Here is a 69,677-nt window from a genome sequence, read left to right on the forward strand (position 1 = left end):
CGGATTTTTGGAAACAGAAAGCGGCTTGCCATTGGCTTGAGGATGGTGAGAGGAACACCAGACTCTTCCATAATATGGTGAGGAAAAAGCGCGTTGCGAATAAAATTTTCCGCATATGGGAGAATGGGGTCTGCCTGACGTCTCAGGATTTGATTCAGCAGTTAGGAGCCTTGTTTTTCCAGGATCTTCTTACCGGGGAGCCCTCTGCGCTCGATTGCCCTGATTTTTCGGGTTTTCCCTCGGTTATCTCTGACGTGGAGAATGATGGTTTTGCTGCGATTCACTCTTTGGAGGAGGTCCGCGCGACCGTCTTCTCCATTCACCCTGATAGCGTTGCTGGCCCTGATGGATTTTCTTCGGCGTTCTTTCAGCATTGCTGGGAGATTGTCCATCAGGATGTTTTTGGTGCTGTTCTTGATTTTTTTCAGGGATCTCTTATGCCTCAGGGTTTTACCGCCACCACGATCACTCTAATTCCCAAAGTCGAGGGTGCACGCGTCTGGTCGGACTTCCGTCCGATCAGTCTGTGCAATGTCACGAACAAAATCATCTCGAAGCTGTTGTACTCTCGGTTGAGGGATGTGGTGGAGAGACTTGTTTCCCCGAATCAGAGTGGCTTCGTTCCGGGTCGGATGATCTCTGATAATATTCTTCTTGCCCAGGAGCTCACTCACAGCATTACTCTCCCCACTCGTGGTGGTAATGTCATCTTGAAGTTGGATATGGCCAAGGCCTATGATAGGGTCCAGTGGTCTTTCCTGTTTGATGTTTTGAGACATTTTGGTTTTTCTGAGCGTGTTGTGGCTTTGGTCTCGGCCTGTATTTCCCATTGTCATTTCTCCGTGAACATTAATGGCTCTCTATCGGGGTTTTTTGGTTCCACCAGAGGCCTCCGGCAGGGCGATCCATTGTCTCCCCTTCTTTTCATTTTGGGGGCGGAGTATCTTTCTCGTGGCCTTGACCGACTCTACCTGCAGCATCCTGCGATTAGGTATCGGTCTGATTGTGATATTTTGATTTCCCACCTGGCTTACGCTGATGATGTCATTATTTTTTCCAGTGGTGGGTCTCGTGGTATGCAGCGCCTTGTTGATTTTCTGCATCACTACGAGAATTGTTCGGGGCAGCGTGTGAATGCTGCTAAGAGCTCTTTGATTTTGCCTCCGAGGTGCTCTGGGCGCCTCCGCTCCCGGCTTTTGCGAATCACCGGGTTCGCCGAGGGTCATCTGCCCCTCAAGTACCTCGGAGTTCCCCTTTATCGGGTTAATCGCACGTGCTCCCTTTTTGAGCCTTTCCTACAGTCTGTTCGTAGGAAGTTAGAGGGTTGGGAGATTCGGACCCTCTCCCCGGGTAGCCGTATGACCCTGATACGTAGCGTGCTCCTCTCCATGCCGATTTATCTGTTTCAGGTGGTTCATCCACCTCTGGCTGTCATGGAGAAGCTTGAGCGAGCCTTCAATGCCTTCCTCTGGGGGTCGAGGCCCTTGGAAAGGAAGTGGCACTGGGCCCGGTGGTCCCGGGCTTGCCTCCCCGTGCTTGAGGGGGGCCTTGGATTCCGCAGATTGAAAGATCTCGTGGAATGTTTCTCTATAAAATTATGGTTCAGATTTCGGCAGGGCTCCTCTCTATGGGCGAGATTCCTTTTCCGGAAGTATTGCCGGCTGGATGCTCCTGCCTGTGTCCCCGCCCGTGCTTCTATTTCCCCCATTTGGCGTCGTCTCCTCAGGATCCGCCCTCGCGCGGAGCCTGGCATTCGTTGGCGTGTTGGTCTCGGAGATGTTTCCTTTTGGGATGACACTTGGTTTGGGGACGCTCCTTTGTCCTCCCGGTGTGTGGTCCGCGGGGGCCGTGATGTTCGGGTCTCTCATTTTCTGTCTGAGGGGTCCTGGGATTTTGATCGCCTTTGTGCGGTTGTTGCTCCTTCGGTTGCCGAGGAGATTGTTTTGATTCCTGTTCTTTCGGGAGACCCTGATATGGCACGATGGATCCATAGCTCCGATGGTGCTTTCTCTGTGAGATCTGCTTGGGAGCTGATTCGTCAGCGTGCTCCGTCTTCAGATATTTTTCGCCCGTGTTGGGGCAGTTGGTTGAGGCCTACCATGTCGTTCTTCCTTTGGAGATTCTGGCATCAGTGGCTCCCAGTTGATGAGGTGCTCCAGCGCCGGGGTTTTGCGTTAGCCTCGAGATGTCAGTGTTGTGATATGGCTGAGACATTCACACACATTTTTATTCGTAGCCCGGTTGCTCGGTCTGTCTGGCACTTCTTTGGTGCCGTGTTTCGGGTTCGTATTCCCGACACTAAGGATTTCAGTTTGTTCCTCAGTGCGTGGAAGAGAGATTTGGTCTGGTCCCGGGGGGGCCATGTGCGGGAGTTTCTCCCCTGCATCGTTCTGTGGTTCCTCTGGACTGCGCGGAACGATGCTAAGCACCGTCATCTCCCTGTTTCTGGGGAGACGGTGAAGTATCAGATTTTGTATTACCTGCGTCTTGCCCACTCTGCTCGTACTGTCAAGCCCAGACATTGGCTGGGTGTGTTTCATGTGGCGAGATTGCTGGGTATTTCGGTTGCTCTCCGCAGATTCCATAGGATGGCGATTGTTCGCTGGCTGCGACCGCCGTCCGGGTGTTTCAAGCTTAATGTGGATGGGAGCTCGCGTGGTACATCTGGGGACTCCTCTGCTGGTGGCGTTGTTCGGGATGATTCCGGGAGGGTTGTGCTCTCATTCTGCGAGTTCATCGGAGCTGGGTCTTCTCTCCGGGCTGAGCTTTGGGCGGTTTGGAGGGGTCTTCTCCTTTGTTCTGATCATTCTTTTTTTCCTCTTTGGATCGAGCTTGATTCTCTGACTTCTATTCAGCTCATTCGTTCCCGTCGATGTTGCTGGGGTCTTGATCACATTGTATCCAGGATTCTGGTCCTTTTGAGGGGGCGGTCTGTTCATATTTCGCATATATTCCGGGAGGGTAATTCGGTGGCAGATGCATTGGCGGCGAGGGCCCATACCCTTAGGCACTTTACCTTAGAGTTAGGTCCCTCCCTCCCTAGGCACATTTCCATACTTGTACGTTCGGATACCTCCGGACTCCCCTACCTGAGATATAGATGTTCTTAGCTGTTTGCAGCCCTTTCCTTCACTTGGATCCATTTCTTCGGTATATCTATATGTATATCTTTATTTTTTCTTTGCAGGTACTGTTCTGTTGGGGGTTTTTCTTTTTCCCCGGTTTGCCAGTCTGGTGTGAGTGGGCACAGACACTCGCACACTACATGTTTGGTCTCCTCGGGATTGTGTGGGCTCTTGCACTATCCCTATTGGTGTTTTTCTTGGCCCTCTCATATTCACTGGAGCGCTATCTCTATTTGTGCTTCTCTTTGGTCTATTTCTGGTCCCTGGCGGGCGTTTACTGCAGGCTCTCCTTGCCCGCCGTATCAGTTCTTTTACAGGAGTTTACTGGATGTCGTGGTGGTTCCAGGGATTATTTCCGGACGATCCTCTTCATTGTTATTATACCTTCGTCAGATTCATACTTCAGATGCTGGATCTTTTTTGTTCTGGCTGGATTGCGATCTTCATTTTGCCCTTTTATCGTCATCGTACAGTGATTTCCTGGCCAGCTCTTATTTTGACTGCCGGGATTCATACAGTTATCCGGCCTCAGATTAGAGTCGTTTTGACAGATTGGATTCTTCAGGGTGATGGCTCAGAGATGGTAGTTTCTTCTTGGATACCGCACTCATCTCCCAGTTATCATTTGGTCTTCCTCGCCGTGTTGACTCTTAGCGCTGCTCGTATTTGATTAGTTTTTGGCGCACTTTTGGTCGTAGTCTAGGGTTTTTTTTGCTTTTGTATTTAGGTCCCTAGGCTACTTTGCATTTATGTTTCTACTGCTTTAGCCTTTTTTAGGAGGTCTTGGTATAGTCCCCCTCCTCTTTTAGGTTTTCTTTCTGCTGTTACTTTTTATTTTGTGGATATATACAGGTAGGGGTCTGCCTAACCCCCCCGCATCCGGCGGAGTTTTCCGGAAAAAAAAAAAAAAAAAAAAACCCTAAACCCTAAACCCTATACCCTAAACCCTAAACCCTAAACCCTAAACCCGAAACCCGAAACCCTAAACCCGAAACCCTAAACCAAACCCCAAACCGGAAAAATGCTCTCAACCCCAAAAACCCAAAAAAACCCCTAAAAATCGCCCAAACTTGCTCTCACCGCCGCCATGCCGCTGCCGCCGGTTCCCGGCCGGTTCACCACACCACCCGACGCGCCACACCCCAACGAACATAATATCCAAAAATCATCGTCATCAGAGCACGTTTGCCCCACCAAATCGCCGACACAAATCCCTCAAATTTCGGCCATAAACGCGTCGACTTCATCTATCGTTCCGATTGGCGCCGTTTATGTACCCTTAGATTCGCCTCTTCCAAGCGACCCTTATGTCCAAAAATTAGGTAAATCGGTGTCCATTTGCCCCGCCGATTTAAGCTCCGAACTTCCGCCTGCACTGTTCATCACGCCTCCAGCCACGTTTCTGTCCATGCCGGCCGATTCCGGTCACCTCTGTTCAATTGGGACCCCGATCTGGAATCCCCATGAGCAGTCGATTCCAACTCTACAAGGCCCGTCATCATCGGTGTTCAATTCCGACGGGAATTTCAGATCTACACCTCGCACAACTGAAACCCTAACGCCGACGGGGTTTTTCTTAAATTCCGGCGTCGTCCCCGCTCCGTTGGTCAATTCCTCTGAACCGTATACTCCACGATCGATGGGTAATCCAATTATATCTTCAATTTCAGCTAATTCATCGCCGATCAGAAACGCCCAAATTGGCGATTTTCAATCGATTTCATCCAATTCTAGTGTCCAATCGGCCCCTCCGACGTCCGGTTCTCGTGCTTTGGAAACCGGTTCTGTACTCCCCATGACGCCGCCGGCGATCGCTGCAACTCCGGCCGGTAACTCGCGGGTCAACTCGGGCGAGTCAAACCGTCGTGTTGACCGAGTTGACTCGGCAGTCAATGGTTCTGCATCTGCGGTCAAACCCGTCTTTTGTGCTGAGGTTCGGGCTACTGTTTCTTTTCGTGACGCTCTTGCACCTCCGTCTCCTCGTACCGTGCAGAAAAGTTTCGAGGATGTGCGTAATTCGATGGAGGAGCTGCCTGAGCCGTCTATTCTGGATGGCAAGCCGGGTATCCGATTCCCGGTTGAGGTAATTTCTTCACTGATCGAACCTTTTAAATATGCTCTAGTCGGTAAAATTTCGGGGAACAGGTCCTTAGTCCCTAATTCTTCGATTTCTGTGGCTTTCGAAACAATGGGACTAGTGCGATCGTTTGACTTGAAATTCTTACCCAGAGGTTTTTTGGTCATTTCTCTCTCATGTGAAGAAGATTACGCGCGCGTTTGGTCGAGGGGGAACATTTTTGTGGGACCACTTGGGATCCGTTTTTCTAAGTGGACTCCCGAATTTAATCTGCATGAGGAATCCCCCATTGCGCCAGTCTGGATCCGTTTTCCGGGCTTACCCTTGCATTTGTTCAACAAGCGTACTCTTTTTGCTCTTGCGAGTCTTGTGGGTAAGCCTGTTAAGATGGACGACCACACCGCTGATGTCTCTCGAGGCGCTTTCGCCCGAGTATGTGTGGAAATTGATGTTTTACAGCCTCCCATTCAGCAGGTTTGGGTTGGTTGGGGTGATCACACACAGGTTATTGATGTCATTTATGAGAAGATCCCCGCATATTGCATTGACTGCAAGATGCTGGGACATTCAGTTACCGTGTGTTATTCTCACGGGAAGAATCCTAGGCCGTCGAGGCCTAAACCCGTTTTTCAAAAATCTCAAGATCCAGTTCCTCCCAAAGCACAAACACCCCAGGAGGGTGCTGTTCCTGTCTTTAATCCTGGACCACAGCCTCAGCTTCATTTAAATGGCGATGGCCCTAGACGTAGACGGAGGAGGCGGCCTGTGCACAGGGGTCCTCCTGCTGGAGCCCCCCCTACAGTTCCTGATGTTCCGCATCAAGTTACTTTCTCAAATGCCTTTGAGGTTTTGTCACCCTGGCATGATGAGGCTCAGCGTTGCGACGCTACTGAGTTGGTTGGTCTTAATCCTGATCTTGGATTCCACTTGGAGGTTGTGGGTGATGGTTTACTTGGAGATGCTCCTTTGGATCAGGCTCCTGTTGTTGATGTTGACCCGATTAGTTTGGGTCTGCCCATTGTTGACGCCTTACCTTCAGGTACGGCTTGTGTGTCTGTTCAGTCTTTGGTTCATCAGTTTGAGGAGGGGGGTTTTGGCACTTCTGTTCAGTGCATGGAGGATCACAGCTGCCATTCGATTCCTTCCATTCCTTCTTCTCCAGATGTTTCCTCTCATCTTGAGGAACTTGTTGCTCAACAGGGGTCTCCTGTTTGTGAGCGGATTGTCGAGCGTATGTCTGCTGATGACCTCGACACGGGGTTTGATCGACATTCTGATTCTGGTGCTCAGGATACTGATATGTCGAACGTGAATAAAAGGAAAAAGGAAGCGTTGGGAGTTTCGTTTAAGCGGCGGCCGGGTGCTTCTGCTCATCGATCTCCATGAATTCCCTCATTTGGAATGTTCGGGGACTTCGGAGTTCGGAGTCCCAACAGCGGCTTCATGCTTATGTGAAGGCGCATCAGATTAAGATTTTGGCCATTTTGGAGCCGATGATCATGTTGGACCAGAGATTCATGACTCGCCGTTTTGGTTTTTCTAGAGTCATTTCGAATCTTTCTGGTAATATTTGGGTTTTTTCATCCGCGGATGTGCAGACTGAGTGTGTTTTTGATCATGCTCAGTTCCTGCACATCAAGGTGTCCGCCTCTTTTTTACCGACTGAGGTGTTTTGTTCATTTGTTTATGCCAGCTGCGGCTACGTTGAGCGCAGAGATCTTTGGTCTTCCCTTCTTCAGGTCAAGCCTGCTCTGGGTCCTTGGCTTGTTGGGGGTGATTTTAATGTAGTCAGAGATGCATCTGAGTGTTTGGGCACCCGTGGTGGTAGGCTTCTACCCATGGAGGAGTTCAATACTTTCATTTTGGATTCTGGTCTGGTTGATGCCGGTTTTGAGGGCTCTTCGTTCACCTGGACGAATAAGACCATTTGGAAGCGGTTGGACAGGGTTATGGTCTCCGTTGATTGGGGTGATCATTTCAGCTCCATTCGTGTTGAACATCTTCCCCGTACTTTCTCTGACCATTGTCCGCTTTTGGTCACCGCTCCGGTTTTTGCCCGTGGGCCGAGCTCGTTTCGCTTCCAGCGTATGTGGCTTCGGCATCATGGTTTTTTGCAGACTGTTCGGCTTAATTGGTTTCTGCCCTGTAGTTTGAGTTGTATGCCTCGCCTTTTTGCTAAGATTAAGCGCCTCAAACATCACCTCAAGTGGTGGAATCAGGATGTTTTTGGGAACCTTTTCGATAAAATCATTGAGGCTGAGAGGGCTGTTCGGTCCGCTGAGGTTGTCTGTGAGGCTGATCCTTCTGAGTTGAATTGGACTTCTCTGTCTGATCGCAATGAGGATCTGGCCCGTGTCACCGCCATGGAGGCGGATTTTTGGAGACAGAAAGCTGTTTGCCACTGGTTAGAGGATGGTGAGAGGAACACCAAACTCTTTCACAACATGGTGAAGAAGAAAAGGGTGGCGAATAAGATTTTCCGCATCTGGGATAATGGGGTATGCCTGACGTCTCCTGAGTTGATTCAGCAGTCGGGAGCCTCGTTTTTCCAGCATTTGCTTACTGGTGACCCCTCTGCGCTTGCGAGTCCTGATTTTTCGGGCTTCCCCTCCGTTATCTCTGCTGTGGAGAATGAGGGTATTGTTGTGACCCCTTCTTTGGAGGAGGTTCGGGCGACCGTCTTCTCCATACATCCTGATAGTGTGGCTGGGCCTGATGGCTTCTCCTCGGCGTTCTTTCAGCATTGTTGGGAGATTGTTCATCAGGATGTTTTTGATGCTGTCCTGGATTTTTTCAGGGGTTCTCCCCTCCCCCAGGGTTTTACCGCCACCACAATCACTCTGATCCCCAAAGTCGCGGGTGCTCATGCTTGGTCGGAATTCCGTCCGATTAGTCTGTGCAATGTCACTAATAAGATCATCTCTAAGCTGTTGTACTCTCGGCTGAGGGTTGTGGCGGAGAGACTTATTTCACCGAATCAGAGTGGCTTCGTTCCGGGTCGGATGATCTCCGATAATATTCTCCTAGCCCAGGAGCTCACTCACAGTCTCACTCTCCCCACTCGTGGCGGTAATGTTATCCTGAAGTTGGATATGGCCAAGGCCTATGACAGGGTCCAGTGGCCTTTCCTCTTCGAGGTTTTGAGACACTTTGGTTTCTCGGAGCGGGTTGTGGAGATGGTCTCGGCTTGCATATCTCATTGTCATTTCTCCGTGAACATCAATGGCTCTCTCTCGGGGTTCTTTGGTTCCACTAGAGGCCTCAGACAGGGCAATCCCTTGTCCCCCATGCTTTTCATTTTGGGGGCGGAGTACCTATCGCGCGGCCTTGACCGCCTCTACCTGCAGCATCCTGAGCTCAGGTACCGCTCTGGTTGTGATATCTTGATTTCCCATCTGGCTTATGCTGATGATGTCATTATTTTTGCCAATGGTGGGTCTCGTAGTTTGCGGCGCCTTATGGGTTTACTGCATCATTATGAGAATTGTTCGGGTCAGCTGGTGAACGCTGTCAAAAGATCTGTTATCTTGCCTCCGAGGTGCTCTGAGCGACTTCGCTCTCGGATTTTGCGCATCACCAGGTTTGCGGAGGGTCATTTGCCCCTCAAGTACCTCGGAGTCCCCTTGTTTAGGGGTAACCGAGTATGTTCCCTTTTTGAGCACCTCCTACAATCTGTTCGTAGGAAGTTAGAGGGTTGGGAGATCCGGACGCTCTCTCCGGGTAGCCGCATAACCCTTATCCGCAGTGTGCTCCTCTCCATGCCGATTTATCTGTTTCAGGTGGTACAGCCACCGCTTGCTGTCATGGAGAAGCTTGAGCTGGTTTTCAACGCTTTTCTCTGGGGGTCGCGGACACTGGAGAAGAAATGGCACTGGGCCAAGTGGTCTCGAGCCTGTCTCCTAGTGATGGAGGGTGGTCTTGGCTTCCGCAGATTGAAAGATCTGGTGGATAGCTTTTCTATTAAGTTGTAATTCCGGTTTCGGCAGGGCTCCTCTCTCTGGGCGAGATTCCTTTTACGGAAGTATTGCCAGATGGATGCTTCTGCCTCTGTTCTCCCTCGTGGTTTAATATCCCCCACCTGGCGTCGTCTCCTACGAATCAAACCTCGCGCCGAGCCCGGCATTCGCTGGCGCGTTGGCCTTGGAGACGTGTCCTTTTGGGATGACATATGGTTTGGGGATACTGCTCTGTCCAGCCAGTGTGAGGTCCGTGGGGGCCGTGAAGTTCGGGTTTTTCACTTTTTGTCTGAGGGGGCTTGGGATTTCGATCTTCTTTGCGCTGTGGTGGCCCCTTCTGTTGCTGAGGCGATTACTTTGACCCCGATTGCCTTTGGCGAGCCTGATTTGGCGCTTTGGATTCACAGTTCTGACGGTGCTTTTTCGATTAGGTCTGCTTGGGAGCTTGTCCGATTGAGAGACCCTGTTTCTGATATCTTGACTCCTTGTTGGGGCCGTTGGTTGAGGCCCACGATGTCTTTTTTTCTTTGGAGATTTTGGCATCAGTGGCTCCCGTTGGATGATATGCTCCAACGTCGTGGCTTTGAGTTGGCTTCTCGATGCCAGTGTTGTGATATGTCGGAGACATTTACACATGTCTTCATTGATGGCCCGATAGCCCGTTATGTCTGGCATTTCTTTGGGGCCATATTTCGTGTCCGGATCCCCTGCACAGGGGATCTCAGGTTGTTCCTTAGCGCTTGGAAGAGAAATCTTCATTGGGCACCTGGGGGCCACGTCAAGGAGTTTCTACCCTTCATTGTTTTGTGGTTTCTCTGGATGGCTCGTAATGATGCGAAGCACCGTCAGTTGCGTATTTCTGGGGAGACTGTGAAGTCTCAGATTTTGTCTTATCTGCGTCTTGCCCATGCTGCTTTCATTGTTAAGCCCAAGCACTGGCTTGGTGCCTTTGAGGCGGCGAGATCGCTGGGAATTTTTGTTGCCTTTCAGCGGACCCATAGGTTAGCGATTGTCCGGTGGCTCTGTCCACCACCTGGGTGCTTTAAGCTGAATGTTGATGGGAGTTCGAGGGGCAATCCTGGGGAGTCGTCTGTCGGTGGTGTTGTGCGTGATTCTTCTGGCAGGGTGGTGCTCTCCTTCAGCGAGTTTATCGGAGTCGGGACCAATGTCCGGGCGGAGCTTTGGGCGGTTTGGAGAGGCCTTCTTATCTGTTCCGATCTCGGTCTTTTTCCCCTTTGGGTTGAGACCGATTCTCAGATTTCTCTTCAGATCCTGCGTTCTCGTCGGTGTCATTGGGACCTTCATCATACAGTCACTCGGATTCTGTTTCTTTTGAGGGGGCGGACGGTTCATTTTTCACATATTTTTCGGGAGGGAAATTCGGTGGCGGATGCGTTGGCGGCGAGGGCTCATACCATTAGGGTTTATACCTTAGAGTTAGGTCCTTCACTACCCAGACACATATCCATACTGACCCGCTCGGATATCTCCGGGCTTCCCTACCTTAGATACATATGTTCTTAGCTATTTGCAGCCCCTTCCTTTATTTGGATCTATTTCTATATATATATATATATATTTATATATATCTATATGTATTTTTTCCTTTGCAGGTACTGTCTCTTTGGAGTGCTTTGTTTCTTTGGATCTGGGTGGACTCTCGCACCTTCTCCATTGGTGCTTTTATTTGGACCACCCTGTTCTCTGGCGGTCGCTCTCTGCAGGCTTCTCCTTGGCCGCCACTTTCTATATTTTGTGTTCTCTTGCCGGGTTTTATGGTGGCTTTGGATGATCTCTCTCAGTGGTTTCTCTGGCCCAGAGCTCCATTCATGTCGGGATTTATATGTTCTCTGCTTTTGCTACGTGCATTGGTGGCTCTCCATGTTATCTCTTGGCTACCTCTTATATCAACGTTCCAGTCACGCTTGGATTTATGACGTTATGAGCTCCATACGTTTTCACCTTCTTCTGGGGATTTGAAGTTTCTCTTACTTCAGCTGGATTGCGGTACTCCATCTGTGCTTCTACTGTTTTGGCACAATGCTTCTCCAGCCGGATATTATTTTGATTGCGGGATCATTTACTGCAGACCGATCTCGGAATAGGACGCCATTTTCATGTTGGACTTACAGCGACAGACGGCTCAGAGATGGGTACAATTGGTTGTCTTTTGCACCTACATCTGAGTCGGATCTTTACAGTTTAGACATGTTTCGATTTGTTTTGATGTATTTAGCGCTACTCTTATATGTTCATTTTTATTATGCGCTTTTCCTAGGGATTAGATTTTGGCACGTGTATTTGCCACCCTAGGTTTTATGTCTTTATGTTTTATGTGTTGTCAGACTCGCTTTTAGAGAGGTCTTGGTATACCTCCCCTCTCTTTAGGCCTTATCTTGTATTTCTTTTGTGTTTATATATACAGGTAGGGGTCCGCCTAAACCCCCCGTTTTCGGCGGTGTTTTATTAAAAAAAAAAAAAAAAAAAAACCCTAAACCCTAAACCCGAAACCCGAAACCCCAAACCCCAAACCCAAAACCCCAAACCCCAAACCCTAAACCCTAAACCAAACCCCAAACCCCAAACCCTAAACCCTAACGCCCCAAAATTTTTTCTCTCATTTGTGAATAGTGTCAAAAAAGCCCCAATTTCGCCCTAAAAATCGCCCCCATGTCGGCGCCGGTTTCCGGCCGGCCACCGATACGATCAGGTGCGCCTCGGCGAGACGAGGCTGCTGTCCAAATTTCGGGTCCAACGGAGGTCGTTTCTCCGGCCAAATCGACGGTCAAAGCTCCGGAAATTGCGCAGATTCCGTCGCCCGGAATCACACCTGTCTTCGATCATCGTCCGGCGACGATTGTTACACCATTCGAATCATCTCCTCCAGTCAATCCTCTGGTCCAAAAATCAGCTCAAACGGAGTTTATTTTCATCCCGCAATCGTCCGACGATGTTCCGTCAGTACTGTTCACCGCGACGCCGAATGTTTCGGCTTCGTTTACGGCCAGCTCTGGTCTTGGTTCTCCGATCAAGACCCCGATCCGGAATGCCCAGGACCAGGCGCGTCCATTGGTATCTTCAATTGCTTCATCGGAGTCCGGTGGCGGCGGGAATTTCAAATCTACGAATTTCAGCCCCCAAGTTATATATGCGATGGCTTCAAAACTCAATTACTCCGGATCGGTTGCTGATTTTTGCAATTCCTCTCTACTACAAACTCATCACGTCATGGGTAAGATATCTATGCCTTCAATTTCGGAAAATACATCGTCGATCGGAAACGCCCAAAATCAAGTGTTTGGTTCGTTTTCGACGAACGTTTCCGGTCAATTGCCTCCGTTTCAGCCCGGTTCTTCACCTTTGGTCACCGGTTCCGTGACACCCTCGTCGTCGCCGGTGGTTGGTGGTGCTCCGGTGGTCGTCTCGCCGTCGCCGGTTTTTGGCGGTCAACCGATGGTCAACTCTTCGGTTTCTTTTGCAAATGTAATTCCGGCTTCTGTTTCCGCTTCCTCAGCAACTCCCTTGGCTTTTTTTAGGGATGTTACTGCTCCTTCTCCAGCCAGACAGAGTTTTGCCGGGTTTGGTGGTTTGGTGGGCGAGATTCCTGAACCGGCCATTGTTGATGGTATACCGGGTATTCTATTCCCGGATCAGGTTATTTCTTCTCTGTCAGTGCCTTTTAAATTTGCGTTGATTGGCCGTGTTACAGGGAACCGGGGTGTTACACCCAATAGTGATATCTTGGCTGCTTTTTCTCGTTTTGGCTTTTTGGCCTCATTTACATTGAAATTTCTTCCCCGAGGATTTCTTGTTCTTATTTTCTCTAGCGAGGAAGATTATTTGAAGTTCTGGCCTCAGGACTTAGTTTCTATTGGGTCAGTGTCGATACGCTTTTTCAAATGGACACCGGAGTTTAAATTTGAGGCTGAGTCTTTGATTGCTCCGGTTTGGGTTCGTATTCCTGATCTACCGTTGCATTTATATGACAAGAAGTGTCTTTATCAGATTGGTAAGCTCTTAGGGAACCCTGTTATGGTGGATGAGATCACCGCTGATGGTTCTCGGGGATCTTTTGCCCGTATTTGTGTTGAGATTGATGTGTTGCTTCCTCGTCTGGATGAGATCTGGGTCGGGTGGGGCAGCCACCGGCAGACTTTGGGGGTGGTTTATGAAAAAGTCCCCTATTTTTGCACGGATTGTAAGATGCTAGGTCATTCAGTGCAGCGTTGTTCTCGTTCTGGTTATAAGGCTCTTGGTGGCCGTTCTTTTGCTCAGGGGCAGCGGTCTCCTTCTTCGGGTCAGCCTCAAGGTTTTCCGCCTGGCTCGGTTCCTTCTAGTGGTCCTAGTTCTGGGAGTACTGAGCCAGGATGGGTTCAGCAGAGACGTAGGCGCCGCCAGGCTTCTAGTCAGGTTACTCCACAGTCTCCTATTTCGAGTAATCAGTTTGCGGTTCCTCACTCCATTTCAGGAGATTCCTTTCCAGGTGGTAATTCTGGTGTTGGTTCATCTTCATGCCCATCGTCTTCTTCTCATGTTTTAGAGGCTATTGTTGAGGATGTTCCATTGGTGCCTCAGGTTGTTGTGGCTCCGATGCATTCTCCTCCTGCTATACCTGTGGTTGTTACATCAGTTATTGCAGGTGATGCTCAGGGGTCTGGTTCTAGGGCGAGCTCTTCTCTGGTGGATGTTGTTCCAGTGGTAACAGACCCGATGATTGTTTCCACTGTTCCGGCACAGATGGTTGTTCCTACAGCTTCTGGTCCCATTACTTCGTTACACATCGACCTTGGGAATGGTTCTCGAGTGGCTGATTTGGATCTTCCTCCTACTACTTCCTGTCAGTCCTTGCCATTTTACAGATCTCAGAAGAGTCAGGCGGGGTTACCCTATGGGCGACCGCCTGATTCAAGTTGATTTGATTTTCTGATAGGCGTTCACTGCAGAGTTCTCCTTGCCCATCAGTGTTATTAGTTTGTCTGATGTATTCCGGGGCGCCCGATGTTTTTATTTCTGTGTTTTGCTTTATTCTGGGTTGCCCTGTTGTAGTATGTCGTTACTTTTGTTATGATGTTATGCTTCTGTAGCCTTTTTCTGCGGAGGTCTTGGCCTAGTCCTCCTCCCATCAGGCTTTCTTTGTACTGCTCTTTTGTTGTATATAAATAAAATTTTCTTTAAAAAAAAAAAAAAAAACCCTAAACCCTAAACCCTAAACCCTAAACCAAAACCGACCCTTTTGCCCCCAAAAAAATTTTCTCTGAAAAAACACACAGTAAAAGGTGAGAAAAAACACACTAAACCCGTCACTATTCACGCCTACACGCTGCCATGCCGCCGCCGCCGGATCCCGGCCGGCCAACCACCCCACCTGAACCGCCTCCTCACGGCGACCACCCTGTCCAAGTTTCAGTCCAAATGAAGTCCGGTAACCCCTCTAATTTCCCGACCGAAATCTCGCCATTTCCATCCAAAATCGCGTCGTCGCCGTGCACTGTTCCTCCCGGCGCCAACTACCCACCATCTGACTCGCCTCGAGCAGACGGTTCCATTGGTACCAGCCCCACTATCAATAACTCAGTATTTTCACCGGAATCTTCGTCACAAGTTGCGCCAGCACTGTTCCCCGCGGCGGCGAGTTCTTCTCCGCTTCGTCCGGCCGATTCTGGTCACCATTTTCCACAACAAGCCCCGATCTGGAATCGTGAGGTCCAGACGATTCCACTGCCACAGGCCCCGTCGTCAACGGTGTTCCCCTCCGGCGACAATTTCAGATCTACTGATTTCCACCCTCAAACCCTAGCTGCGTCGGAATGTTTCTCAAATTACTCCGGCGTGGCGGTTCCTTTGGCTAATTCCTCACTACCGTATCCTCCTCATTCCATGGGCTCTCCAATCATTCCATCAATTTCAGAAAATCCGCCGCCGATCAAAAAACCCCAAATCGGTGAGTTTCCGTCCACTTCACCGCCGATTTCAGGTACTGTTCCGGCTTATTTCTTCAATTCCTCTTTAGGCTATAATCGTCCAGTCATGGGTCGAGTTTTGCCACCTTCAATTTCAGTGGTCGGAAACCCCCAATTTCTAGGTCAAAATCGATTTTCCTCCCCTTCTTTGGTTCAATCGACCCCTCTTATGCCCGGTTCTAGTTGATTGAAGACCGGTTCTATGACCTCCTCGCCGTCGCCGATCTTCGGTACATCTCCGGTGGTCAACTCGCCGGTCAACTCGGCAGTCAACAACTCAGGTTCGGCTTCTAAATCTGATTCTCGGGCGACTAAGACGTTTCCGGTGTCATTTAGGGATGCTCTGGCTCCTACTTCACCTCGCTCGGGGAGGAATGGCTTTGGAGATGTAGTGAATGCTATGGATGAAATGCCCCTGCCGACTCTTAAGGATGGGAAACCGGGTATTTTATTCCCGGATGAGGTAATGTCTTCTCTGACCGAACCTTTTAAGTTTTCTTTAGTTGGGAAGATTTCTGGTAATAGATCCTTAGTCCCTAACTCGAGTATTTCTGCGGCATTTGCTCGTTTGGGATTGAAGCGATCTTTTGATTTGAGATTCTTGCCTCGGGGTTTTCTGATCCTGTCACTTCAGTGTGAGGAGGATTATGCGTTCTTTTGGACGCGTGGGCAGATGATGGTTGGACCTCTCGGGATCCGTTTTTCCAAATGGACCCCGGAATTTAATCTTCAGGAAGAATCTCCCATTGCCCCGGTTTGGGTGCGTTTCCCGGGTTTGCCCATTCATCTGTTTAACAAGAAAAGCCTTTTTGCCCTTGCCAAGATTTTGGGCAACCCGGTGAAAATGGATGACTTTACTGCTAACTCCTCTCGGAGCGCTTTTGCTCGTGTCTGTGTAGAGTTGAATGTGTTGGAACCACCCGTTAAGCAAATTTGGGTGGGCTGGGGTGATCATACTCAGGAGATTGATGTTGTCTATGAGAAAATCCCTGGGTATTGCTTGGATTGCAAAATGTTGGGTCATTCGACAGAAGTTTGCTATTCACATGGGAAAAATCCAAAACCTGCTCGATCCAAGCCTACTGATCGAGACCCTCCTCAGCCACAGGCCCCTCCTGTTCCGGCACCTCCTCAGGGTGCTGTTCCTGTCATTGTCCCGGGACCACAGCCCCAGCTTCATGTCAATGGCCATGGTCCCCGGCGTAGACAGAGACGGAGGCCTGTTCGACAGGCTCTCCTGAGGGATGATCCTCTTGCTTCGAACTCTTTTGGAGTTCTTTCCCATTTGCAGGAGATAGAGGTAGGCTCTGAGGAGCTTGGATTAGGTGTTCCTGATCCCTCTGTCGGTTTGAGTTCTCATCAGGAGGCCCTTTTTCCTGACCGCCCTGAGGTCACGGTGGCTGAGGACGATGAGAGTGTTCCTTTTGTGGACTGCGTGGATGACCTTGGATCTCCACGCCCGGACGTGGTGCCTGTGTTTGCCTCCACGGAGGTATGTATTGAAAATCATAGCAGTCACTCGGTCCCATCTTTTCCTGCATCCCCTGCTGATGCCACTTCTATGCTGGACGAGTTGATTGCTCGATAGGGACCCCCTATTCTTGAGATGATTCCCAGTCACATGTCGGCTGATGATCCTGATCAGGATTTTGATCGACATTCTGTGTCTGGGGTTAGCTGTGGGTCTGAGTGTAGTATTCTGGACACTGACATGTCCAATCCCAGAAAAAGACCACAGGATGATGGTCGGCGATCGCGTAAAAAGCAATCAGATCCTTCTTCAACCCGTTCCCCATGAATTGCCTAATCTGGAATATCCGGGGACTTCGAGGTTCGGAGTCCCAGCAGAGGCTGCATGCCTTTGTGAAGGAGAAACAGATTAAGGTTTTGGCTGTTTTGGAGCCCATGATTGATCTGGATCCGAGATTCATGACTCGCCGTTTGGGGTTTACTGGAGTCATCTCTAATCTCTCCGGTCATATCTGGGTTTTTTTTGCTGCTGATGTGAGGGCGGAGTGTGTTTTTGATCATGCTCAGTTCCTTCACATCAAAGTCTCTGCCTCTTTCTTGCCGACAGAGATATTTTGTTCTTTTGTCTATGCTAGATGTGATTATGTTCAGCGTAGGGAGCTTTGGGCTTCTTTGCTTTTGGTTAAGCCTGTTTTGGGTCCCTGGCTGGTTGGGGGCGACTTTAATATCGTCAGGGATGCGTCTGAGTGTTTGGGCTCCAGTGGTGGTAGGTTGCTACCCATGGAGGAGTTCAACACTTTTATTCTTGATTCTGGCCTGATCGATGCTGGTTTTGAGGGGTCTTCGTTCACTTGGACGAATAAGACCATTTGGAAGCGGTTGGACAGGGTCTTGGTTTCTGTTGATTGGGGAGATCATTTCAGCTCGATTCGGGTTGAACATCTCGCTCGTACTGTCTCGGATCACTGTCCGCTTTTGGTTACCGCTCCTGTTTTTGCCCGTGGGCCGAGCTCGTTTCGCTTCCAGCGTATGTGGGTTAGGCACCATGGTTTTTTGCAGACTGTGAGGCTTAATTGGAATCTGCCTTGCAGTCTGAGCGGCATGCCTCGACTTTTTGCCAAGATGAAGCGTCTCAAGCATCACATCCGGTGGCGGAATCGGGATGTTTTTGGTAACATCTTTGATAGACTCACTGAGGCCGAGAGGGCTGTTCGTTCAGCCGAGGCTGTGTGTGAGGCCGACCCTTCTGACGTGAATTGGACTTCGTTGTCCGATCGCAATGAGGATCTGGCCCGTATCACCGCCATGGAGGCGGATTTTTGGAAACAGAAAGCGGCTTGCCATTGGCTTGAGGATGGTGAGCGGAACACCAGACTCTTCCATAATATGGTGAGGAAAAAGCGCGTTGCGAATAAAATTTTCCGCATATGGGAGAATGGGGTCTGCCTGACGTCTCAAGATTTGATTCAGCAGTCAGGAGCCTTGTTTTTCCAGGATCTTCTTACCGAGGAGCCCTCTGCGCTCGATTGCCCTGATTTTTCGGGTTTTCCCTCGGTTATCTCTGACGTGGAGAATGATGGTTTTGCTGCGATTCCCTCTTTGGAGGAGGTCCGCGCGACCGTCTTCTCCATTCACCCTGGACGAGTTGATTGCTCGACAGGGACCCCCTATTCTTGAGATGATTCCCAGTCACATGTCGGCTGATGATCCTGATCAGGATTTTGATCGACATTCTGTGTCTGGGGTTAGCTGTGGGTCTGAGTGTAGTATTCTGGACACTGACATGTCCAATCCCAGAAAAAGACCACAGGATGATGGTCGGCGATCGCGTAAAAAGCGATCAGATCCTTCTTCAACCCGTTCCCCATGAATTGCTTAATCTGGAATATCCGGGGACTTCGAGGTTCGGAGTCCCAGCAGAGGCTTCATGCCTTTGTGAATGAGAAACAGATTAAGGTTTTGGCTGTTTTGGAGCCCATGATTGATCTGGATCCGAGATTCATGACTCGCCGTTTGGGGTTTTCTGGAGTCATCTCTAATCTCTCCGGTCATATCTGGGTTTTTTTTGCTGCTGATGTGAGGGCGGAGTGTGTTTTTGATCATGCTCAGTTCCTTCACATCAAAGTCTCTGCCTCTTTCTTGCCGACAGAGATATTTTGTTCTTTTGTCTATGCTAGATGTGATTATGTTCAGCGTAGGGAGCTTTGGGCTTCTTTGCTTTTGGTTAAGCCTGTTTTGGGTCCCTGGCTGGTTGGGGGCGACTTTAATATCGTCAGGGATGCGTCTGAGTGTTTGGGCTCCCGTGGTGGTAGGTTGCTACCCATGGAGGAGTTCAACACTTTTATTCTTGATTCTGGCCTGATCGATGCTGGTTTTGAGGGGTCTTCGTTCATTTGGACGAATAAGACCATTTGGAAGCGGTTGGACAGGGTCTTGGTTTCTGTTGATTGGGGAGATCATTTCAGCTCGATTCGGGTTGAACATCTCGCTCGTACTGTCTCGGATCACTGTCCGCTTTTGGTTACCGCTCCTGTTTTTGCCCGTGGGCCGAGCTCGTTTCGCTTCCAGCGTATGTGGGTTAGGCACCATGGTTTTTTGCAGACTGTGAGGCTTAATTGGAATCTGCCTTGCAGTCTGAGCGGCATGCCTCGGCTTTTTGCCAAGATGAAGCGTCTCAAGCATCACCTCCGGTGGTGGAATCGGGATGTTTTTGGTAACATCTTTGATAGACTCACTGAGGCCGAGAGGGCTGTTCGTTCAGCCGAGGCTGTGTGTGAGGCCGACCCTTCTGACGTGAATTGGACTTCGTTGTCCGATCGCAATGAGGATCTGGCCCGTATCACCGCCATGGAGGCGGATTTTTGGAAACAGAAAGCGGCTTGCCATTGGCTTGAGGATGGTGAGCGGAACACCAGACTCTTCCATAATATGGTGAGGAAAAAGCGCGTTGCGAATAAAATTTTCCGCATATGGGAGAATGGGGTCTGCCTGACGTCTCAGGATTTGATTCAGCAGTCAGGAGCCTTGTTTTTCCAGGATCTTCTTACCGGGGAGCCCTCTGCGCTCGATTGCCCTGATTTTTCGGGTTTTCCCTCGGTTATCTCTGACGTGGAGAATGATGGTTTTGCTGCGATTCCCTCTTTGAAGGAGGTTCGCGCGACCGTCTTCTCCATTCACCCTGATAGCGTTGCTGGCCCTGATGGATTTTCTTCGGCGTTCTTTCAGCATTGCTGGGAGATTGTCCATCAGGATGTTTTTGGTGCTGTTCTTGATTTTTTTCAGGGATCTCTTATGCCTCAGGGTTTTACCGCCACCACGGTCACTCTAATTCCCAAAGTCGAGGGTGCACGCGCCTGGTCGGACTTCCGTCCGATCAGTCTGTGCAATGTCACGAACAAAATCATCTCGAAGCTGTTGTACTCTCGGTTGAGGGATGTGGTGGAGAGACTTGTTTCCCCGAATCAGAGTGGCTTCGTTCCGGGTCGGATGATCTCTGATAATATTCTTCTTGCCCAGGAGCTCACTCACAGCATTACTCTCCCCACTCGTGGTGGTAATGTCATCTTGAAGTTGGATATGGCCAAGGCCTATGATAGGGTCCAGTGGTCTTTCCTGTTTGATGTTTTGAGACATTTTGGTTTTTCTGAGCGTGTTGTGGCTTTGGTCTCGGCCTGTATTTCCCATTGTCATTTCTCCGTGAACATTAATGGCTCTCTATCGGGGTTTTTTGGTTCCACCAGAGGCCTCCGGCAGGGCGATCCATTGTCTCCCCTTCTTTTCATTTTGGGGGCGGAGTATCTTTCTCGTGGCCTTGACCGACTCTACCTGCAGCATCCTGCGATTAGGTATCGGTCTGATTGTGATATTTTGATTTCCCACCTGGCTTACGCTGATGATGTCATTATTTTTTCCAGTGGTGGGTCTCGTGGTATGCAGCGCCTTGTTGATTTTCTGCATCACTACGAGAATTGTTCGGGGCAGCGTGTGAATGCTGCTAAGAGCTCTTTGATTTTGCCTCCGAGGTGCTCTGGGCGCCTCCGCTCCCGGCTTTTGCGAATCACCGGGTTCGCCGAGGGTCATCTGCCCCTCAAGTACCTCGGAGTTCCCCTTTATCGGGGTAATCGCACGTGCTCCCTTTTTGAGCCCCTCCTACTGTCTGTTCGTAGGAAGTTAGAGGGTTGGGAGATTCGGACCCTCTCCCCGGGTAGCCGTATGACCCTGATACATAGCGTGCTCCTCTCCATGCCGATTTATCTGTTTCAGGTGGTTCAGCCACCTCTGGCTGTCATGGAGAAGCTTGAGCGAGCCTTCAATGCCTTCCTCTGGGGGTCGAGGCCCTTGGAAAGGAAGTGGCACTGGGCCCGGTGGTCCCGGGCTTGCCTCCCCGTGCTTGAGGGGGGCCTTGGATTCCGCAGATTGAAAGATCTCGTGGAATGTTTCTCTATAAAATTATGGTTCAGATTTTGGCAGGGCTCCTCTCTATGGGCGAGATTCCTTTTCCGGAAGTATTGCCGGCTGGATGCTCCTGCCTGTGTCCCCGCCCGTGCTTCTATTTCCCCCATTTGGCGTCGTCTCCTCAGGATCCGCCCTCGCGCGGAGCCTGGCATTCGTTGGCGTGTTGGTCTCGGAGATGTTTCCTTTTGGGATGACACTTGGTTTGGGGACGTTCCTTTGTCCTCCCGGTGTGTGGTCCGCGGGGACCGTGATGTTCGGGTCTCTCATTTTCTGTCTGAGGGGTCCTGGGATTTTGATCGCCTTTGTGCGGTTGTTGCTCCTTCAGTTGCCGAGGAGATTGTTTTGATTCCTGTTCTTTCGGGAGACCCTGATATGGCACGATGGATCCATAGCTCCGATGGTGCTTTCTCTGTGAGATCTGCTTGGGAGCTGATTCGTCAGCGTGCTCCGTCTTCAGATATTTTCCGCCCGTGTTGGGGCAGTTGGTTGAGGCCTACCATGTCGTTCTTCCTTTGGAGATTCTGGCATCAGTGGCTCCCAGTTGATGAGGTGCTCCAGCGCCGGGGTTTTGCGTTAGCCTCGAGATGTCAGTGTTGTGATATAGCTGAGACATTCACACACATTTTTATTCGTAGCCCGGTTGCTCGGTCTGTCTGGCACTTCTTTGGTGCCGTGTTTCGGGTTCGTATTCCCGACACTGAGGATTTCAGTTTGTTCCTCAGTGCGTGGAAGAGAGATTTGGTCTGGTCCCGGGGGGGCCATGTGCGGAAGTTTCTCCCCTGCATCGTTCTGTGGTTCCTCTGGACTGCGCGGAACGATGCTAAGCACCGTCATCTCCCTGTTTCTGGGGAGACGGTGAAGTATCAGATTTTGTATTACCTGCGTCTTGCCCACTCTGCGCGTACTGTCAAGCCCAGACATTGGCTGGGTGTGTTTCATGTGGCGAGATTGCTGGGTATTTCGGTTGCTCTCCGCAGATTCCATAGGACGGCGATTGTTCGCTGGCTGCGACCGCCGTCCGGGTGTTTCAAGCTTAATGTGGATGGGAGCTCGCGTGGTACATCTGGGGACTCCTCTGCTGGTGGCGTTGTTCGGGATGATTCCGGGAGGGTCGTGCTCTCATTCAGCGAGTTCATCGGAGCTGGGTCTTCTCTCCGGGCTGAGCTTTGGGCGGTTTGGAGGGGTCTTCACCTTTGTTCTGATCATTCTTTTTTCCCTCTTTGGATCGAGCTTGATTCTCTGACTTCTATTCAGCTCATTCGTTCCCGTCGATGTTGCTGGGGTCTTGATCACATTGTATCCAGGATTCTGGTCCTTTTGAGGGGGCGGTCTGTTCATATTTCGCATATATTCCGGGAGGGTAATTCGGTGGCAGATGCATTGGCGGCAAGGGCCCATACCCTTAGGCACTTTACCTTAGAGTTAGGTCCCTCCCTCCCTAGGCACATTTCCATACTTGTACGTTCGGATACCTCCGGACTCCCCTACCTGAGATATAGATGTTCTTAGCTGTTTGCAGCCCTTTCCTTCACTTGGATCCATTTCTTCGGTATATCTATATGTATATCTTTATTTTTTCTTTGCAGGTACTGTTCTGTTGGGGGTTTCTCTTTTTCCCCGGTTTGCCAGTCTGGTGTGAGTGGGCACAGACACTCGCACACTACATGTTTGGTCTCCTCGGGATTGTGTGGGCTCTTGCACTATCCCTATTGGTGTTTTTCTTGGCCCTCTCATATTCACTGGAGCGCTATCTCTATTTGTGCTTCTCTTTTGTCTATTTCTGGTCCCTGGCGGGCGTTTACTGCAGGCTCTCCTTGCCCGCCGTATCAGTTCTTTTACAGGAGTTTACTGGATGTCGTGGTGGTTCCAGGGATTATTTCCGGACGATCCTCTTCATTGTTATGATACCTTCGTCAGATTCATACTTCAGATGCTGGATCTTTTTTGTTCTGGCTGGATTGCGATCTTCATTTTGCCCTTTTATCGTCATTGTACAGTGATTTCCTGGCCAGCTCTTATTTTGACTGCCGGGATTCATACAGTTATCCGGTCTCAGATTAGAGTCGTTTTGACAGATTGGATTCTTCAGGGTGATGGCTCAGAGATGAGAGTTTCTTCTTGGATACCGCACTCATCTCCCAATTATCATTTGGTCTTCCTCGCCATGTTGACTCTTAGCGCTGCTCGTATTTGATTAGTTTTTGGCGCACTTTTGGTCGTAGTCTAGGGTTTTTTTGCTTTTGTATTTAGGTCCCTAGGCTACTCTGCAATTATGTTTCTACTGCTTTAGCCTTTTTGAGGAGGTCTTGGTATAGTCCCCCTCCTCTTTTAGGTTTTATTTCTGCTGTTACTTTTTATTTTGTGGATATATACAGGTAGGGGTCTGCCTAACCCCCCCGCATCCGGCGGTGTTTTCTGGGAAAAAAAAAAAAAAAAAAAAAAAACCCTAAACCCTAAACCCTTCAACTCAGTTTTTTACAAATGAGGTACCGTTGGATTTGTCTCGTCAAGGCGAGGCTACTGTGAAAATTTCAAGTCATTCAGAGTTGATTTGCCCGCTCGATTTCACCACGAAAGTTCCGCCTGCACTGTTCACGCAGGAGCCGTCCGCGTTTTGCTCGATTCCGCTCAGTTCCGGCGTCCTTTCTCCGATCCAAGCCCCGATCTGGAATGCCCGTCCTCAGACGAATAAGTTTGTCCATGGCCCGTTGCCCGAATCGTTCACATTCACCGGGAATTTTAGATCTAGTCCGGCACCGCCTGTAACCCTCGTCGCGCATGCTTTTTCTGTCAATTCCGCCGGCGTCCGAGCTCCTTTGGGAAATTCCTCTTCCGGTTATGTTCGTCCGGTCTTGGGTAATATTTCCCCACCGTCAATTGCAGTTTCACAGCCGTCGGTCGGAAACGCCCAATTTGGCGAGTTGCGGCCGAGTCAACCAACGATTTCCGTCAAATTATCTCCTGTTTTGGCCGATTCTTCAAGTTCTCTCACCGGTTCCATGCTCCTCCCATCATCGCCGGCAGACGGTGGTCCTCCGGTGGTACCGTTCCGGGTTGACTCGGTCGAGTCACCCATTCAACCCATGCGGGTTGACTCGGCAGTAAGTCAATTGCCTTCTTCTAATCCCGTTGCTCCGGCAGTTGTTTCTCCTCGCTATGTCCCTCCTGCGGTGTCTTTCGGGGATGTTTTGCGTCGTTCCTCTCCACCGTCGCAGGCTCAGAGTTTTGCTGATGTTGCTGCATCGATGGATTAGGTGCCCGCTCCGATTGTTCGAGATGGGATTCCCGGAATTTTGTTTCCGGATCAGGTTATTTCGTCCCTCTCTGCTTCTTTTAAGTTTGCTCTGGTAGGGCGTATCACTGGAAACCGGGGTTTGACTCCCAATTCTGATATATTATCTGCTTTCTCTTGTATTGGTTTGTTGGGTTCTCATACTGTTCGTTTTCTTCCTCGTGGGTATATGGTTCTCACCCTTTCCTGTGAGGAGGATTATTTGAGGTTTTGGACTCAGCCTCTTGTTTCGATTCGGTCTGTAGTGATTCGTTTCTCGAAATGGACTCCCGAATTCAAGTTTGAGGCGGATTCTCCTATTGCTCCTGTTTGGGTCAGATTTATTGATTTGCCATTGCATCTTTATGCTAAACAGAGCTTGTTTCCTATTGCTAAGATTTTAGGTAATCCAGTTAAGATTGATGAGATTACCGCTGATGGGACTAGAGGATCTTTTGCTAGAGTTTGTGTTGAGATTGATGTTCTTCAGGCTCGTCCGGAGCGTATCTGGGTGGGTTGGGGTGAACATAGTCAGGTTGTGGAGGTGGTCTATGAGCAAGTTCCCCATTATTGTTCTCATTGCCAGTTGTTGGGCCATTCACTTGATTTTTGCTCTCGTAATGGAAAGTCTTCTCGCCCGCGCCGGACACGACCTCATGGTATGGGTGTTGCATCGGATTCCCCGCTTCCGGCTCCTTCCGAGCAGCCTCAGGGTGTTGCGTCTGATCTGCCACAGTCCGGTGATACTGATTTTATAGGACATGTTTCCAAGCGTCCCCGACGCCGACCTGTTGTGAGGAAAGATCCGGCTCGGCCCATTTCGACGAAGAATTACTATGAGATACTGCAAGATTTACCCACTGCTTCAGGTCCTGGTGAGACTTCGGGTACCGTTAAACCCCGTCCCCAGAGGTTTAAGTCCCTTCTTAGTAAGCTTGCGGTAGAGCAGAATGCTGCGGTGAGTAGTCCGTCTCACGATGATTTGGATCCGATTATCTCATCTCAGGCCACGGATATGGTTGAGGTGGCATCTACTTCTGGAGCAGTTGTTACTGCACCTATGGTTGTTACTGTTCCGGTTGTTGAGATTGCCCCTGCTGTTTCGGATCCTGTGGGTGATACTCCTGTTTCTACTGCTCTGCCAGAGTTTGAGATGGGTTCAGTGAGTGAAAGATGTTTATCTCTACCACTTCCGGGCCGTACGCGATCTCAGCAGCGGCGTTATTATAGGCAGAAGGCGGCTCAGGCGAGTTTGCCCTATGGGCGACCTCTTGATCCAGGCTGATTTTGTTTTCCGCATTTTTGGCGGTATGTGGTGGGCGTTCACTGCAGAGTTCTCCTTGCTCACCATTTTGTTCTATTTTGTGTGATGTATTCCGGGGCACTCGCTGGTTTGTTTGTATTTTGTTGTGCTTTATTTCAGGTTGCCCTGTTGTAGTATGTCTTTATTTCTGTTTTTATGTTATGATTGTGATATAGCCTTTCCGGAGGTCTTGGTCTAGTCCCCCTCCGTTAGGTTTTATTTGTTAATAAATAAACTTTTTAGTTTAAAAAAAAAAAAAAAAAAAACCCTAAACCCGAAACCCCGAACCCCGAACCCCGAAACCCGAAACCCGAAACCCTAAACCCTAAACCCTAAACCCTAAACCCGAAACCCCCGAAACCCCCTAAACCCTAAACCCTAAACCCTAAACCCTAAACCCGAAACCCCGAACCCCGAACCCCGAAACCCCGAAACCCCAAACCCCAAACCCCAAACCCCAAAAAAAAAAAAAACCCTAAACCCTAAACCCTAAACCCTAAACCAAACCATGCTCTCAACCAAAAAAACCCAAAAAAACACCCCAAAAATCGCCTAAACTTTGCTGCTCCGCCGCCATGTCGCCGCCGCCGGTTTCCGGCCGGTTCACCCCTTCACCCGAGTCGCCTCACCTTGATGAACAACATACTCAAAAATCAGCTTCATTGGAAAAGGATTGCCCGTCCAAATCGCCTCTTCAATTTCCGCAAATTCCGGCCACTTTTGCGTCGACAGTCTCCACCTGTCCGATTGCCGCCGATCATACATCATTTGAAGCGCCTCCTCACGGCGACTCATGTGTCCAAAAATCAGAAAGATCGGGTCCGTTTGCCCAGCCGATTTTACATCCAAAGTTGCGTCGGTACTGTTCACCGCGCCACGTCCCACGTTTCTGTCCACGCCGGCCGATTCCGAAAACCTCTGTTCAATCGGGACCCCGATCTGGAAAGCCCATGACCAGACGATTCCAACGCCACAAGCCCCGTCGTCAACGGTGTTCAGCGCCGACGGGAATTTCAGATCTACGTTTTCCGCCGCAGAAACCCTAACGCCGACGGGGTTTTTCTTCACTTCCGGCGTCGTCGCCGCTCCGTTGGTCAATTCCTTTGAACCATATACTCCAAAATCTATGGGTAATCCAATTATATCTTCAATTTCAGCTAATTCATCGCCGATCAGAAACGCCCAAATTGGCGATTTTCAATCGATTTCATCCAATTCTAGTGTCCAATCGGCCCCTCCGACTTCCGGTTCTCGTGCTTTGGATACCGGTTCTGTACTTCCCATGATGTCGCCGGCGATCGCTGCAACTCCGGCCGGTAACTCGCGGGTCAACTCGGGCGAGTCAAACCGCCGTGTTGACCGAGTTGACTCGGCAGTCAATGGTTCTGCATCTGCGGTCAAACCCGTCCTTCGTGCTGAGGTTCGGGCTACTGTTTCTTTTCGTGACGCTCTTGCACCTCCGTCTCCTCGCACCGTGCAGAAAAGTTTCGAGGATGTGCGTAATTCGATGGAGGAGCTGCCTGAGCCGTCTATTCTGGATGGTAAGCCGGGTATCCGATTCCCGGTTGAGGTAATTTCTTCACTGATCGAGCCTTTTAAATATGCTCTAGTCGGTAAAATTTCGAGGAACAGGTCCTTAGTCCCTAATTCTTCGATTTCTGTGGCTTTCGAAAAAATGGGACTAGTGCGATCGTTTGACTTGAAATTCTTACCCAGAGGTTTTTTGGTCATTTCTCTCTCATGTGAAGAAGATTACGCGCGCGTTTGGTCGAGGGGGAACATTTTTGTGGGACCACTTGGGATCCGTTTTTCTAAGTGGACCCCCGAATTTAATCTGCATGAGAAATCCCCCATTGCGCCAGTCTGGATCCGTTTTCCGGGCTTACCCTTGCATTTGTTCAACAAGCGTACTCTTTTTGCTCTTGCGAGTCTTGTAGGTAAGCCTGTTAAGATGGACGACCACACCGGTGATGTCTCTCGAGGCACTTTCGCCCGAGTATGTGTGGAAATTGATGTTTTACAGCCTCCCATTCAGCAGGTGTGGGTTGGTTGGGGTGATCACACACAGGTTATTGATGTCATTTATGAGAAGATCCCCGAATATTGCATTGACTGCAAGATGCTGGGACATTCAGTTACCGTGTGTTATTCTCACGGGAAGAATCCTAGGCCGTCGAGGCCTAAACCCGTTTTTCAAAAATCTCAAGATCCAGTTCCTCCCAAAGCACAAACACCCCAGGAGGGTGCTGTTCCTGTCTTTAATCCTGGACCACAGCCTCAGCTTCATTTAAATGGCGATGGCCCTAGACGTAGCGGCCTGTGCACAGGGGTCCTCCTGCTGGAGCCCCCCCTACAGTTCCTGATGTTCCGCATCAAGTTACTTCCTAAAATGCCTTTGAGGTTTTGTCACCCTGGCATGATGAGGCTCAGCGTTGCGACGCTACTGAGCTGGTTGGTCTTAATCCTGATCTTGGATCCCACTTGGAGGTTGTGGGTGATGGTTTACTTGGAGATGCTCCTTTGGATCAGGCTCCTGTTGTTGATGTTGACCCGATTAGTTTGGGTCTGCCCATTGTTGACGCCTTACCTTCGGGTACGGCTTGTGTGTCTGTTCAGTCTTTGGTTCCTCAGTTTGAGGAGGGGGGTTTTGGAACTTCTGTTCAGTGCATGGAGAATCACAGCTGCCATTCGATTCCTTCCATTCCTTCTTCTCCAGATGTTTCCTCTCATCTTGAGGAACTTGTTGCTCAACAGGGGTCTCCTGTTTGTGAGCGGATTGTCGAGCGTATGTCTGCTGATGACCTCGACACGGGGTTTGATCGACATTCTGATTCTGGTGCTCAGGATACTAATATGTCGAACGTGAATAAAAGGACAAAGGAAGCGTTGGGAGATTCGTTTAAGCGGCGGCCGGGTGCTTCTGCTCATCGATCTCCATGAATTCCCTCATTTGGAATGTTCGGGGACTTCGGAGTTCGGAGTCCCAACAGCGGCTTCATGCTTATGTGAAGGCGCATCAGATTAAGATTTTGGCCATTTTGGAGCCGATGATCATGTTGGACCAGAGATTCATGACTCGCCGTTTTGGTTTTTCTAGAGTCATTTCGAATCTTTCTGGTAATATTTGGGTTTTTTCATCCGCGGATGTGCAGACTGAGTGTGTTTTTGATCATGCTCAGTTCCTGCACATCAAGGTGTCCGCCTCTTTTTTACCGACTGAGGTGTTTTGTTCATTTGTTTATGCCAGCTGCGGCTACGTTGAGCGCAGAGATCTTTGGTCTTCCCTTCTTCAGGTCAAGCCTGCTCTGGGACCTTGGCTTGTTGGGGGTGATTTTAATGTAGTCAGAGATGCATCTGAGTGTTTGGGCACCCGTGGTGGTAGGCTTCTACCCATGGAGGAGTTCAATACTTTCATTTTGGATTCTGGTCTGGTTGATGCCGGTTTTGAGGGCTCTTCGTTCACCTGGACGAATAAGACCATTTGGAAGCGGTTGGACAGGGTTATGGTCTCCGTTGATTGGGGTGATCATTTCAGCTCCATTCGTGTTGAACATCTTCCCCGTACTTTCTCTGACCACTGTCCGCTTTTGGTCACCGCTCCGGTTTTTGCCCGTGGGCCGAGCTCGTTTCGCTTCCAGCGTATGTGGCTTCGGCATCATGGTTTTTTGCAGACTGTTCGGCTTAATTGGTTTCTGCCTTGTAGTTTGAGTGGTATGCCTCGCCTTTTTGCTAAGATTAAGCGCCTCAAACATCACCTCAAGTGGTGGAATCAGGATGTTTTTGGGAACCTTTTCGATAAAATCATTGAGGCTGAGAGGGCTGTTCGGTCCGCTGAGGTTGTCTGTGAGGCTGATCCTTCTGAGTTGAATTGGACTTCTCTGTCTGATCGCAATGAGGATCTGGCCCGTGTCACCGCCATGGAGGCGGATTTTTGGAGACAGAAAGCTGCTTGCCACTGGTTAGAGGATGGTGAGAGGAACACCAAACTCTTTCACAACATGGTGAAGAAGAAAAGGGTGGCGAATAAGATTTTCCGCATCTGGGATAATGGGGTATGCCTGACGTCTCCTGAGTTGATTCAGCAGTTGGGAGCCTCGTTTTTCCAGCATTTGCTTACTGGTGACCCCTCTGCGCTTGCGAGTCCTGATTTTTCGGGCTTCCCCTCCGTTATCTCTGCTGTGGAGAATGAGGGTATTGTTGTGACCCCTTCTTTGGAGGAGGTTCGTGCGACCGTCTTCTCCATACATCCTGATAGTGTGGCTGGGCCTGATGGCTTCTCCTCGGCGTTCTTTCAGCATTGTTGGGAGATTGTTCATCAGGATGTTTTTGATGTTGTCCTGGATTTTTTCAGGGGTTCTCCCCTCCCCCAGGGTTTTACCGCCACCACAATCACTCTGATCCCCAAAGTCGCGGGTGCTCATGCTTGGTCGGACTTCCGTCCGATTAGTATGTGCAATGTCCCTAATAAGATCATCTCTAAGCTGTTGTACTCTCGGCTGAGGGTTGTGGCGGAGAGACTTATTTCACCGAATCAGAGTGGCTTCGTTCCGGGTCGGATGATCTCCGATAATATTCTCCTAGCCCAGGAGCTCACTCACAGTCTCACTCTCCCCACTCGTGGCGGTAATGTTATCCTGAAGTTGGATATGGCCAAGGCCTATGACAGGGTCCAGTGGCCTTTCCTCTTCGAGGTTTTGAGACACTTTGGTTTCTCGGAGCGGGTTGTGGAGATGGTCTCGGCTTGCATATCTCATTGTCATTTCTCCGTGAACATCAATGGCTCTCTCTCGGGGTTCTTTGGTTCCACTAGAGGCCTCAGACAGGGCGATCCCTTGTCCCCCATGCTTTTCATTTTGGGGGCGGAGTACCTATCGCGCGGCCTTGACCGCCTCTACCTGCAGCATCCTGAGCTCAGGTACCGCTCTGGTTGTGATATCCTGATTTTCCATCTGGCTTATGCTGATGATGTCATTATTTTCGCCAATGGTGGGTCTCGTAGTTTGCGGCGCCTTATGGGTTTACTGCATCATTATGAGAATTGTTCGGGTCAGCTGGTGAACGCTGTCAAAAGATCTGTTATCTTGCCTCCGAGGTGCTCTGAGCGACTTCGCTCTCGGATTTTGCGCATCACCAGGTTTGCGGAGGGTCATTTGCCCCTCAAGTACCTCAGAGTCCCCTTGTTTAGGGGTAACCGAGTATGTTCCCTTTTTGAGCACCTCCTACAATCTGTTCGTAGGAAGTTAGAGGGTTGGGAGATCCGGACGCTCTCTCTGGGTAGCCGCATAACCCTTATCCGCAGTGTGCTCCTCTCCATGCCGATTTATCTGTTTCAGGTGGTACAGCCACCGCTTGCTGTCATGGAGAAGCTTGAGCTGGTTTTCAACGCTTTTCTCTGGGGGTCGCGGACACTGGAGAAGAAATGGCACTGGGCCAAGTGGTCTCGAGCCTGTCTCCCAGTGATGGAGGGTGGTCTTGGCTTCCGCAGATTGAAAGATCTGGTGGATAGCTTTTCTATTAAGTTGTGGTTCCGGTTTCGGCAGGGCTCCTCTCTCTGGGCGAGATTCCTTTTACGGAAGTATTGCCAGATGGATGCTCCTGCCTCTGTTCTCCCTCGTGGTTTAATATCCCCCACCAGGCGTCGTCTCCTACGGATCAAACCTCGCGCCGAGCCCGGCATTCGCTGGCGCGTTGGCCTTGGAGACGTGTCCTTTTGGGATGACATATGGTTTGGGGATACTGCTCTGTCCAGCCAGTGTGAGGTCCGTGGGGGCCGTGATGTTCGGGTTTTTCACTTTTTGTCTGAGGGGGCTTGGGATTTCGATCTTCTTTGCGCTGTGGTGGCCCCTTCTGTTGCTGAGGCGATTACTTTGACCCCGATTGCCTTTGGCGAGCCTGATTTGGCGCTTTGGATTCACAGTTCTGACGGTGCTTTTTCGATTAGGTCTGCTTGGGAGCTTGTCCGATTGAGAGACCCTGTTTCTGATATCTTGACTCCTTGTTGGGGCCGTTGGTTGAGGCCCACGATGTCTTTTTTTCTTTGGAGATTTTGGCATCAGTGGCTCCCGTTGGATGATATGCTCCAACGTCGTGGCTTTGAGTTGGCTTCTCGATGCCAGTGTTGTGTTATGTCAGAGACATTTACACATGTCTTCATTGATGGCCCGATAGCCCGTTATGTCTGGCATTTCTTTGGGGCCATATTTCGTGTCCGGATCCCCTGCACAGGGGATCTCAGGTTGTTCGTTAGCGCTTGGAAGAGAAATCTTCATTGGGCACCTGGGGGCCACGTCAAGGAGTTTCTGCCCTTCATTGTTTTGTGGTTTCTTTGGATGGCTCGTAATGATGCGAAGCACCGTCAGTTGCGTATTTCTGGGGAGACTGTGAAGTCTCAGATTTTGTCTTATCTGCGTCTTGCCCGTGCTGCTTTCATTGTTAAGCCCAAGCACTGGCTTGGTGCCTTTGAGGCGGCGAGATCGCTGGGAATTTTTGTTGCCTTTCAGCGGACCCATAGGTTAGCGATTGTCCGGTGGCTCTGTCCACCACCTGGGTGCTTTAAGCTGAATGTTGATGGGAGTTCGAGGGGCAATCCTGGGGAGTCGTCTGTTGGTGGTGTTGTGCGTGATTCTTCTGGCAGGGTGGTGCTCTCCTTCAGCGAGTTTATCAGAGTCGGGACCAATGTCCGGGCGGAGCTTTGGGCGGTTTGGAGGGGCCTTCTTATCTGTTCCGATCTCGGCCTTTTTCCCCTTTGGGTTGAGACCGATTCTCAGATTTCTCTTCAGATCCTGCGTTCTCGTCGGTGTCATTGGGACCTTCATCATACAGTCACTCGGATTCTGTTTCTTTTGAGGGGGCGGGCGGTTCATTTTTCACATATTTTTCGGGAGGGAAATTCGGTGGCGGATGCGTTGGCGGCGAGGGCTCATACCATTAGGGTTTATACCTTAGAGTTAGGTCCTTCACTACCCAGACACATATCCATACTGACCCGCTCGGATATCTCCGGGCTTCCCTACCTTAGATACAGATGTTCTTAGCTATTTGCAGCCCCTTCCTTTATTTGGATCTATTTCTATATATATATATATATTTATATATATCTATATGTATTTTTTCCTTTGCAGGTACTGTCTCTTTGGAGTGCTTTGTTTCTTTGGATCTGGGTGGACTCTCGCACCTTCTCCATTGGTGCTTTTATTTGGACCACCCTGTTCTCTGGCGGTCGCTCTCTGCAGGCTTCTCCTTGGCCGCCGCTTTCTATATTTTGTGTTCTCTTGCCAGGTTTTATGGTGGCTTTGGATGATCTCTCTCAGTGGTTTCTCTGGCCCAGAGCTCCATTCATGTCGGGATTTATATGTTCTCTGCTTTTGCTACGTGCATTGGTGGCTCTCCATGTTATCTCTTGGCTACCTCTTATATCAACGTTCCAGTCACGCTTGGATTTATGACGTTATGAACTCCATACGTTTTCACCTTCTTCTGGGGATTTGAAGTTTCTCTTACTTCAGCTGGATTGCGGTACTCCATCTGTGCTTCTACTGTTTTGGCACAATGCTTCTCCAGCCGGATATTATTTTTATTGCGGGATCATTTACTGCAGACCGATCTCGGACTAGGACGCCATTTTCATGTTGGACTTACAGCGACAGACGGCTCAGAGATGGGTACAATTGGTTGTCTTTTGCACCTACATCTGAGTCGAATCTTTACAGTTTAGACATGTTTTCGATTTGTTTTGATGTATTTAGCGCTGCTCTTATATGTTCATTTTTATTATGCACTTTTCCTAGGGATTAGATTTTGGCACGTGTATTTGCCACCCTAGGTTTTATGTCTTTATGTTTTATGTGTTGTCAGACTCGCTTTTAGAGAGGTCTTGGTATACCTCCCCTCTCTTTAGGCCTTATCTTGTATTTCTTTTGTGTTTATATATACAGGTAGGGGTCCGCCTAACACCCCCGCTTTCGGCAAAAAAAAAAAAAAAAAAAAAACCCTAAACCCTAAACCCTAAACCCGAAACCCGAAACCCCGAAACCCCAAAACCCCAAAACCCTAAACCCTAAACCCTAATTGAAGGCATAGATATCTTACCCATGACTTGGTGGAGAGACTTGTTTCCCCGAATCAGAGTGGCTTCGTTCCGGGTCGGATGATCTCTGATAATATTCTTCTTGCCCAGGAGCTCACTCACAGCATTACTCTCCCCACTCGTGGTGGTAATGTCATCTTGAAGTTGGATATGGCCAAGGCCTATGATAGGGTCCAGTGGTCTTTCCTGTTTGATGTTTTGAGACATTTTGGTTTTTCTGAGCGTGTTGTGGCTTTGGTCTCGGCCTGTATTTCCCATTGTCATTTCTCCGTGAACATTAATGGCTCTCTATCGGGGTTTTTTGGTTCCACCAGAGGCCTCCGGCAGGGCGATCCATTGTCTCCCCTTCTTTTCATTGTGGGGGCGGAGTATCTTTCTCGTGGCCTTGACCGACTCTACCTGCAGCATCCTGCGATTAGGTATCGGTCTGATTGTGATATTTTGATTTCCCACCTGGCTTATGCTGATGATGTCATTATTTTTTCCAGTGGTGGGTCTCGTGGTATGCAGAGCCTTGTTGATTTTCTGCATCACTACGAGAATTCGCCGAGGGTCATCTGCCCCTCAAGTACCTCGGAGTTCCCCTTTATCGGGGTAATCGCACGTGCTCCCTTTTTGAGCCCCTCCTACAGTCTGTTCGTAGGAAGTTAGAGGGTTGGGAGATTCGGACCCTCTCCCCGAGTAGCCGTATGACCCTGATACGTAGCGTGCTCCTCTCCATGTCGATTTATCTGTTTCAGGTGGTTCAGCCACCTCTGGCTGTCATGGAGAAGCTTGAGCGAGCCTTCAATGCCTTCCTCTGGGGGTCGAGGCCCTTGGAAAGGAAGTGGCACTGGGCCCGGTGGTCCCGGGCTTGCCTCCCCGTGCTTGAGGGGGGCCTTGGATTCCGCAGATTGAAAGATCTCGTGGAATGTTTCTCTATAAAATTATGGTTCAGATTTCGGCAGGGCTCCTTTCTATGGGCGAGATTCCTTTTCCGGAAGTATTGCCGGCTGGATGCTCCTGCCTGTGTCCCCGCCCGTGCTTCTATTTCCCCCATTTGGCGTCGTCTCCTCAGGATCCGCCCTCGCGCGGAGCCTGGCCTTCGTTGGCGTGTTGGTCTCAGAGATGTTTCCTTTTGGGATGACATTTGGTTTTGGGACGTTCCTTTGTCCTCCCGGTGTGTGGTCCGCGGGGGCCGTGATGTTCGGGTCTCTCATTTTCTGTCTGAGGGGTCCTGGGATTTTGATCGCCTTTGTGCGGTTGTTGCTCCTTCGGTTGCCGAGGAGATTGTTTTGATTCCTGTTCTTTCGGGAGACCCTGATATGGCACGATGGATCCATAGCTCCGATGGTGCTTTCTCTGTGAGATCTGCTTGGGAGCTGATTCGTCAGCGTGCTCCGTTTTCAGATATTTTCCGCCCGTGTTGGGGCAGTTTGTTGAGGCCTACCATGTCGTTCTTCCTTTGGAGATTCTTGCATCAGTGGCTCCCAGTTGATGAGGTGCTCCAGCGCCGGGGTTTTGCGTTAGCCTCGAGATGTCAGTGTTGTGATATGGCTGAGACATTCACACACATTTTTATTCGTAGCCCGGTTGCTCGGTCTGTCTGGCACTTCTTTGGTGCCGTGTTTCGGGTTCGTATTCCCGACACTGAGGATTTCAGTTTGTTCCTCAGTGCGTGGAAGAGAGATTTGGTCTGGTCCCGGGGGGCCATGTGCGGGAGTTTCTCCCCTGCATTGTTCTTTGGTTCCTCTGGACTGCACGGAACGATGCTAAGCACCGTCATCTCCCTGTTTCTGGGGAGACGGTGAAGTATCAGATTTTGTATTACCTGCGTCTTGCCCACTCTGCGCGTACTGTCAAGCCCAGACATTGGCTGGGTGTGTTTCATGTGGCGAGATTGCTGGGTATTTCGGTTGCTCTCCGCAGATTCCATAGGACGGCGATTGTTCGCTGGCTGCGACCGCCGTCCGGGTGTTTCAAGCTTAATGTGGATGGGAGCTCGCGTGGTACATCTGGGGACTCCTCTGCTGGTGGCGTTGTTCGGGATGATTCAGGGAGGGTTGTGCTCTCATTCAGCGAGTTCATCGGAGCTGGGTCTTCTCTCCGGGCTGAGCTTTGGGCGGTTTGGAGGGGTCTTCTCCTTTGTTCTGATCATTCTTTTTTCCCTCTTTGGATCGAGCTTGATTCTCTGACTTCTATTCAGCTCATTCGTTCCCGTCGATGTTGCTGGGGTCTTGATCACATTGTATCCAGGATTCTGGTCCTTTTGAGGGGGCGGTCTGTTCATATTTCGCATATATTCCGGGAGGGTAATTCGGTGGCAGATGCATTGGCGGCGAGGGCCCATACCCTTAGGCACTTTACCTTAGAGTTAGGTCCCTCCCTCCCTAGGCACATTTCCATACTTGTACGTTCGGATACCTCCGGACTCCCCTACCTGAGATATAGATGTTCTTAGCTGTTTGCAGCCCTTTCCTTCACTTGGATCCATTTCTTCGGTATATCTATATGTATATCTTTATTTTTTCTTTGCAGGTACTGTTCTGTTGGGGGTTTCTCTTTTTCCCCGGTTTGCCAGTCTGGTGTGAGTGGGCACAGACACTCGCACACTACATGTTTGGTCTTCTCGGGATTGTGTAGGCTCTTGCACTATCCCTATTGGTGTTTTTCTTGGCCCTCTCATATTCACTGGAGCGCTATCTCTATTTGTGCTTCTCTTTGGTCTATTTCTGGTCCCTGGCGGGCGTTTACTGCAGGCTCTCCTTGCCCGCCATATGAGTTCTTTTACAGGAGTTTACTGGATGTCGTGGTGGTCCCAGGGATTATTTCCGGACGATCCTCTTCATTGTTATGATACCTTCGTCAGATTCATACTTCAGATGCTGGATCTTTTTTGTTCTGGCTGGATTGCGATCTTCATTTTGCCCTTTTATCGTCATTGTACAGTGATTTCCTGGCCAGCTCTTATTTTGACTGCCGGGATTCATACAGTTATCCGGTCTCAGATTAGAGTCGTTTTGACAGATTGGATTCTTCAGGGTGATGGCTCAGAGATGAGAGTTTCTTCTTGGATACCGCACTCATCTCCCAGTTATCATTTGATCTTCCTCGCCGTGTTGACTCTTAGCGCTGCTCGTATTTGATTAGTTTTTGGCGCACTTTTGGTCGTAGTCTAGGGTATTTTTGCTTTTGTATTTAGGTCCCTAGGCTACTTTGCATTTATGTTTCTACTGCTTTAGCCTTTTTGAGGAGGTCTTGGTATAGTCCCCCTCCTCTTTTAGGTTTTCTTTCTGCTGTTATTTTTTATTTTGTGGATATATACAGGTAGGGGTCTGCCTAACCCCCCCGCATCCGGCGGTGTTTTCCTGGAAAAAAAAAAAAAAAAACCCTAAACCCTAAACCCTAAACCATTTTCGCCCCTAAAATTTTTTCTCTAAAGTGAATAGTGACCCAAAATAAGCCAAAAATCGCCCAAAAATCGCCTCCATGTTAACGCAGGTTTCCGGCCGGCCAATGACACCAACAGATGCGCCTCGACGAGACGAGGATACTGTAAAAATTTCAGGTCAATCGGAGCACCTTTGCTTGGCCAATTCCACGTCTGAATGCTCGAAATCTGCGCATTTTCCGGCGAGCTCGATCGCGCCGGCTAAAGTTCATCGTCCGGCTAGGATTCTTGTACCACTAGAATCATCTTCTCAAATCGCACCTTGTGTTCAAATTTCAGGTCAATCGGAGTCCGTTTGGTGCCCCGATTCATCTGGTAAAATCGCGAATTTACTGTTCACAGAATCGCCGCCTACGGTTTTCTCGATTCCGGCCGCTTCCGATGGTGTTTGTTCGATCGGGGTCCCGATCTGTAATACCCACTCCAAGGCGCTTCATATGGTACCAGCACCGATGTCTATAACGTCTCCGATGGACGGGATTTTCAGATCTACGATTACAAGCTCTATTCACTCGCCTTCGTCGGACGTTTGCTTCAATTCCGGCGTCGACACTTCTCTAAAATTCAATTCCTTTGGCCAGAGCTCTAATCAAAAGATGGGCAATTGTTCCATGTTGCCAATTTTGGAAAATTATTCAGTGATCGGAAACGCCCAATTTGGTGTTCTTGGCTCGAGTTCATCACCGATTTCGTCCCGAGTCACAACCGTTCCGGCCGGTTCGGGTAGTGGAATGGCCGGTTCCGGCTTGGCATTCTCCTCTCCGGCATTAGGTGGTGCTCAGTTTGGTGACTCGCCGGTGAACTCGGTCGGCTCTCTGAGTTCACTCGGCCGAGTTGGACCGGCAGTTCCTCCTTAGCGGATTGCTGCCTCGGTTGTTCCATCGGCTGTTTTTGATCGTTCTTCGAAGGTTTCTTGTCCTCCGTCAGTCTCTTTTAAGGATATTTTGAATCGTACGTCTCCGGTTTTGCCGAGTCAGAGTTTTGCTGACATAGTTGACTCGATGGAAGAAGTGCCAGCTCCGATTGTTCGAGATGGGATTCCCGGTATTTTGTTCCCGGATAAGGTTATTTCGTCCCTCTCTGCTTCTTTTAAGTTTGCTTTGGTAGGGCGAATCACTGGGAACCGGGGTTTGACTCCTAATTCTGATATTTTATCTGCTTTGTCTTGTGTTGGTTTGTTGGGTTCTCATACTGTTCGTTTTCTTCCTCGGGGATATATGGTTCTCACCCTTTCCTGTGAGGAGGAATATTTGAGGTTTTGGACTCAGCCTCTTGTTTCGATTCGGTTTGTAGTGATTCGTTTTTCGAAATGGACTCCCGAATTCAAGTTTGAGGCAGATTCTCCTATTGCTCCTGTTTGGGTCAGATTTATTGATTTGCCCTTGCATCTTTATGCTAAACAGAGCTTGTTTCCTATTGCTAAGATTTTAGGTAATCCAGTTAAGATTGATGAAATTACCGCCGATGGGACTAGAGGATCTTTTGCTCGAGTCTGTGTTGAGATTGATGTTCTTCACGCTCGTCCGGAGCGTATCTGGGTGGGTTGGGGTGACCATAGTCAAGTTGTGGAGGTGATTTATGAGCAAGTTCCCCATTATTGTTCTCATTGCCAGTTATTGGGGCATTCACTTGAATTTTGCTCTCGTAATGGCAAGTCTTCTCGCCCGCGCCGGACCCGACCTCATGGTAAGGGTGTTGTTTCTGACTCACCACTGCAGGATCCTAGCGTGCCGTTACAGGATGTTACTTCCGATCAGGTTCTGTCTAGTGGTCATGTTTCTGAGTATGAAGAGAAGGTTGTTAAGCGTCCTCGACGTCGACCTGTTGTGAGGAGAGATCCGAATCGGCCTATTTCGACGAAAAATTATTACGAGATATTGCAAGGTTTACCTACTGATTCAGGTCCTGGGGAGTCTTCGGGTTCTGTGAAACCCCGTCCACCGAGAGTCACGTCACTTATTAGTAAGATAGCGATTGAGGGGAATCTTGCGGCAGGTTATCCGGCGCCGGCTCGCTCGTCTAAGGCAGCTTCAGCTCCGGCTCGCTCGTCTTCGACCACGGGTTTGGTTGATATGGTGTCTTCTTCTATCGCAGATGTTCCTGCACCTGTGATTGTTCCGGCTCCGATGGTTGAGCTTGCTCCTCTTGTTCAGGATCCCGTAGGTGACCCTCCTATTTCTATTCCTTTGCCTTCGTTTGAGGTGGGTTCAATGAGTGTGGGCGGTGAGGAGGGTGTGGTGCCTTCTTCTACTACTACATGTTTATCTCTACCTCTCCCGGGCCGTACACGGTCTCAGCAGCGACGGTATTACCGACAGAAGGCGGCTCAATCGAGTTTGCCTTACGGGCGACCTCCTGATCCAGGATGATTTATTTTTTCGCGTTTTTGGGAGATATGTGATGGGCGTTCACTGCAGGGTTCTCCTTGCCCATCGTTGTTATTATTTTGCTTTTGCTGACATATTCCAGGGTGCCCTGTTGGACTTGATGTGTTTTTTGGCGTTGATTTCTGGGCTCTCTGTTGTAGTGTGTTTGTCTTTTGTTATGATGTGATGATTGTATAGCCTTTGCGGAGGTCTTGGTCTAGTCCCCCTCCGTTAGGTTTTATTTGTGCTGATATTTTGTTGTATATACAGGTAGGGGTCTGCCTAACCCCCCGCTTCCAATGGTGTTTTTTTTAAAAAAAAAAAAAAAAAAAAAAAAAAAAAAAACCCTAAACCCCTAAACCCTAAACCCTAAACCAAAACCAGACCCTTTTGCCCCCAAAAAAATTTTCTCGGAAAAAACACACAGTAAAAGGTGAGAAAAAACACACTAAACCCGTCACTATTCACGCCTACACGCTGCCATGCCGCCGCCGCCGGATCCCGGCCGGCCAACCACCCCACCTGAACCGTCTCCTCACGGCGACCACCCTGTCCAAGTTTCAGTCCAAATGAAGTCCGGTAACCCCTCTAATTTCCCGACCGAAATCTCGCCATTTCCGTCCAAAATCGCGTCGTCGCCGTGCACTGTTCCTCCCGGCGCCAACTACCCACCATCTGACTCGCCTCGAGCAGACGGTTCCATTGGTACCAGCCCCACTATCAATAACTCAGTATTTTCACCGGAATCTTCGTCACAAGTTGCGCCAGCACTGTTCCCCGCGGCGGCGAGTTCTTCTCCGCTTCGTCCGGCCGATTCTTGTCACTATTTTCCACAACAAGCCCCGATCTGGAATCGTGAGGTCCAGACGATTCCACTGCCACAGGCCCCGTCGTCAACGGTGTTCCCCTCCGGCGACAATTTCAGATCTACTGATTTCCACCCTCAAACCCTAGCTGCGTCGGAATGTTTCTCAAATTACTCCGGCGTGGCGGTTCCTTTGGCTAATTCCTCACTACCGTATACTCCTCATTCCATGGGCTCTCCAATCATTCCATCAATTTCAGAAAATCCGCCGCCGATCAAAAAACCCCAAATCGGTGAGTTTCCGTCCACTTCACCGCCGATTTCAGGTACTGTTCCGGCTTATTTCTTCAATTCCTCTTTAGGCTATAATCGTCCAGTCATGGGTCGAGTTTTGCCACCTTCAATTTCAGGTTTCCGACCACCGGTCGGAAACCCCCAATTTCTAGGTCAAAATCGATTTTCCTCCCCTTCTTTGGTTCAATCGACCCCTCTTATGCCCTAATCTAGTGGATTGAAGACCGGTTCTATGACCTCCTCGCCGTCGCCGATCTTCGGTACAACTCGCCGGTCAACTCGCCGGTCAACTCGGCAGTCAACAACTCAGGTTCGGCTTCTAAATCTGATTCTCGGGCGACTAAGACGTTTCCGGTGTCATTTAGGGATGCTCTGGCTCCTACTTCACCTCGCTCGGGGAGGAATGGCTTTGGAGATGTAGTGAATGCTATGGATGAAATGCCCCTGCCGACTCTTAAGGATGGGAAACCGGGTATTTTATTCCCGGATGAGGTAATGTCTTCTCTGACCGAACCTTTTAAGTTTTCTTTAGTTGGGAAGATTTCTGGTAATAGATCCTTAGTCCCTAACTCGAGTATTTCGGCGGCATTTGCTCGTTTGGGATTGAAGCGATCTTTTGATTTGAGATTCTTGCCTCGGGGTTTTCTGATCCTGTCACTTCAGTGTGAGGAGGATTATGCGTTCTTTTGGACGCGTGGGCAGATGATGGTTGGACCTCTCGGGATCCGTTTTTCCAAATGGACCCCGGAATTTAATCTTCAGGAAGAATCTCCCATTGCCCCGGTTTGGGTGCGTTTCCCGGGTTTGCCCATTCATCTGTTTAACAAGAAAAGCCTTTTTGCCCTTGCCAAGATTTTGGGCAACCCGGTGAAAATGGATGACTTTACTGCTAACTCCTCTCGGAGCGCTTTTGCTCGTGCCTGTGTGGAGTTGAATGTGTTGGAACCACCCGTTAAGCAAATTTGGGTGGGCTGGGGTGATCATACTCAGGAGATTGATGTTGTCTATGAGAAAATCCCTGGGTATTGCTTGGATTACAAAATGTTGGGTCATTCGACAGAAGTTTGCTATTCACATGGGAAAAATCCAAAACCTGCTCGATCCAAGCCTACTGATCGAGACCCTCCTCAGCCACAGGCCCCTCCTGTTCCGGCACCTCCTCAGGGTGCTGTTCCTGTCATTGTCCCGGGACCACAGCCCCAGCTTCATGTCAATGGCCATGGTCCCCGGCGTAGACAGAGACGGAGGCCTGTTCGACAGGCTCTCCTGAGGGATGATCCTCTTGCTTCGAACTCTTTTGGAGTTCTTTCCCATTTGCAGGAGACAGAGGTAGGCTCTGAGGAGCTTGGATTAGGTGTTCCTGATCCCTCTGTCGGTTTGAGTTCTCATCAGGAGGCCTTTTTTCCTGACCGCCCTGAGGTCACGGTGGCTGAGGACGATGAGAGTGTTCCTTTTGTGGACTGCGTGGATGACCTTGGATCTCCACGCCCGGACGTGGTGCCTGTGTTTGCCTCCACGGAGGTATGTATTGAAAATCATAGCAGTCACTCGGTCCCATCTTTTCCTGCATCCCCTGCTGATGCCACTTCTATGCTGGATGAGTTGATTGCTCGACAGGGACCCCCTATTCTTGAGATGATTCCCAGTCACATGTCGGCTGATGATCCTGATCAGGATTTTGATCGACATTCTGTGTCTGGGGTTAGCTGTGGGTCTGAGTGTAGTATTCTGGACACTGACATGTCCAATCCCAGAAAAAGACCACAGGATGATGGTCGGCGATCGCGTAAAAAGCGATCGGATCCTTCTTCCACCCGTTCCCCATGAATTGCTTAATCTGGAATATCCGGGGACTTCGAGGTTCGGAGTCCCAGCAGAGGCTTCATGCCTTTGTGAAGGAGAAACAGATTAAGGTTTTGGCTGTTTTGGAGCCCATGATTGATCTGGATCCGAGATTCATGACTCGCCGTTTGGGGTTTTCTGGAGTCATCTCTAATCTCTCCGGTCATATCTGGGTTTTTTTTGCTGCTGATGTGAGGGCGGAGTGTGTTTTTGATCATGCTCAGTTCCTTCACATCAAAGTCTCTGCCTCTTTCTTGCCGACAGAGATATTTTGTTCTTTTGTCTATGCTAGATGTGATTATGTTCAGCGTAGGGAGCTTTGGGCTTCTTTGCTTTTGGTTAAGCCTGTTTTGGGTCCCTGGCTGGTTGGGGGCGACTTTAATATCGTCAGGGATGCGTCTGAGTGTTTGGGCTCCCGTGGTGGTAGGTTGCTACCCATGGAGGAGTTCAACACTTTTATTCTTGATTCTGGCCTGATCGATGCTGGTTTTGAGGGGTCTTCGTTCACTTGGACGAATAAGACCATTTGGAAGCGGTTGGACAGGGTCTTGGTTTCTGTTGATTGGGGAGATCATTTCAGCTCAATTCGGGTTGAACATCTCGCTCGTACTGTCTCGGATCACTGTCCGCTTTTGGTTACCGCTCCTGTTTTTGCCCGTGGGCCGAGCTCGTTTCGCTTCCAGCGTATGTGGGTTAGGCACCATGGTTTTTTGCAGACTGTGAGGCTTAATTGGAATCTGCCTTGCAGTCTGAGCGGCATGCCTCGGCTTTTTGCCAAGATGAAGCGTCTCAAGCATCACCTCCGGTGGTGGAATCGGGATGTTTTTGGTAACATCTTTGATAGACTCACTGAGGCCGAGAGGGCTGTTCGTTCAGCCGAGGCTGTGTGTGAGGCCGACCCTTCTGACGTGAATTGGACTTCGTTGTCCGATCGCAATGAGGATCTGGCCCGTATCACCGCCATGGAGGCGGATTTTTGGAAACAGAAAGCGGCTTGCCATTGGCTTGAGGATGGTGAGCGGAACACCAGACTCTTCCATAATATGGTGAGGAAAAAGCGCGTTGCGAATAAAATTTTCCGCATATGGGAGAATGGGGTCTGCCTGACGTCTCAGGATTTGATTCAGCAGTCAGGAACCTTGTTTTTCCAGGATCTTCTTACCGGGGAGCCCTCTGCGCTCGATTGCCCTGATTTTTCGGGTTTTCCCTCGGTTATCTCTGACGTGGAGAATGATGGTTTTGCTGCGATTCCCTCTTTGAAGGAGGTCCGCGCGACCGTCTTCTCCATTCACCCTGATAGCGTTGCTGGCCCTGATGGATTTTCTTCGGCGTTCTTTCAGCATTGCTGGGAGATTGTCCATCAGGATGTTTTTGGTGCTGTTCTTGATTTTTTTCAGGGATCTCTTATGCCTCAGGGTTTTACCGCCACCACGGTCACTCTAATTCCCAAAGTCGAGGGTGCACGCGCCTGGTCGGACTTCCGTCCGATCAGTCTGTGCAATGTCACGAACAAAATCATCTCGAAGCTGTTGTACTCTCGGTTGAGGGATGTGGTGGAGAGACTTGTTTCCCCGAATCAGAGTGGCTTCGTTCCGGGTCGGATGATCTCTGATAATATTCTTCTTGCCCAGGAGCTCACTCACAGCATTACTCTCCCCACTCGTGGTGGTAATGTCATCTTGAAGTTGGATATGGCCAAGGCCTATGATAGGGTCCAGTGGTCTTTCCTGTTTGATGTTTTGAAACATTTTGGTTTTTCTGAGCGTGTTGTGGCTTTGGTCTCGGCCTGTATTTCCCATTGTCATTTCTCCGTGAACATTAATGGCTCTCTATCGGGGTTTTTTGGTTCCACCGGAGGCCTCCGGCAGGGCGATCCATTGTCTCCCCTTCTTTTCATTTTGGGGGCGGAGTATCTTTCTCGTGGCCTTGACCGACTCTACCTGCAGCATCCTGCGATTAGGTATCGGTCTGATTGTGATATTTTGATTTCCCACCTGGCTTACGCTGATTATGTCATTATTTTTTCCAGTGGTGGGTCTCGTGGTATGCAGCGCCTTGTTGATTTTCTGCATCACTACGAGAATTGTTCGGGGCAGCGTGTGAATGCTGCGAAGAGCTCTTTGATTTTGCCTCCGAGGTGCTCTGGGCGCCTCCGCTCCCGGCTTTTGCGAATCACCGGGTTCGCCGAGGGTCATCTGCCCCTCAAGTACCTCGGAGTTCCCCTTTATCGGGGTAATCGCACGTGCTCCCTTTTTGAGCCCCTCCTACAGTCTGTTCGTAGGAAGTTAGAGGGTTGGGAGATTCGGACCCTCTCCCCGGGTAGCCGTATGACCCTGATACGTAGCGTGCTCCTCTCCATGTCGATTTATCTGTTTCAGGTGGTTCAGCCACCTCTGGCTGTCATGGAGAAGCTTGAGCGAGCCTTCAATGCCCCCGCCCGTGCTTCTATTTCCCCCATTTGACGTCGTCTCCTCAGGATCCGCCCTCGCGCGGAGCCTGGCATTCGTTGGCGTGTTGGTCTCGGAGATGTTTTCTTTTGGGATGACACTTGGTTTGGGGACGTTCCTTTGTCCTCCCGGTGTGTGGTCCGCGGGGGCCGTGATGTTCGGGTCTCTCATTTTCTGTCTGAGGGGTCCTGGGATTTTGATCGCCTTTGTGCGGTTGTTGCTCCTTCGGTTGCCGAGGAGATTGTTTTGATTCCTGTTCTTTCGGGAGACCCTGATATGGCACGATGGATCCATAGCTCCGATGGTGCTTTCTCTGTGAGATCTGCTTGGGAGCTGATTCGTCAGCGTGCTCCGTCTTCAGATATTTTCCGCCCGTGTTGGGGCAGTTGGTTGAGGCCTACCATGTCGTTCTTCCTTTGGAGATTCTGGCATCAGTGGCTCCCAGTTGATGAGGTGCTCCAGCGCCGGGGTTTTGCGTTAGCCTCGAGATGTCAGTGTTGTGATATGGCTGAGACATTCACACACATTTTTATTCGTAGCCCGGTTGCTCGGTCTGTCTGGCACTTCTTTGGTGCCGTGTTTCGGGTTCGTATTCCCGACACTGAGGATTTCAGTTTGTTCCTCAGTGCGTGGAAGAGAGATTTGGTCTGGTCCCGGGGGGGCCATGTGCGGGAGTTTCTCCCCTGCATCGTTCTGTGGTTCCTCTGGACTGCACGGAACGATGCTAAGCACCGTCATCTCCCTGTTTCTGGGGAGACGGTGAAGTATCAGATTTTGTATTACCTGCGTCTTGCCCACTCTGCGCGTACTGTCAAGCCCAGACATTGGCTGGGTGTGTTTCATGTGGCGAGATTGCTGGGTATTTCGGTTGCTCTCCGCAGATTCCATAGGACGGCGATTGTTCGCTGGCTGCGACCGCCGTCCGGGTGTTTCAAGCTTAATGTGGATGGGAGCTCGCGTGGTCCATCTGGGGACTCCTCTGCTGGTGGCGTTGTTAGGGATGATTCCGGGAGGGTTGTGCTCTCATTCAGCGAGTTCATCGGAGCTGGGTCTTCTCTCCGGGCTGAGCTTTGGGCGGTTTGGAGGGGTCTTCTCCTTTGTTCTGATCATTCTTTTTTCCCTCTTTGGATCGAGCTTGATTCTCTGACTTCTATTCAGCTCATTCGTTCCCGTCGATGTTGCTGGGGTCTTGATCACATTGTATCCAGGATTCTGGTCCTTTTGAGGGGGCGGTCTGTTCATATTTCGCATATATTCCGGGAGGGTAATTCGGTGGCAGATGCATTGGCGGCGAGGGCCCATACCCTTAGGCACTTTACCTTAGAGTTAGGTCCCTCCCTCCCTAGGCACATTTCCATACTTGTACGTTCGGATACCTCCGGACTCCCCTACCTGAGATATAGATGTTCTTAGCTGTTTGCAGCCCTTTCCTTCACTTGGATCCATTTCTTCGGTATATCTATATGTATATATTTATTTTTTCTTTGCAGGTACTGTTCTGTTGGGGGTTTCTCTTTTTCCCCGGTTTGCCAGTCTGGTGTGAGTGGGCACAGACACTCGCACACTACATGTTTGGTCTCCTCGGGATTGTGTGGGCACTTGCACTATCCCTATTGGTGTTTTTCTTGGCCCTCTCATATTCACTGGAGCGCTATCTCTATTTGTGCTTCTCTTTGGTCTATTTCTGGTCCCTGGCGGGCGTTTACAGCAGGCTCTCCTTTCCCGCCGTATCAGTTCTTTTACAGGAGTTTACTGGATGTCGTGGTGGTCCCAGGGATTATTTCCGGACGATCCTCTTCATTGTTATGATACCTTCGTCAGATTCATACTTCAGATGCTGGATCTTTTTTGTTCTGGCTGGATTGCGATCTTCATTTTGCCCTTTTATCGTCATTGTACAGTGATTTCTTGGCCAGCTCTTATTTTGACTGCCGGGATTCATACAGTTATCCGGTCTCAGATTAGAGTCGTTTTAACAGATTGGATTCTTCAGGGTGATGGCTCAGAGATGAGAGTTTCTTCTTGGATACCGCACTCATCTCCCAGTTATCATTTGGTCTTCCTCGCCCTGTTGACTCTTAGCGCTGCTCGTATTTGATTAGTTTTTGGCGCACTTTTGGTCGTAGTCTAGGGTTTTTTTGCTTTTGTATTTAGGTCCCTAGGCTACTTTGCATTTATGTTTCTACTGCTTTAGCCTTTTTGAGGAGGTCTTGGTATAGTCCCCCTCCTCTTTTAGGTTTTCTTTCTGCTGTTACTTTTTATTTTGTGGATATATACAGGTAATGGTCTGCCTAACCCCCCCGCATCCGGCGGTGTTTTCCGGAAAAAAAAAAAAAAAAAAAAACCCTAAACCCTAAAAAACCCTAAAAAAACCCTAAACCCTAACCCTAAACCCTAAACCCTAAACCAAAACCAAACCCCGAAACCAAAAACCACCCCGAATGCTCTCAACCAAAAAAACCCGAAAAAAACACCCCAAAAATCGCCTAAACTTTGCTGCTCCGCCGCCATGTCGCCGCCGCCGGTTTCCGGCCGGTTCACCCCTTCACCCGAGTCGCCTCACCTTGATGAACAACATACTCAAAAATCAGCTTCATTGGAAAAGGATTGCCCGTCCAAATCGCCTCTTCAATTTCCGCATTTTCCGGCCACTTTTGCGTCGAAAGTCTCCACCGGTCCGATTGCCGCCGATCATACATCATTTGAAGCGCCTCCTCACGGCGACTCATGTGTCCAAAAATGAGAAAGATCGGGTCCGTTTGCCCAGCCGATTTTACATCCAAAGTTGCGTCGGTACTGTTCACCGCGCCACGTCCCATGTTTCTGTCCCCGCCGGCCGATTCCGGAAACCTCTGTTCAATCGGGACCCCGATCTGGAAAGCCCATAACCAGACGATTACAACGCCACAAGCCCCGTCATAAACGGTGTTCAGCGCCGACGGGAATTTCAGATCTACGTTTTCCGCCGCAGAAACCCTAACCCCGACGGGGTTTTTCTTCAATTCCGGCGTCGTCGCCGCTCCGTTGGTCAATTCCTCTGAACCATATACTCCAGGATCTATGGGTAATCCAATTATATCTTCAATTTCAGCTAATTAATCGCCGATCAGAAACGCCCAAATTGGCGATTTTCAATCGATTTCATCCAATTCTAGTGTCCAATCGGCCCCTCCGACTTCCGGTTCTCGTGCTTTGGATACCGGTTCTGTACTCCCCATGATGTCGCCGGCGATCGCTGCAACTCCGGCCGATAACTCGCGGGTCAACTCGAGCGAGTCAAACCGCCGTGTTGACCGAGTTGACTCGGCAGTCAATGGTTCTGCATCTGCGGTCAAACCCGTCCTTTGTGCTGAGGTTCGGGCTACTGTTTCTTTTCGTGACGCTCTTGCACCTCCGTCTCCTCGCACCGTGCAGAAAAGTTTCGAGGATGTGCGTAATTCGATGGAGGAGCTGCCTGAGCCGTCTATTCTGGATGGTAAGCCGGGTATCCGATTCCCGGTTGAGGTAATTTCTTCACTGATCGAACCTTTTAAATATGCTCTAGTCGGTAAAATTTCGGGGAACAGGTCCTTAGTCCCTAATTCTTCGATTTCTGTGGCTTTCGAAAAAATGGAACTAGTGCGATCGTTTCACTTGAAATTCTTACCCAGAGGTTTTTTGGTCATTTCTCTCTCATGTGAAGAAGATTACGCGCGCGTTTGGTCCAGAGGGAACATTTTTGTGGGACCACTTGGGATCCGTTTTTCTAAGTGGACCCCCGAATTTAATCTGCATGAGGAATCCCCCATTGCGCCAGTCTGGATCCGTTTTCCGGGCTTACCCTTGCATTTGTTCAACAAGCGTACTCTTTTTGCTCTTGCGAGTCTTGTAGGTAAGCCTGTTAAGATGGACGACCACACCGGTGATGTCTCTCGAGGCGCTTTCGCCCGAGTATGTGTGGAAATTGATGTTTTACAGCCTCCCATTCAGCAGGTTTGGGTTGGTTGGGGTGATCACACACAGGCTATTGATGTCATTTATGAGAAGATCCCCGCATATTGCATTGACTGCAAGATGCTGGGACATTCAGTTACCGTGTGTTATTCTCACGGGAAGAATCCTAGGCCGTCGAGGCCTAAACCCGTTTTTCAAAAATCTCAAGATCCAGTTCCTCCCAAAGCACAAACACCCCAGGAGGGTGCTGTTCCTGTCTTTAATCCTGGACCACAGCCTCAGCTTCATTTAAATGGCGATGTCCCTAGACGTAGACGGAGGAGGCGGCCTGTGCACAGGGGTCCTCCTGCTGGAGCCCCCTCTACAGTTCCTGATGTTCCGCATCAAGTTACTTCCTCAAATGCCTTTGAGGTTTTGTCACCCTGGCATGATGAGGCTCAGCGTTGCGACGCTACTGAGTTGGTTGGTCTTAATCCTGATCTTGGATCCCACTTGGAGGTTGTGGGTGATGGTTTACTTGGAGATGCTCCTTTGGATCAGGCTCCTGTTGTTGATGTTGACCCGATTAGTTTGGGTCTGCCCATTGTTGACGCCTAACCTTCGGGTACGGCTAGTGTGTCTGTTCAGTCTTTGGTTCATCAGTTTGAGGAGGGGGGTTTTGGCACTTCTGTTCAGTGCATGGAGAATCACAGTTGCCATTCGATTCCTTCCATTCCTTCTTCTCCAGATGTTTCCTCTCATCTTGAGGAACTTGTTGCTCAACAGGGGTCTCCTGTTTGTGAGCGGATTGTCGAGCGTATGTCTGCTGATGACCTCGACACGGGGTTTGATCGACATTCTGATTCTGGTGTTCAGGATACTGATATGTCGAACGTGAATAAAAGGAAAAAGGAAGCGTTGGGAGATTCGTTTAAGCGGCGGCCGGGTGCTTCTGCTCATCGATCTCGATGAATTCCCTCATTTGGAATGTTCGGGGACTTCGGAGTTCGGAGTCCCAACAGCGGCTTCATGCTTATGTGAAGGCGCATCAGATTAAGATTTTGGCCATTTTGGAGCCGATGATCATGTTGGACCAGAGATTCATGACTCGCCGTTTTTGTTTTTCTAGAGTCATTTCGAATCTTTCTGGTAATATTTGGGTTTTTTCATTCGCGGATGTGCAGACTGAGTGTGTTTTTGATCATGCTCAGTTCCTGCACATCAAGGTGTCCGCCTCTTTTTTACCGACTGAGGTGTTTTGTTCATTTGTTTATGCCAGCTGCGGCAACGTTGAGCGCAGAGATCTTTGGTCTTCCCTTCTTCAGGTCAAGCCTGCTCTGGGTCCTTGGCTTGTTGGGGGTGATTTTAATGTAGTCAGAGATGCATCTGAGTGTTTGGGCACCCGTGGTGGTAGGCTTCTACCCATGGAGGAGTTCAATACTTTCATTTTGGATTCTGGTCTGGTTGATGCCGGTTTTGAGGGCTCTTCGTTCACCTGGACGAATAAGACCATTTGGAAGCGGTTGGACAGGGTTATGGTCTCCGTTGATTGGGGTGATCATTTCAGCTCCATTCGTGTTGAACATCTTCCCCGTACTTTCTTTGACCACTGTCCGCTTTTGGTCACCGCTCCGGTTTTTGCCCGTGGGCCGAGCTCGTTTCGCTTCCAGCGTATGTGGCTTCGGCATCATGGTTTTTTGCAGACTGTTCGGCTTAATTGGTTTCTGCCTTGTAGTTTGAGTGGTATGCCTCGCCTTTTTGCTAAGATTGAGCGCCTCAAACATCACCTCAAGTGGTGGAATCAGGATGTTTTTGGGAAACTTTTCGATAAAATCATTGAGGCTGAGAGGGCTGTTCGGTCCGCTGAGGTTGTCTGTGAGGCTGATCCTTCTGAGTTGAATTGGACTTCTCTGTCTGATCGCAATGAGGATCTGGCCCGTGTCACCGCCATGGAGGCGGATTTTTGGAGACAGAAAGCTGCTTGCCACTGGTTAGAGGATGGTGAGAGGAACACCAAACTCTTTCACAACATGGTGAAGAAGAAAAGGGTGGCGAATAAGATTTTCCGCATCTGGGATAATGGGGTATGCCTGACGTCTCCTGAGTTGATTCAGCAGTCGGGAGCCTCGTTTTTCCAGCATTTGCTTACTGGTGACCCCTCTGCGCTTGCGAGTCCTGATTTTTCGGGCTTCCCCTCCGTTATCTCTGCTGTGGAGAATGAGGGTATTGTTGTGACCCCTTCTTTGGAGGAGGTTCGTGCGACCGTCTTCTCCATACATCCTGATAGTGTGGCTGGGCCTGATGGCTTCTCCTCGGCGTTCTTTCAGCATTGTTGGGAGATTGTTCATCAGGATGTTTTTGATGCTGTCCTGGATTTTTTCAGGGGTTCTCCCCTCCCCCAGGGTTTTACCGCCACCACAATCACTCTGATCCCCAAAGTCGCGGGTGCTCATGCTTGGTCGGACTTCCGTCCGATTAGTCTGTGCAATGTCACTAATAAGATCATCTCTAAGCTGTTGTACTCTCGGCTGAGGGTTGTGGCGGAGAGACTTATTTCACCGAATCAGAGTGGCTTCGTTCCGGGTCGGATGATCTCCGATAATATTCTCCTAGCCCAGGAGCTCACTCACAGTCTCACTCTCCCCACTCGTGGCGGTAATGTTATCCTGAAGTTGGATATGGCCAAGGCCTATGACAGGGTCCAGTGGCCTTTCCTCTTCGAGGTTTTGAGACACTTTGGTTTCTCGGAGCGGGTTGTGGTGATGGTCTCGGCTTGCATATCTCATTGTCATTTCTCCGTGAACATCAATGGCTCTCTCTCGGGGTTCTTTGGTTCCACTAGAGGCCTCAGACAGGGCAATCCCTTGTCCCCCATGCTTTTCATTTTGGGGGCGGAGTACCTATCGCGCGGCCTTGACCGCCTCTACCTGCAGCATCCTGAGCTCAGGTACCGCTCTGGTTGTGATATCTTGATTTCCCATCTGGCTTATGCTGATGATGTCATTATTTTTGCCAATGGTGGGTCTCGTAGTTTGCGGCGCCTTATGGGTTTACTGCATCATTATGAGAATTGTTCGGGTCAGCTGGTGAACGCTGTCAAAAGTTCTGTTATCTTGCCTCCGAGGTGCTTGAGCACCTCCTACAATCTGTTCGTAGGAAGTTAGAGGGTTGGGAGATCCGGACGCTCTCTCCGGGTAGCCGCATAACCCTTATCCGCAGTGTGCTCCTCTCCATGCCGATTTATCTGTTTCAGGTGGTACAGCCACCGCTTGCTGTCATGGAGAAGCTTGAGCTGGTTTTCAACGCTTTTCTCTGGGGGTCGCGGACACTGGAGAAGAAATGGCACTGGGCCAAGTGGTCTCGAGCCTGTCTCCCAGTGATGGAGGGTGGTCTTGGCTTCCGCAGATTGAAAGATCTGGTGGATAGCTTTTCTATTAAGTTGTGGTTCCGGTTTCGGCAGGGCTCCTCTCTCTGGGCGAGATTCCTTTTACGGAAGTATTGCCAGATGGATGCTCCTGCCTCTGTTCTCCCTCGTGGTTTAATATCCCCCACCTGGCGTCGTCTCCTACGGATCAGACCTCGCGCCGAGCCCGGAATTCGCTGGCGCGTTGGCCTTGGAGACGTGTCCTTTTGGGATGACATATGGTTTGGGGATACTGCTCTGTCCAGCCAGTGTGAGGTCCGTGGGGGCCGTGATGTTCGGGTTTTTCACTTTTTGTCTGAGGGGGCTTGGGATTTCGATCTTCTTTGCGCTGTGGTGGCCCCTTCTGTTGCTGAGGCGATTACTTTGACCCCGATTGCCTTTGGCGAGCCTGGTTTGGCGCTTTGGATTCACAGTTCTGACGGTGCTTTTTCGATTAGGTCTGCTTGGGAGCTTGTCCGATTGAGAGACCCTGTTTCTGATATCTTGACTCCTTGTTGGGGCCGTTGGTTGAGGCCCACGATGTCTTTTTTTCTTTGGAGATTTTGGCATCAGTGGCTCCCGTTGGATGATATGCTCCAACGTCGTGGCTTTGAGTTGGCTTCTCGATGCTAGTGTTGTGATATGTCGGAGACATTTACACATGTCTTCATTGATGGCCCGATAGCCCGTTATGTCTGGCATTTCTTTGGGGCCATATTTCGTGTCCGGATCCCCTGCACAGGGGATCTCAGGTTGTTCCTTAGCGCTTGGAAGAGAAATCTTCATTGGGCACCTGGGGGCCACGTCAAGGAGATTCTACCCTTCATTGTTTTGTGGTTTCTCTGGATGGCTCGTAATGATGCGAAGCACCGTCAGTTGCGTATTTCTGGGGAGACTGTGAAGTCTCAGATTTTGTCTTATCTGCGTCTTGCCCATGCTGCTTTCATTGTTAAGCCCAAGCACTGGCTTGGTGCCTTTGAGGCGGCGAGATCGCTGGGAATTTTTGTTGCCTTTCAGCGGACCCATAGGTTAGCGATTGTCCGGTGGCTCTGTCCACCACCTGGGTGCTTTAAGCTGAATGTTGATGGGAGTTCGAGGGGCAATCCTGGGGAGTCGTATGTCGGTGGTGTTGTGCGTGATTCTTCTGGCAGGGTGGTGCTCTCCTTCAGCGAGTTTATCGGAGTCGGGACCAATGTCCGGGCGGAGCTTTGGGCGGTTTGGAGGGGCCTTCTTATCTGTTCCGATCTCGGTCTTTTTCCCCTTTGGGTTGAGACCGATTCTCAGATTTCTCTTCAGATCCTGCGTTCTCGTCGGTGTCATTGGGACCTTCATCATACAGTCACTCGGATTCTGTTTCTTTTGAGGGGGCGGGCGGTTCATTTTTCACATATTTTTCGGGAGGGAAATTCGGTGGCGGATGCGTTGGCGGCGAGGGCTCATACCATTAGGGTTTATACCTTAGAGTTAGGTCCTTCACTACCCAGACACATATCCATACTGACCCGCTCGGATATCTCCGGGCTTCCCTATCTTAGATACAGATGTTCTTAGCTATTTGCAGCCCCTTCCTTTATTTGGATCTATTTCTATATATATATATATTTATATATATCTATATGTATTTTTTCCTTTGCAGGTACTGTCTCTTTGGAGTGCTTTGTTTCTTTGGATCTGGGTGGACTCTCGCACCTTCTCCATTGGTGCTTTTATTTGGACCACCCTGTTCTCTGGCGGTCGCTCTCTGCAGGCTTCTCCTTGGCCGCCGCTTTCTATATTTTGTGTTCTCTTGCCGGGTTTTATGGTGGCTTTGGATGATCTCTCTCAGTGGTTTCTCTGGCCCAGAGCTCCATTCATGTCGGGATTTATATGTTCTCTGCTTTTGCTACGTGCATTGGTGGCTCTCCATGTTATCTCTTGGCTACCTCTTATATCAACGTTCCAGTCACGCTTGGATTTATGACGTTATGAGCTCCATACGTTTTCACCTTCTTCTGGGGATTTGAAGTTTCTCTTACTTCAGCTGGATTGCGACCGATCTCGGACTAGGACGCCATTTTCATGTTGGACTTACAGCGACAGACGGCTCAGAGATGGGTACAATTGGTTGTCTTTTGCACCTACATCTGAGTCGGATCTTTACAGTTTAGACATGTTTCGATTTGTTTTGATGTATTTAGCGCTGCTCTTATATGTTCATATTTATTATGCGCTTTTCCTAGGGATTAGATTTTGGCACGTGTATTTGCCACCCTAGGTTTTATGTCTTTATGTTTTATGTGTTGTCAGACTCGCTTTTAGAGAGGTCTTGGTATACCTCCCCTCTCTTTAGGCCTTATCTTGTATTTCTTTTGTGTTTATATATACAGGTAGGGGTCCGCCTAACCCCCCCGCTTTCGGCGGTGTTTTATTAAAAAAAAAAAAAAAAAAAACCCCTAAACCCTAAACCCTCAACCCTCAACCCTCAACCCTCAACCCTGAACCCTGAACCCTCAACCCTGAACCCTCAACCCTGAACCCTGAACCAAAAAAACGCCCCAAAATTTTTTCTCTCATTTGTGAATAGTGTAAAAAAAGCCCCAATTTCGCCCTAAAAATCGCCCCCATGTCGGCGCCGGTTTCCGGCCGGCCACCGGTACGATCAGGTGCGCCTCGGCGAGACGAGGCTGCTGTCCGAATTTCAGGTCCAACGGAGGTCGTTTCTCCGGCCAAATCGACGGTCAAAGCTCCGGAAATTGCGCAGATTCCGTCGCCCGGAATCACACCTGTCTTCGATCATCGTCCGGCGACGATTGTTACACCATTCGAATCGTCTCCTCCAGTCGATCCTCTGGTCCAAAAATCAGCCCAAACGGAGTTCATTTGCATCCCGCAATCGTCCGGCGATGTTCCGTCAGTACTGTTCACCGCGACGCCGAATGTTTCGGCTCCGATTACGGCCAGCTCCGATCTTGGTTCTCCGATCAAGACCCCGATCCGGAATGCCCAGGACCAGGCGCGTCCATTGGTATCTTCAATTGCTTCATCGGAGTCCGGTGGCGGCGGGAATTTCAAATCTACGAATTTCAGCCCCCAAGTTATATATGCGATGGCTTCAAAACTCAATTACTTCGGATCGGTTGCTGATTTTTCCAATTCCTCTCTACTACAATTTCATCAAGTCATGGGTAAGATATCTATGCCTTCAATTTCGGAAAATACATCGCCGATCGGAAACGCCCAAAATCAAGTGTTTGGTTCGTTTCCGGTCAATTGCCTCCGTTTCAGCCCGGTTCTTCACCTTTGGTCACCGGTTCCGTGACAGCCTCGTCGTCGCCGGTGGTTGGTGGTGCTCCGGTGGTTGTCTCGCCGTCGCCGGTTTTTGGCGGTCAACCGATGGTCAACTCTTCGGTTTCTTTTGCAAATGCAATTCCGACTTCTGTTTCCGCTTCCTCAGCAACTCCCTTGGCTTCTTTTAGGGATGTTACTGCTCCTTCTCCAGCCAGACAGAGTTTTGCCGGGTTTGGTGGTTTGGTGGGCGAGATTCCTGAACCGGCCATTGTTGATGGTATACCGGGTATTCTATTCCCGGATCAGGTTATTTCTTCTCTGTCAGTGCCTTTTAAATTTGCGTTGATTGGCCGTGTTACAGGGAACCGGGGTGTTACACCCAATAGTGATATCTTGGCTGCTTTTTCTCGTTTTGGCTTTTTGGCCTCATTTACATTGAAATTTCTTCCCCGAGGATTTCTGGTTCTTATTTTCTCTAGCGAGGAAGATTATTTGAAGTTCTGGCCTCAGGACTTAGTTTCTATTGGGTCAGTGTCGATACGCTTTTTCAAATGGACACCGAAGTTTAAATTTGAGGCTGAGTCTTCGATTGCTCCGGTTTGGGTTCGTATTCGTGATCTACCGTTGCATTTATATGACAAGAAGTGTCTTTATCAGATTGGTAAGCTCTTAGGAAACCCTGTTATGGTGGATGAGATCACCGCTGATGGTTCTCGGGGATCTTTTGCCCGTATTTGTGTTGAGATTGATGTGTTGCTTCCTCGTCTGGATGAGATCTGGGTCGGGTGGGGCAGCCACCGGCAGACTTTGGGGGTGGTTTATGAAAAAGTCCCCTATTTTTGCACGGATTGTAAGATGCTAGGTCATTCAGTGCAGCGTTGTTCTCGTTCTGGTTATAAGGCTCTTGGTGGCCGTTCTTTTGCTCAGGGGCAGCGGTCTCCTTCTTCGGGTCAGCCTCAAGGTTTTCCGCCTGGCTCGGTTCCTTCTAGTGGTCCTGGTTCTGGGAGTACTGAGCCAGGATGGGTTCAGCAGAGACGTAGGCGCCGCCAGGCTTCTAGTCAGGTTACTCCACAGTCTCCTATTTCGAGTAATCAGTTTGCGGTTCTTCACTCCATTTCAGGAGATTCCTTTCCAGGTGGTAATTCTGGTGTTGGTTCATCTTCATGCCCATCGTCTTCTTCTCATGTTTTAGAGGCTATTGTTGAGGATGTTCCATTGGTGCCTCGGGTTGTTGTGGCTCCGATGCATTCTCCTCCTGCTATACCTGTGGTTGTTACATCAGTTATTGCAGGTGATGCTCAGGGGTCTGGTTCTGGAGCGAGCTCTTCTCTGGTGGATGTTGTTCCAGTGGTAACAGACCCGATGATTGTTTCCACTGTTCCGGCACAGATGGTTGTTTCTACTACTTCTGGTCCCATTACTTCGTTACACATCGACCTTGGGAATGGTTCTCGAGTGGCTGATTTGGATCTTCCTCCTACTACTTCCTGTCAGTCCTTGCCATTACCAGGTCGCACGTGCTCACAGCAGCGTCGGTTTTACAGATCTCAGAAGAGTCAGGCGGGGTTACCCTATGGGCGACCGCCTGATTCAGGTTGATATGATTTTCTGATGGGCGTTCACTGCAGAGTTCTCCTTGCCCATCAGTGTTATTAGTTTGTCTGATGTATTCCGGGGCGCCCGATGTTTTTATTTCTGTGTTTTGCTTTATTCTGGGTTGCCCTGTTGTAGTATGTCGTTATTTTTGTTATGATGTTATGCTTCTGTAGCCTTTTTCTGCGGAGGTCTTGGCCTAGTCCCCCTCCCATAAGGCTTTCTTTGTACTGCTCTTTTGTTGTATATAAATAAAATTTTCTTTAAAAAAAAAAAAAAAAAAAAAACCCTAAACCCTAAACCCTAAACAAAAAAAACGCCCCAAAATTTTTTCTCTCATTTGTGAATAGTGTCAAAAAAGCCCCAATTTCTCCCTAAAAATCGCCCCCATGTCGGCGCCGGTTTCCGGCCGGCCACCGGTACGATCAGGTGCGCCTCGGCGAGACGAGGCTGCTGTCCGAGTTTCAGGTCCAACGGAGGTCGTTTCTCCGGCCAAATCGACGGTCAAAGCTCCGGAAATTGCGCAGATTCCGTCGCCCGGAATCACACCTGTCTTCGATCATCGTCCGGCGACGATTGTTACACCATTCAAATCGTCTCCTCCATTCGATCCTCTGGTCTAAAAATCAGCCCAAACGGAGTTCATTTGCATCCCGCAATCGTCCGGCGATGTTCCGTCAGTACTGTTCACCGCGACGCCGAATGTTTCGGCTCCGATTACGGCCAGCTCCGGTCTTGGTTCTCCGATCAAGACCCCGATCCGGAATGCCCAGGACCAGGCGCGTCCATTGGTATCTTCAATTGCTTCATCGGAGTCCGGTGGCGGCGGGAATTTCAAATCTACGAATTTCAACCCCAAGTTATATATGCGATGGCTTCAAAACTCAATTACTCCAGAACGGTTGCTGATTTTTGCAATTCCTCTCTACTACAAACTCATCAAGTCATGGGTAAGATATCTATGCCTTCAATTTCGAAAAATACATCGCCGATCGGAAACGCCCAAAATCAAGTGTTTGGTTCGTTTCCGGCGAACGTTTCCGGTCAATTGCCTCCGTTTCAGCCCGGTTCTTCACCTTTGGTCACCGGTTCCGTGACACCCTCGTCGTCGCCGGTGGTTGGTGGTGCTCCGGTGGTCGTCTCGTCGTCGCCGGTTTTTGGCGGTCAACCGATGGTCAACTCTTCGGTTTCTTTTGCAAATGTAATTCCGGCTTCTGTTTCCGCTTCCTCAGCAACTCCCTTGGCTTCTTTTAGGGATGTTACTGCTCCTTCTCCAGCCAGACAGAGTTTTGCCGGGTTTGGTGGTTTGGTGGGCGAGATTCCTGAACCGGCCATTGTTGATGGTATACCGGGTATTCTATTCCCGGATCAGGTTATTTCTTCTCTGTCAGTGCCTTTTAAATTTGCGTTGATTGGCCGTGTTACAGGGAACCGGGGTGTTACACCCAATAGTGATATCTTGGCTGCTTTTTCTCGTTTTGGCTTTTTGGCCTCATTTATATTGAAATTTCTTCCCCGAGGATTTCTGGTTCTTATTTTCTCTAGCGAGGAAGATTATTTGAAGTTCTGGCCTCAGGACTTAGTTTCTATTGGGTCAGTGTCGATACGCTTTTTCAAATGGACAACGGAGTTTAAATTTGAGGCTGAGTCTTCGATTGCTCCGGTTTGGGTTCGTATTCCTGATCTACCGTTGCATTTATATGACAAGAAGTGTCTTTATCAGATTGGTAAGCTCTTAGGAAACCCTGTTATGGTGGATGAGATCACCGCTGATGGTTCTCGGGGATCTTTTGCCCGTATTTGTGTTGAGATTGATGTGTTGCTTCCTCGTCTGGATGAGATCTGGGTCGGGTGGGGCAGCCACCGGCAGACTTTGGGGGTGGTTTATGAAAAAGTCCCCTATTTTTGCACGGATTGTAAGATGCTAGGTCATTCAGTGCAGCGTTGTTTTTGTTCTGGTTATAAAGCTCTTGGTGGCCGTCCTTTTGCTCAGGGGCAGCGGTCTCCTTCTTCGGGTCAGCCTCAAGGTTTTCCGCCTGGCTCGGTTCCTTCTAGTGGTCCTGGTTCTGGGTGTACTGAGCCAGGATGGGTTCAGCAGAGACGTAGGCGCCGCCAGGCTTCTAGTCAGGTTACTCCACAGTCTCCTATTTCGAGTAATCAGTTTGCGGTTCTTCACTCCATTTCAGGAGATTCATTTCCAGGTGGTAATTCTGGTGTTGGTTCATCTTCATGCCCATCGTCTTCTTCTCATGTTTTAGAGGCTATTGTTGAGGATGTTCCATTGGTGCCTCAGGTTGTTGTGGCTCCGATGCATTCTCCTCCTGCTATACCTGTGGTTGTTACATCAGTTATTGCAGGTGATGCTCAGGGGTCTGGTTCTGGAGCGAGCTCTTCTCTGGTGGATGTTGTTCCAGTGGTAACAGACCCGATGATTGTTTCCACTGTTCCGGCACAGATGGTAGTTCCTACAGCTTCTGGTCCCATTACTTCGTTACACATCGACCTTGGGAATGGTTCTCGAGTGGCTGATTTGGATCTTCCTCCTACTACTTCCTGTCAGTCCTTGCCATTACCAGGTCGCACGCGCTCACAGCAGCGTCGGTTTTACAGATCTCAGAAGAGTCAGGCGGGGTTACCCTATGGGCGACCGCCTGATTCAGGTTTATATGATTTTCTGATGGGCGTTCACTGCAGAGTTCTCCTTGCCCATCAGTGTTATTAGTTTGTCTGATGTATTCCGGGGCGCCCGATGTTTTAATTTCTGTGTTTTGCTTTATTCTGGGTTGCCCTGTTGTAGTATGTCGTTATTTTTGTTATGATGTTATGCTTTTGTAGCCTTTTTCTGCGGAGGTCTTGGCCTAGTCCCCCTCCCATCAGGCTTTCTTTGTACTGCTCTTTTGTTGTATATAAATAAAAAAATTTAATTAAAAAAAAAAAAAACCCAAACCCTAAACCCTAAACCCTAAACCCCAAAAACCCCAAACCCTAAACCCTAAACCCCCAAACCCTAAACCCTAAACCCTAAATGTACGAGACATTCACACACATATTCCTTCGCAGCCCGGTAGCTCGGTCTGTTTGGCATTTCTTTGGCGCCGTTTTTCGGGTCCGTATTCCCGACACTGAGGATTTCAGTTTGTTCCTCAGTGCGTGGAAAAGAGACTTGGTCTGGTCCCAGGGGGGCCATGTGCGGGAGTTTCTCCCCTGCATCGTTCTGTGGTTCCTCTGGACTGCGCGTAATGATGCTAGCACCGTCATCTTCCCATCTCTGGGGAGACGGTGAAGTACCAGATTTTGTCTTACCTGCGTCTCGCCCACTCTGCGCGTACTGTCAAGCCCAGACATTGGCTGGGTGTGTTTCATGTGGCGAGATCGATGGGTATTTCGGTTGCTCTCCACAGATTACATAGGACGGCGATTGTTCGCTGGCTGCGACCGCCGTCCGGGTGCTTCAAGCTTAATGTGGATGGGAGCTAGCGTGGTATATCTGGGGACTCTGCTACTGGTGGCGTTGTTCGGGATGATTCCGGGAGGGTTGTGCTCTCTTTCAGCGAGTTCATTGGAGCTGGGTCTTCTCTCCGGGCTGAGCTTTGGGCGGTTTGGAGGGGTCTTCTCCTTTGTTCCGATCATTCTTTCTTCCCTCTTTGGATCGAGCTTGATTCTCTGACTTCTATTCAGCTCATTCGTTACCGTCGATGTTGCTGGGGTCTTGATCACATTGTATCTAGGATTCTGGTCCTTTTGAGAGGGCGGTCTATTCATATTTCGCATATATTCCGGGAGGGTAATTCGGTGGCGGATGCGTTGGCGGCGAGGGCTCATGACCTTAGGCACTTTACCTTAGAGTTAGGTCCTTCCTTACCCAGTCACATCTCCATCCTAGCCCGCTCTGATCGTTCAGGGCTGCCATACCTCCGATATAGATATTCTTAGCCATTTGCAGCCCCTCCTTTCTTTTGGATCTCTTTCTTTTTATCTCTTGTTATATATGTATGTATGTATTTTTTATTGCAGGTCTTTATTTCTTGCAGGTTGTTCTCTACTCATATTTGTTCTGTGCAAGTGGGTCCAGACACTTGCACCCTCCTCGTTTTGTTCACTTGGGTTTGGGTGGGTCCCAGCACTTTCTCCGTTGGTGCTTCTCTTTGGACTACCTTGTCATCTGGCAGGCGTTCACTGCAGGCTTCTCCTTGCCTGCCGATTTCTTACCTTATGTTTTGCCGACTGCTATGGTACATCTGGATGTTGTATCTCAGTGAATTCTCTGGCCTGGAGCTCCATTTATAGTTACAGTCGTGTGATTCATGCTTGCATTTCTGACGTGATGAGCTCCGACAGTTTTTACTCTCTTTTTGGGATTTGGAGCTTTTATGACTTGAGCTGCATTGCGGTCCTCCTTTCGTGCTTCGACTGTTTTTGCACAGTCACTTCCCAGCTGCTGACTATTTTGACTGCGCGATCCTGTACTGCAGATAGATCTTGGATTATGATGTATTTCTTAGTTTGGCCTTACATTGACAGCCGGCTCAGAGATGGGTACCATCGGTGGTCTTTTGCACCTATTTCTGAGCTGGATTTTTATTGGTTAGATCGGTTTGGATTTATTTTCATGTATCTTGTGCTGCTCTTAGGCGGTCATTTGTATTATTCTCTTTCCCTAGGGATTAGTTTCTGGCTTATGTATTTGCCACCCTAGGTTTTTGTTTGTTTGTTTAGTTTGACTAGCCTTTTGAGAGGTCTTGGTGTTGTCATCATCTCTTCAGGTTTTATCTTGTATTTCTGTGATTGATGATATATACAGGTAGGGGTCGGCCTAACCCCCCCACTTCCGGCGGTGTTTTTTTAAAAAAAAAAAAAAAAAAAAACCCTAAACCCTAACCCCTAACCCCTAAACCCTAAACCCTAAACCCTAACCCCTAAACCCAAAAACCAGAGAAAAACGCTCTCAAGAAAAAAAATTCCAAAATTAACCCCAATTTGGCACTATTCACGTCATTACCGCCGCCATGTCACCGCCGTCGGATCCCGGCCGGCGGCCACCCCCATTAGAACCGCCTCCCCTCGCCGATCAACATACCTAAATCTCAGACCGATTGGATTTCGGCAACGTCCCCGATTTTCAGATCAAATTTTTGCCTATTTTTACTTCTTCTTCATCGCCGGCGGCCGCTGCTCTTCCCGGCACCGGAGGTACTTCTCCTGTATCGGTTTTTAGTCAGCTTTCCAGTGATACCCATGCGCGACCGGATTATTCACCTCATCCGCCGTGTTCTTCGTTTTTTTCCTCGGCGGCACTGTTCACGTCTGCGCCGTCTGGTTTTCTTTAAATTCCGGCCATCTCCGGCAACCTCGTTACTAATGGAACCCCGATCTTGAATCCCCTCACCCAGACGATCAGTTTGCCTTTAGTATCAGCCCCAACGCCGTTCGTATGCGACGACAATTTCAGATCTACGATTTTCAGTCACTGTTCACCGATCGCGACGGCTTCCTTGCTCAATTCCTCCGGCGTCGCACCTCCATTTCTCAATTCCTCCATGGCGTTTACTCCCCCTGTCATGGGCAACATCCCGGTATCTTCAATTTCTGGTTTCAGTCCGGCAATCGGAAACGCCCAATTTCCGATTTCTTCACCGTTTCCGACTACTGTGTTTACCGAGTTCACCCCTCCGCCGCCCGATTCTGCTGGTTCCGACACCGGTTTCATGTTCGCTGCTACGTCGCCGATCCTCGGTGGTGGTCCGGTGGGTAAGGGCCGAGTCAACTCGGTTGAGTCTCTTAGTCAAGTGTCGTGGGTCAACTCGGCAGTCACATCTGGTGCTTTTGAGGTCAATGTAAGTTCGAAAGTTGTTTCTCCTCATGTGTCTTTTAAGGACGTTTTGGCTCCCCCGTCTCCTCGTACGGTGAAGAATAGCTTTGATGATGTTCTCAACTCGATGGAGGAGATTCTCGAGCCTTCTTTTTTGGATGGGAAACCGGGTATTTTATTCCCGGATAAGGTAATTTCATCCCTTATTGAGCCATTTAAATTTGCATTGGTGGGTAAAATTTCTGGGAATCGGTCTGTGGTGCCCAATTCGATGATATATGTTGCCTTTGGCAAAGTGAGTTTGGTCAGACCGTTCAATTTGAAATTTTTACCCCGGGGTTTCATGGTCATTACTCTTTCTTGTGAAGAGGATTACGCACGGCTTTGGGCGCGTGGTAATATGATGGTTGGCTCACTTGGTATCCGTTTTTCTAAATGGACACTAGAATTCAAGTTTCAGGCAGAGTCGCCAGTTCCGCCAGTTTGGGCTCGACTTCCGGAATTACCTTTTCATTTATATGAGAAGAAAAGCCTTTGTGCTATTGCCAAGCTCTTGGGAAAGCCTATCAAAGTTGATGACCACACTGCTGAGGTGTCTCGTGGGGCCTATGCTCGCGTGTGTGTGGAAATTAATGTGTTGGAGCCTCCCGTAAAGCACATTTGGGTGGGCTGGGGTGATCACACTCAAGAGATTGAGGTTGTGTATGAGAGGATCCCTGCTTATTGCACCGATTGCAAAATGCTGGGACATGCAACAAGTGTTTGTTACTCTCATGGCAAGAATCCCCGGCCGATCCGGGTTAAGTCATTTGGTCCAGTCCCTCCATCTCAGACTGCTGCTTCGGGTCCGTCATCCCAGGAGGGTGTCATTTCTGGTGAGGTCCAGGGTCATCAGGACCCTAATGCTGAGAATTTTGTTGGCCCTAAGCGTCGTAGAAGGAGACGGCCTGCGCGTCGAGTTCCACCTGCTGCTGTTCCTCCTTCAGTGCAGGCTCCTTCACAGTCGAAGAGTACTTCAAATGCTTTTGATGTCCTTTCTCCTTGGCAGAAGGAGGCGCAGCTCTTTGATTCTAGTGCGTTAGTTGGTTCCACTTCTGAGTCTGGGCCCCGCTTTGGGGATGTGGGTGTTGATTTCACCGGGGGTCCTCCTTTGGAGCATGCTCCATCCGAGGGTATGGATACTGTAGGTTTGATTTGACCCACCGTTGTTGTTTCCCCGTTGGCATTAGGTGGTGTGTCAGCCCAGTCTGGGGCTAAAGATTTGGAGGAGGAGGATGTTATTCCTTTTGTTGATTGTGTGGAAGTTTTGGGGTCTCCGCATGCTGGTATTGACACGGTGTTTTCTGAACCCGTGATTTGTTTGGAGAATCATAGTTGTCACTCGATCCCTTCTGGCCCTTCGTCCTCTGCTGATGCGTCTTCTTTGTTTACTCAGCTGGTTGATAGACAGGGTTCTCCTATTTCTAAAGGGTTGTCCGTGAGAGGTTTGTTGAGGATCTTGACCAGGTTTTTGATAGACTTTCTGAACCGGGTGATGGCCGTGCGTCTGAGGACGGCGTCCTGGACTCAGATATGCCAGATGTTAAGAAAAAGAGGGGGAGGGATGATCCCCCTGGGTCGCTCAGGAAGCGATTGGGCATTTCTGCTGCCCGTTCATCATGAATTTCCTAATCTGGAATATCCGGGGACTCCGGGGTTCGGAGTCCCAACAGAGGCTTCATGCTTTTGTTAAGGAGAAACAGATTAAGATTTTGACTTGCCAAGGGGTTTTCTTGTGATTGTCCTCTCCTGTGAGGAGGATTTTGAACGTCTCTGGACAAGGGGCAGTCTGCTTATCGGTCCACTTAGTATAAGACTCTCCAAGTGGACCCCGGAGTTCAATTTCCAGATGGAGTCTCCACTTGTCCCGGTTTGGATCCGCCTTCTGGAGTTACCACTCTATCTTTATGACAAGAAGAGCCTTTGTGCTCTTGCGAAGCTTTTGGGTACTCCTATTAAGATTGATGATTACACAGCAGATGGTACTCGGGGGGCCTTTGCTCGAATTTGTGTTGAGATCAATGTCTTGGAGCCACCTGTTCAGTCCATCTGGGTGTCCTGGGGAGATCACTTACAGGAGATAGCGGTTGTCTATGAGAAGATCCCAGCTTATTGCACTGATTGCAAAATGCTTGGGCATGCGACCGCTGTTTGTTATTCGCAGGGGAAGAATCCCCGTCCAGTTCGGACCAGGCATGCTGATCCTGTTCCCCCGAATCAGGATGGAAATGTGGGCAAGTCACCCCAGGGGTGTGTGGCCCCTGAGGTTGTTCAGGGTCCTCCGGACCTGCATCCTGAGCAGTTCGTTGGTACTAAGCGTAGGAGGAGGAGGCGGGTTGCTCCTCGTGTGACTATTGTGAGAGCTCCTCTTGCTGGGCCTGTTGTCCCGGTGGGCACCTCGAACGCCTTTGATGTCTTGTCCCCTTGGCAGGCGGAGGCGGAGCGAGGTAGTGATTCCATGGTTGTTGGAGACAGTACTGATGCTTTTTCTCCTTTGGGGGATGTGGGAGCTGGTTTATCTGATGATGCTCCATTGGAGCAGAGTTTGAGTCCTCATCAGAAGGCCCCTATTTCTGACCGACCTGAGGTCACGGTGGCTGAGGATGACGAGAGTGTTCCTTTTGTGGACTGCGTGGATGACCTTGGACCTCCACGCCCGGATGTGGTGTCTGTGTTTGTCACCCCAGAGGTTTGTATTGAAAATCATAGCAGTCACTCGGTCCCATCTTGTCCTGCATCACCTGCTGATGCCACTTCTATGCTGGACGAGTTGATTGCTCGACAGGGACCCCCTATTCTTGAGATGGTTCCCAGTCACATGTCGGCTGATGATCCTGATCAGGATTTTGATCGACATTCTGTGTCTGGGGTTAGCTGTGGGTCTGAGTGTAGTATCCTGGACACTGACATGTCCAATCCCAGGAAAAGATCTCAGGATGATGGTCGGCGATCGCGTAAAAAGCGATCGGATCCTTCTTCCACCCGTTCCCCATGAATTGCTTAATCTGGAATATCCGGGGACTTCGAGGTTCGGAGTCCCAGCAGAGGCTGCATGCCTTTGTGAAGGAGAAAAAGATTAAGGTTTTGGCTGTTTCGGAGCCCATGATTGATCTGGATCCGAGATACATGACTCGCCGTTTGGGGTTTTCTAGAGTCATCTCTAATCTCTCCGGTCATATCTGGGTATTTTTTGCTGCTGATGTGAGGGCGGAGTGTGTTATTGATCATGCTCAGTTCCTTCACATCAGAGTCTCTGCCTCTTTCTTGTCGACAGAGATATTTTGTTCTTTTGTTTATGCTAGATGTGATTATGTTCAGCGTAGGGATCTTTGGGCTTCTTTGCTTTTGGTTAAGCCTGTTTTGGGTCCCTGGCTGGTTGGGGGCGACTTTAATGTCGTCAGGGATGCGTCTGAGTGCTTGGGCTCCCGTGGTGGTAGGTTGCTACCCATGGAGGAGTTCAACACTTTTATTCTTGATTCTGGCTTGATCGATGCAGGTTTTGAGGGGTCTTCGTTCACTTGGACGAATAAGACCATTTGGAAGCGGTTGGACAGGGTCTTGGTTTCTGTTGATTGGGTAGATCATTTCAGCTCGATTCGGGTTGAACATCTCGCTCGTACTGTCTCGGATCACTGTCCGCTTTTGGTTACCTCTCCTGTGTTTGCCCGTGGGCCGAGCTCGTTTCGCTTCCAGCGTATGTGGGTTAGGCACCATGGTTTTTGCAGACTGTGAGGCTTAATTGGAATCTGCCTTGCAGTCTGAGCGGCATGCCTCGGCTTTTTGCCAAGATGAAGCGTCTCAAGCATCACCTCCGGTGGTGGAATCGGGATGTTTTTGGTAACATCTTTGATAGACTCACTGAGGCTGAGAGTGCTGTTCGTTCAGCTGAGGATGTCTGTGAGGCCGACCCTTCTGAAGCGAATTGGACTTCCCTGTCCGATCGCAATGAGGATCTGGCTCGTATCACCGCCATGGAGGCGATTTTTTGGAAACAGAAAGCGGCTTGTCATTGGCTTGAGGATGGTGAGCGGAACACCAGACTCTTCCGTAATATGGTGAGGAAAAAGCGCGTGGCGAATAAAATTTTCCGCATTTGGGAGAATGGGGTTTGCCTGACGTCTCAGGATTTGATTCAGCAGTCGGGAGCCTTGTTTTTCCTGGATCTACTTACCGGGGAGCCCTCTGCGCTCGATTGCCCTGATTTTTCGGGTTTTCCCTCGGTTATATCTGCTGTGGAGAATGATGGTATTGCTGCGATACCCTCTTTGGAAGAGGTCCGCGCGACCGTCTTCTCCATTCATCATGATAGCGTTGCTGGCCCTGATGGCTTCTCTTCGGCGTTCATTCAGCAATGCTGGGAGATTGTCCATCTGGATGTTTTTGGTGCTGTTCTTGATTTTTTCCAGGCTCCTTTGCCTCAGGGCTTTACCGCCACCACGATCACTCTGATTCCCAAAGTCAAGGGTGCACGCGCCTGGTCGGACTTCCGTCCGATCAGTCTGTGCAATGTCACGAACAAAATCATCTCGAAGCTGTTGTACTCTCGGTTGAGGGATGTGGTGGAGAGACTTGTTTCCCCGAATCAGAGTGGCTTCGTTTCGGGTCGGATGATCTCTGATAATATTCTTCTTGCCCAGGAGCTCACTCACAAAATTACTCTCCCCACTCGTGGTGGTAATGTCATCTTGAAGTTGGATATGGCCAAGGCCTATGATAGGGTCCAGTGGTATTTCCTGTTTGATGTTTTGAGACATTTTGGTTTTTTTGAGCGTGTTGTGGCTTTGGTCTCGGCCTGTATTTCCCATTGTCATTTCTCCGTGAACATTAATGGCTCTCTATCGGGGTTTTTTGGTTCCACCAGAGGCCTCCGGCAGGGCGATCCATTGTCTCCCCTTCTCTTCATTTTGGGGGCGGAGTATCTTTCTCGTGGCCTTGTTCGCCTCTACCTGCAGCATCCTGCGCTGAGTTATCGTTCTGATTGTGATATTTTGATTTCCCACCTGGCTTACGCTGATGATGTCATTATTTTCGCCAGTGGTGGGTCTCGTGGTATGCAGCGCCTTGTCGATTTTTTGCATCACTACGAGAACTGTTCGGGGCAGCGTGTGAATGCTGCCAAGAGTTCTTTGATTTTGCCTCCAAGGTGCTCTGGGCGCCTCCGCTCCCGGCTTTTGCGCATCACCTGGTTCGCCGAGGGTCATTTGCCCCTCAAGTACCTCGGAGTTCCCCTTTATCGGGGTAATCGCACATGCTCCCTTTTTGAGCCCCTCCTACAGTCTGTTCGTAGGAAGTTAGAGGGGTGGGAGATTTGGACCCTCTCCCCGGGCAGCCGCATGACCCTGATACGTAGCGTGCTCCTCTCCATGCCGATTTATCTGTTTCAGGTGGTTCAGCCACCTCTGGCTGTCATGGAGATGCTTGAGCGGGTGTTTAATGCCTTCCTCTGAGGGTCGAGACCCTTGGATAGGAAGTGGCACTGGGCCCGGTCCTTGCCTTCCCGTGCTTGAGGGGGGTCTTGCATTCCGCAGATTGAAAGATCTTGTGGAATGTTTTTCTATTAAATTATGGTTCCAATTTCGGCAGGGCTCCTCTCTATGGGCGAGATTCCTTTTCCGGAAGTATTGCCGGCTGGATGTTCCTGCCTGTGTCCCCGCCCGTGGTTCTATATCCCCCATTTGGCGTCGTCTCCTTATGATCCGTCCTCGTGCGGAGCCTGGCATTCGCTGGCGCGTTGGTCTTGGAGATGTATCCTTCTGGGATGACACTTTGTTCAGGGACGCTCCCTTGTCCTCCCGTTGTGTGGTCCGCGGGGACCGTGATGTCCGGATATCTCAGTTTTTGTCTGAGGGGTCCTGGGATTTTGATCGCCTGTGCGCGGTTGTTGCTCCTTCGGTTGCCGAGGAGATCGTTTTGATTCCTATTCTTTCGGGAGAGCCCGATCTGGCACGCTGGATCCATAGCTCTGATGGTGCTTTTTTAGCGAGATCTGCTTGGGAGCTGATCCGTCAGCGTGCTCCGTCTTCTGATATTTTCCGCCCGTGTTGGGGGAGCTGGTTGAGGCCTACCATATCGTTCTTCCTCTGGAGATTCTGGCATCAGTGGCTCCCAGTTGATGAGGTACTCCAGCGCCGGGGTTTTGCGTTATCATCGAGATGTCAGTGTTGTGATATGTACGAGACATTCACACACATATTCCTTCGCAGCCCGGTAGCTCGGTCTGTTTGGCATTTCTTTGGCGCCGTTTTTCGGGTCCGTATTCCCGACACTGAGGATTTCAGTTTGTTCCTCAGTGCGTGGAAAACAGACTCGGTCTGGTCCCAGGGGTGCTATGTGCGGGAGTTTCTCCCCTGCATTGTTCTGTGGTTCCTCTGGACTGCGCGTAATGATGCTAAGCACCGTCATCTTCCCATCTCTGGGAGACGGTGAAGTACCAGATTTTGTCTTACCTGCGTCTCGCCCACTCTGCGCGTACTCTCAAGCCCAGACATTGGCTGGGTGTGTTTCATGTGGCGAGATCGATGGGTATTTCGGTTGCTCTACACAGATTACATAGGACGGCGATTGTTCGCTGGCTGCGACCGCCGTCCGGGTGCTTCAAGCTTAATGTGGATGGGAGCTCTCGTGGTATATCTGGGGACTCTGCTGCTGGTGGCGTTGTTCGGGATGACTCCGGGAGGGTTGTGCTCTCATTCAGCTAGTTCATTGGAGTTGGGTCTTCTATCCGGGCTGAGCTTTGGGCGGTTTGGAGGGGTCTTCTCCTTTGTTCC

The 69,677-nt window shown here is 49.8% G+C and overlaps 3 protein-coding genes across 3 annotated transcripts; all 3 read left to right on the forward strand.

Moving 5' to 3' along the window:
- Positions 1-7,565: 7,565 nt before the first annotated feature.
- On the forward strand, positions 7,566-11,095 carry LOC142523064 (uncharacterized). Its single transcript, XM_075626703.1, has 3 exons — positions 7,566-9,146; positions 9,189-10,580; positions 10,772-11,095. The coding sequence occupies exons 1-3, from the start codon at positions 7,566-7,568 to the stop codon at positions 11,093-11,095; spliced, it is 3,297 nt and encodes a 1,098-aa protein (XP_075482818.1).
- Positions 11,096-29,534: 18,439 nt separating this feature from the next.
- Positions 29,535-36,828, forward strand: LOC142523065 (uncharacterized). Its single transcript, XM_075626704.1, has 6 exons — positions 29,535-32,549; positions 32,739-32,929; positions 34,761-35,046; positions 35,358-35,589; positions 36,221-36,267; positions 36,442-36,828. The coding sequence occupies exons 1-6, from the start codon at positions 29,535-29,537 to the stop codon at positions 36,826-36,828; spliced, it is 4,158 nt and encodes a 1,385-aa protein (XP_075482819.1).
- A 16,016-nt stretch (positions 36,829-52,844) lies between these two features.
- Positions 52,845-54,162, forward strand: LOC142523070 (uncharacterized). Its single transcript, XM_075626709.1, has 2 exons — positions 52,845-53,651; positions 53,839-54,162. The coding sequence occupies exons 1-2, from the start codon at positions 52,845-52,847 to the stop codon at positions 54,160-54,162; spliced, it is 1,131 nt and encodes a 376-aa protein (XP_075482824.1).
- The last annotated feature ends 15,515 nt before the right edge of the window (positions 54,163-69,677 follow it).

The sequence above is a fragment of the Primulina tabacum genome, chromosome 13 (assembly GCF_025594145.1).
Source record: "Primulina tabacum isolate GXHZ01 chromosome 13, ASM2559414v2, whole genome shotgun sequence".
Taxonomy (NCBI): domain Eukaryota; kingdom Viridiplantae; phylum Streptophyta; class Magnoliopsida; order Lamiales; family Gesneriaceae; genus Primulina; species Primulina tabacum.

Excerpts from the sequence above, each read along its gene's own strand:
- LOC142523064 (XM_075626703.1), top strand. The coding sequence starts at position 7,566 with ATGGAGGCGGATTTTTGGAGACAGAAAGCTGTTTGCCACTGGTTAGAG. Across the intron at positions 9,147-9,188 it reads TCCGCAGATTGAAAGATCTG|GGCTCCTCTCTCTGGGCGAG; the intron begins GTGGATAGCTTT and ends CGGTTTCGGCAG. Across the intron at positions 10,581-10,771 it reads CGAGGGCTCATACCATTAGG|GTACTGTCTCTTTGGAGTGC; the intron begins GTTTATACCTTA and ends TTTCCTTTGCAG.
- LOC142523065 (XM_075626704.1), top strand. The coding sequence starts at position 29,535 with ATGGAGGCGGATTTTTGGAGACAGAAAGCTGCTTGCCACTGGTTAGAG. Across the intron at positions 32,930-34,760 it reads TTGGATGATCTCTCTCAGTG|GATCCGCCCTCGCGCGGAGC; the intron begins GTTTCTCTGGCC and ends TCGTCTCCTCAG. Across the intron at positions 36,268-36,441 it reads TTCCCCGGTTTGCCAGTCTG|GCTCTCCTTGCCCGCCATAT; the intron begins GTGTGAGTGGGC and ends CGTTTACTGCAG.
- LOC142523070 (XM_075626709.1), top strand. The coding sequence starts at position 52,845 with ATGTCGGAGACATTTACACATGTCTTCATTGATGGCCCGATAGCCCGT. Across the intron at positions 53,652-53,838 it reads CGAGGGCTCATACCATTAGG|GTACTGTCTCTTTGGAGTGC; the intron begins GTTTATACCTTA and ends TTTCCTTTGCAG.